General features: G+C 47.4%; 3 protein-coding genes across 3 annotated transcripts; 1 reads left to right on the top strand and 2 right to left on the bottom strand.

Annotated features, from left to right (window-relative positions):
- The first annotated feature begins 16,109 nt into the window (after positions 1 to 16,109).
- On the top strand, positions 16,110 to 17,857 carry LOC112877337 (U-box domain-containing protein 21-like). The gene has a single exon (XM_025941634.1). It carries the CDS (start codon positions 16,200 to 16,202, stop codon positions 17,514 to 17,516), a length of 1,317 nt encoding a protein of 438 aa, XP_025797419.1. The 5' UTR covers positions 16,110 to 16,199; the 3' UTR covers positions 17,517 to 17,857.
- An 18,023-nt stretch (positions 17,858 to 35,880) lies between these two features.
- LOC112873032 lies at positions 35,881 to 36,943 on the bottom strand. Its single transcript, XM_025936065.1, has 2 exons — positions 36,418 to 36,943; positions 35,881 to 36,143 (listed from the first exon to the last, which is right to left on the bottom strand). Exons 1-2 carry the CDS (start codon positions 36,941 to 36,943, stop codon positions 35,881 to 35,883), a joined length of 789 nt encoding a protein of 262 aa, XP_025791850.1.
- LOC112873031 lies at positions 36,940 to 68,371 on the bottom strand. The gene is made up of 5 exons (XM_025936064.1): positions 68,296 to 68,371; positions 62,103 to 62,201; positions 61,846 to 61,969; positions 61,584 to 61,679; positions 36,940 to 37,024 (listed from the first exon to the last, which is right to left on the bottom strand). The coding sequence occupies exons 1-5, from the start codon at positions 68,369 to 68,371 to the stop codon at positions 36,940 to 36,942; spliced, it is 480 nt and encodes a 159-aa protein (XP_025791849.1).
- Between the last annotated feature and the right edge of the window lie 3,718 nt (positions 68,372 to 72,089).

Raw genomic sequence — 72,089 nt, 5'->3', positions numbered from 1 at the left:
ACTAAAACAATATACATACACTATACTGATAATTACCACATTGGATGATGACACACAGCCTGTTATTTGACTGAACATATGACATGACTAAACAACCATCGGTCCGATACATATATATGACGATGCACATGCAAGATGTCATGCTGCCTAATATGTCACTTCATTTCCAAGTATAAGTAAGCAAATACATATGGTAACGTACATTATCCTAAAATGAAACAATAATTTTACCTAACTTCAAAAAAAAGTAAAAATGCCAAATTAGAGAAAAGAGTAATCTGCTTAAGTTAAAAAATCACATTTGCTTGGTTAGTAGTAACATCACCTTTGCCTAACTGAAATGGTAATTGAAAAGAGTAAAATATCCAATTCGGGAAGCGAAGCAGTATTTTGACAAACTAAAAATATTAAAAAGGTGTTGTACAGTTCTGAGCAGAAATTTGCTGATCTGAAATCCATCCAAAAAAAAGTCATGTCGGAATTGCTTTTTTTTTGGGGGAGGGGGGGGGGGAGGGGTGGTCTATCCTGACCTAGGAGTTTTGGTCTATAATGTATATCAACTGAAAGTATTGAATCTAAAATGCATAAACAGATATATAGTGAAATGAACCAGATTTCCAAATCGATGAATCCGACTCCCTATACCATTGTGATAGTCCCTGAATCAAATGCTATCACACACAGAACTCATTCCAGGCATAATATCATAGTCATACTCCGCATAAGGTCAAACATGGGTTTAATTATTACATAAATTTATAGGATTTGTAGTACGGAATTTATTACAAGCCTCTCGGCTAAAGCGATTCAAGCAGAAAACATAAACCGGTAATTAGGCCTGTGGCCGCCCTTCATCTTCTGGAACCTCCTCCACAGGCAACTCGAGCGTAGCACAGACTTCAATCGTACCAACCGTCATCGTTGGGGTCGAACTCCGGTTCGGATCCTGCATCATACCAGGCTATCCCCAAGGTATGAGATAGGTTCACATCACCATTCGAATGCAAGCTTTATAGTGGCCTATACTAAGGGTATAACAAAGTTCAAGGGATAAAGTTGTGGTTTCCTATGCACGCAACAACATATATAAGTATACATATCTTCTTCCATCCTCGACTCGGGCCCTTCCGGCACTCCGGACTCCCGGTCAGCGCACACTTTCCAAACCACCAAGTCAATGCGAGGACTCCCTCTCCTCGCATCTCAACTGCCCCCTGGCACGAAGCCATTCTAGAGGGAGGTAGAAGTCGTGGTAACACTAACTAATAAGAGCAACAGAAGAGTAGGGATGTCCATGACCGAGGATGCGGCTATACGCATAGATTTCACCCAGCAAGGGTTGTACACCTAGACCCACTCGAATCGACACCAGTCGGAGTTCAGCCGACTAATAGACGAAACACTGGTCTACACAAACAGGACTAGGAGCCATGGCACCATCCGGCTTTCCCGGATCTTGGGCGCATCCTTCCACAAGAGGTCGCCCCGGGACTGTGAAGCCTCCCATGTGTCTCGGGGAACGTGAGGTCAGCACCTCCTTCCCTTGCACCGATACTCGATCCTCCTACCGACTTGGTACCGCACTTGCTAGCCCCAGACCGGGCCCACCCTCATAATGGGTAAGTAGTGTGCACACTTAACATATTCCCACAAGTCATAGTTACTCTCACCCGGTCCTTATCTGTCGAAGCGGGCATCTTCGTCATATGCGTCTCCACCACGGTGGTCCGCAATTGCACCCTTGACGGGTGCCCCCAACACCTCAACCATTAACCAAAGAGTTGTACCCGCCACAGGTATTCCGTAGGGTGTGCCAAGATACACACCCTAAGCCCTCGATCCATGATCGAGTTAAGTTCGCCCGCCCCCGGCTAAAAGCCCTAAACACCAACTCCTGAGTAGTGTATCTCCACTCACGCCAAGACTATCCATCCATTCCCACACATACACATGCAAGGTATGGCAAGGCATTTCATATATTAAACAAGTGTGATAGGATTGCAAAGAGTACGGGTAAATAAGATAGGCTATGCAAGTTCATCTCGATAGAATTACACAAGTAGCGATAGCATGTCTAGCAAGCAATGCCTAGTAGGTATTCAGATCGTAGATGGGCGTGAACCTGGCGTCTCTTCAAAGTCCTCATGAGCTTCCGGGTAGTCCTGGCCGTCGGTCAACTCCTCATAGTCGGGTTCTATTCGTAAATACAAGTAAGGGTAAGGACCAAAGTGCAAATACACATAAAACTCTCCAAATAAGATCCAAATCACCACTAAACCTACTCCAACGGGTAGTTCATGATTTTAGAAGGGTTATGAAATTGGTTTCATAATTTTCGGAGATTTATTATGAATTTCTAGGGAAAAATCTATTTCTGAAATTAATAAAAGAATTTCGGAAAAGAAAATCACTCAGCAGTGACACGTGGCAGCACCAGAACGTGCCACGTGGCATGCAGAGGTCAGCATGACATCACTGGTGGGGTCAGTACCTGCTTACATCAGCAGTGGGCCCTACTGAAGTCAACGTTGACCGGTCAACGCTGACCGGTCAATGGGTCAAGGGGTCAATGGGTCCCACGGGTCAGCCTCACCCCAAGGCTGACAGGTGGGGCCCTCGGTCAGGCCGGGTAAAAGAAAAAGAAAAGGGGTACGGTTCGGTTCTTGGGCCAAAAGGTGTTGGGCCGGCTCAAGGCCCAACCAGGCTCGGTTGGCTTCACGGGTCAGCTCGGCCTGCGGCTCAGCAGGCCGGCTCGGTCCTTGGGCTGGCTAGGCGTGTAGGCCGGCTCGGCTTAACAGGCCAGCCCACAGCCCACCACTCTCCCTCTCACTCTAACAAAACGGGCCCGGGGGCAACGCGGCGCAGGCGAAAGGGGAAAAAGGGCGCGGCGGTTAGGCGCCTTGTCACGGAGCGGAGCCCCGCTCAGCAAAGTGGGGGAGAGCGCTGCGGGGCGCGGCGAGAGGCGGAAGACGAAGGGCCGCGACGGCGTGCGCGTCCGGCTGGGCCGGCCGTGGCCTGTGGCTGCGCTGCGCGGAGGAGAAAGGAAAGAGGGAGGTGGGCTAGGCCGTGCGCTAGCGGGCCGTGTCTCGCGGGGAAGAAGAGAAGGGAGGTGGGCTGGCTTGGGCTATCGGCCCAAGGAGGGTTTATAAGTTTAGCTTTTGAATTTGAATTTGAATGGCCCATTCAAATTTAAATTCCACTCAGTTGAATCAAAACAAATTGGAAACCATTCAAATGAAATCCAATCAGCAATTTCAAACAACCATTCAAATTAAATCCAATCAGCAATTTACATTGCAATTAAATCCAAAAAGACTCCAAATAGTCACACTAACATCTTAATGGTCCTCAATTTTAAAATGTTAAGTTCAATTTACTAGAATTTCGAGTTGGAGAGAACTTTTGTTTATATTTGGAACTAGCAATAATACATGCACGAAAAGTTTTTGAAAGTCCGAATTTTTGCACAATATCATTCTGGGTGTAAACCCAGGATATTACATATAGTATGCATAAACAGATGACGTGTTCACTTCATACTTTTCATCTCCGCTACTATGAAAAAATAGATGAGCACAAATAAGTGCTCGATTGGCAAAAATGTAGGAGGTTTTTGGTGAATCAACGTATGCTGAACTGCATTTGAGCAGGGGGGCGTCTACTCATCGCTCGTGCGACCAGCCGCTGTATCATTGCATATATCTGCTGGAGATAACAATGTTCCAGAATAAAATAAAAGATCGGAGATAATAATGTTTTAAAATATTTTTATCTTGTTTTGGATATTTTATTCTATTCTGAAATATTTGTTATCTCCAGTGGATATGTATAATGATTCGGCGACTAGTTGCACGTGCTATGAATAGACGTCGGGGGAATAGATGAGGAAATGTGATTAAATTGCTTGCGCACCTGACAGCGATGGCAGAATCCGCCTAGGAGCCGCACTCCATTCACCAGTGCATCGCCGTGGAGGTTGGGACTTGTCAAAGGAAGCTAGCTACCTCTCATCTGCAAGCTCTCGTCGTCGTCGCCGGTGTGCACACAAAAATGGAGAGGGGGATTAGAACGGATAAAGTGGTTTGCGAGGGAAATAGAAATACAAAATAGGTAAAATTACTTGAGCACCTGCATTTGAAAGATCCGAACCTGCGAGCCATGCTTTGTCCACCGGAGCAAGGCAGCGGGGATTGGGTATAGTTGTTGGTGGCAAGGGAAGGTCTCAGGTTAGTCCGCGTGCCTGCGCACGCCCTTTGATATGCGTGCACTGGTACAGAGCCTTTCATCCATCGCCTTTCGTCCCGATCCGGGTTGAGCTCGAAACTGATAAAAGTATTAGTTTCGAATCTAACGGATGGAGGGGAGAATCTTTAGTCCCAGTTGAAGCCACCGTCGGAAGTAAAGAGGAAATTTTAGTTCCGGACAGTGATACCAACCAGGGCTAAAGTTATTATCGGTTGGTAACACCAATGGGGAGTAAAGAGTCATTCTTTAGTTCCAGTTAGAATTAACAACCGCGACCAAAAGATTCTTAGGTAGGGTGGTAAGAAAACTATACGCGAGTCAGGAGATCTTGAGTTCGATTTCTGCGGACCGTAGAGGTTGGTCGTCCGGAACTAATGAGCCTTTTTGTACTAGTGCTGTGGCGTGCAAGGACTTGAACTCTACCTCGTGTTGTGCTCCTCCACGCCAGCCGGCTCGATCTGCCGTGGCTAGCCTCGCTAGGACTGCTCCCGCATCCCACGGTCATTCCCTCTAGGGTTGCGCCGCCACTGGCTCACCGGTTCTCCTGCCCCCGCGGCCGCTGTGAGAGGAGAACGAGGGCTCCGGGTGCGCGTGCTCGAGGAGGTTGAGCCTCCCTAAGGTGGCAGCGCGAGGAGCTCGGCCTGCTAGAGTGCCGGTGGTCTCCGTCGAGATTGAGATCGAGGGAGAGGGCGGTTGAAATGAATTGGTAGTTTGTGGGCATTCTGACGTTTCGGATAGCTCTTCTTACCGTCTTACGTCGCGTACCGTGCACGGGTCCGATAGAAGATGGACGGCACATGGAGACGGCCGTAACATGCGCAAACGCACGGTCAGCCCGAAACTAGTCTTGACCTTTAAATATATGTACTATATTCGCAAATACGTGTACGGACACTACACACCCGAGTGTTTTTTTACCCCATCATCAACCGATTTTTGTTTTGTCTGTTAGTTGTACGTTTTGGGCTGTATTTTGTTATTGTTTCAATTTTCGATTGAACGCATCACGGCCTTTTCTCCTGGCACTCGAATGGCTGTTATTGTTTTGTCTGTGGGCTGCATTGGTTTCAGCCGGCCCATCAGTCAATTCTTTGCACAGTTGCATTTAAACAGGCCCATCCGTTGCAGCCTCGAGGTCGTCGTCCTGTCGCCTGTCAGACCATGACCGGACCGTGACACCTGAACACCTCTCAGCTGCCACACGCGAGATCATCGTCGTTCAGGTCATGTCCGCCGTCGACTCAGAGCGATTCCCATCCAAGTTGCTCGCTGCTCAGCAGCCCCCGGGCCGTGCGCCGCTGCTCCCGCCCGTGTGCTCAGCGAAGTAACACCGATCATTGCTGCTCTGCAGCTATAATGCTGGTTCAGTTTTACCTCGATTCGGGGATCTCTCTTTTTGATTAAAATCGACCGAATTTAGTTTGGTTGTCACTCGTTTTTTCTGCTCCCAGCACTGCTACGTGTCATGATTAGATTGGTGCAAAAATTGATTGAAAGCCAGACAAAAATCACTCGAGTGATATATTGATTAGAGTAAAAGTACTTGGTTAGAGCGGGTTATATCCCCCGCCCTCGTCGCCCTCCGCACGGGGCGACTCGGCGGCTGCCCCGAGCTCCGCCGCCACCAAGCCTCCTCCTCCTCTCTCTCATCGCCGCCGCCGGAGGGGTCCGCTGGGAAGCCCGCACAACCCCTAGGAAGGTGGCGGCGAGGTCTTCCCCATGCTGGCCCCGCGTGCTCTGCCGTACCGGGGCGGCAGTCAGCCGGCCTGCGCCGAGGTATGGTGTGCCAGCGATGCAGCGGATCCGGGGTGCCGGTGACCGGATCCGGGCCATCCGTGGCTGATCTAGAGCGATGGCAGCGACTGCAACGGCGTTGGCGGCCTGCAGCAGTGGTCTGCGACAAGCCGGGATAGCAGGGTGGCCTGCTGCAGTGGGTTGCCTGCAGCGGTGGGTGGCTGGCCTTGGCGGGCAGAACGGTGGCCTAGCAGCCGGATCCGACATGCTCCCGGTGGGGTTTGGGCAGCGAGCAGTCAGGTGACCAGAGATGTCCAGAGGTATCTCCTTGGCGGTAGTTGCTACGGTGGCCGCGGTACGCGTAGTCGGGACGCCTACTGCGTGCACCACGGACGGCAGAGAGGTGTGCGTGCCGCGGCGGTGGCGGGAAGGCGGTCTACGCGAGGTGGAAGGAGGCACGACCGCCATCGTCGCCCCTGGAAGGCCTTCCACCAACATGGACTTGGGAGTGCCAAGCTAGGTACGGGTTGTGTCGCAGATGCGATGCTCTGGGTGAAAGCCTTTGCCTACATTCTTGCTGGCAGTGATGGCGGCGGCGCCCTAGAGCGTCTTTCTCCCTGTTGGGGGCGTCATCTTGGAGCTCCATCCCAGCGGCATGGGGTTCTCTGGGTGAAAATCCTGTCCAGTTCTCCGAACGAGCGACAGCGGCGCCACTGGCATCATCCTCTCCTTGGAGGCGTCATCTCTTGAGACCCAACTCGGCTTTGGCAATTCTTGAGACCCGACACGGCTTTGGCATTGCTGGTGATGATGAATTAAGGGAGGCCTCTTTCGGTGGCAGTGCAAAGCGGTATGGTGCAGGTTGGCGAGCTTCATGGGGTTGCTAAGCTCGCGCGGTGGCGTTCGCAACTTTGGTGGCGGCCAGGGGATGTCACACTTTATCGGTGTTGCCAACGCGGTGGCTGGCGTTGCTTGGCAACCGTTAGTGTGGCGTGGGATAGCATCGGGAGATGATGCTTGCAACATCGGTATCATGAGACGACTTGGCTTGCAGCGGACTGGGGCGGGTGGCTCAGCTCCGCTGGGCTACACCGGTGTGGTCCATCATCAGAAGACGGCGCAAGCGACTACCTTGGCTTGCTAGCATGGCGACAAGAGCCTTATGCATGGGTGGAGCAACAAGGCAATGTCAACCTTTGGCTGTGGCTTGGCTATTTGATGGAGGCTCGAGGAAGCGGGGTATCACTACCCTCCATCCTGATGTTGACTTTTGAAATGGATCCGTGATGTGGAGTGTCGTTGCGTATGTGGTAAGGCCCCCACTTGCAGTGTTTCTTTGAGGCGACAAGAGTGAGGTGGAGTCCAACGGCGGGAGTGGCGAGTCCCCCCCCCCCCCCGGCGTTTGTGCTTTTGTAGTGGCGCCTGCGAGAGGTCCGGATCTGGTGTTTTTCACCATGTCAGGTAGAGCGTGGTGTTGCAATGGTACTTTGGCGATGGGTCCCGCATGGCGGTGGACTTCGCGGTGCGGTCTGTTTTTCTCTAGGGTCCCCGTTGACGCGGGTTCATGGCGGGAGGTCTCGGCGGCAGCTTTATGAGAGTGTGAATGCTGGTGGGTGCCGCGTTTAAACTTCGATCTTTGCTGTCGTTGTCGAGTAGAGTAGTGCGGCCATGTTGATATCCCAATCCAACCGGTCGGTGTTTTTTCATACTGAGAGCGGCTGTTGTTGTATGATTATGTTGAGTTGGCGTGATACCGCACGAGTTGATATCTCAATCTAACCGCCCGGTGTTATTTTTTATTGTTTATCTAGTCTAGGTTTATTTTTATTTTTAATATAATTGGCAGCTCTTGTATCTGATTCGTTAAAAAAGACAACTTGGTTGGCCTTCCATGTATGGGTCCAACGTGGTCACTGGCTGCTGGGCCGGCTGCTCCCGCTCCTGCTCCCGCGCATGTGCGCGCCAGCTGGGGCTGGGCTGCAGCTGGGCCTTTGGATATCGCGTGCGCGTGGCACGACGCACCATGGGTGGATCTAGAGGGTGGGCCCCGGCCCCACCCTAAGAATCAGCTCAATACTCCACGCGCACACAGCCCTGGCATCCAGCAACAGCCAATAGGAAGCACCTTCTTATACTCCACGTCTGATTGCAATATCCAAGTATGATTGCAAGATGCAGCAAGCTAGCTTGTAGCAACCTATGTAACTAATTTGCATTGATTGGTACCTTCCATATTTGTAGGCAATTAGGCATGGTAGGAACGTTTGATTTAGGTCTGATGTAGCTTGCTGCCTCCTACAATCGTTGTGTAATCTTATTTAAATAAAGTATTATATATAGGTCCGTAAGCTTTTTTATGCAAATTTCATACTTATTGGTGAATTTAAAGATACTTAATTAAGCTTTTGTGGTATTAAAAATTTATTTTGTTGGTCCACTCTAACTTCAAATGCTAGATTCGCCATTGAATACGGGTCCGTCTGGGAGAAGAAATTCCGGATGCCATCTTCCCCGAAGCTGTCCAATCTGCACCGCGCGGAGCTGGATCTCGACGCAGGGAGGCGCGGAGCTAGACTGGGCAACGGCGAAGGAGGTGCGGCGAGTGGGGAGAAAATGGCTGAGGAGCGAGGCACAATGGGGAAAGAGCAGCGGAGAGGATAGGGTTGGGGACCAGGCGAGCGGCTGAGGAGCAGGGGTACGAGGCGTCCAGCACCCGCCCCGAGGAGGTTTACCCTAGCTTAGGGCCCCTTGGGGGCAAAAAAATTTAGCCCATACTTTAGCCATTTGCTCTACCTGTTCGGACCCTTTTGGCAAAAAGAGGCTAAAAGTGAATGGCTAAAGTTTTGCCATGGGATCCAATCAGGCCCTAAGGTGTAGCAAAAAAATGAACGTGAAAAGCAAGTTTTGCAGGGATCCTAGCACGCCCGAAATTCAAGGAAAAGGCAGCAGGAGTGACAAAAAATAAAAAGGGGATATGAAAATGAACAATTCAACAATTTATCTGTGTATGTGTGAGAGAGAGAATAGGGAGAAATTAATAGAACAACCTAAAATCATATAAGATAGTGATGGTAAAACATCACCGGAAATGCTAGAGTGCCAAGGTGTCATTACAAAAATGGAATATACTAGATTAAACTTGCTAAAACATAATAAGTAAACTGCTTAAACATAACCGGAAAAATGCTAGAGTATCAGGCTATAATTTCAAAAATACAATATACTAGAATGAAGAGAAATCATTTGAACACACAAAACAGCAGATCCCTAGTGATGCTAAAAACATTACTCCGGCAACAGCCAATAGGAAACACCTTCTTATACTCCACGTCTGATTGCAATATCCAAGTATGATTGCAAGATGCAGCAAGCTAGCTTGTAGCAACCTATTTAACAAATTTGCATTGATTTGGTACCTTCCATATTCGTAGGCAATTAGGCATGGTAGGAACATGTGATTTAGGTGTGATGTAGCTTGCTGCCTCCTGCAATCATTGTGTAATCTTATTTAAATAAAGTATTATATGTAGGTCTGTAAGCTTTTTTATGCAAATTTCATATGGTGAATTTAAAGATCTTGAAAGATACTTTATTAAGCTTTTGTGTTATTAAAAATTTATCTTGTTGGACCATCCTAACTTCAAATGCTAGATTCACCACTACAACACACATACGAAACGCCAGGGCCAACGCGGCTCTCGACTAGGCTACGGTAGGAGACAAACCAGGTAGGCTCAGCTAAGACTGGATGAAAAGCTCGTAACTCGTTAGCTCGCTTGGGTCGATGCATTACCTGGCTCAGCTAAGACTGGATGAAAAGCTTGTAACTCGTTAGCTCGTTTGGATCGATGCATTTTCTTAAGGAGACGAGCTCATGTTTTAGCTCGCCAGAAATAATGAGCCAGCTCGCAAGCTGTTCGCGAGCCATACGAGCAGAGCCACGTAGCAGGCCCAGGCCAGCGGCCCAATAATTACACAAGCCCACACAAAAGCTAATCCCTCCCGATCTGCGCCGATCTGCGCCGCACCCCAGCTCTCCTCCCGTTCAGCATTCACACCGCCACTAGCGAACTCTGCAGCATCCGGCCTCCAGCGTAGTCGTGGGCCGTGGCGCCGCTCCTCCGTCCTCGACCTCACCTGCTGGTCGGCGCGGCGGCGCCCCACACCATATCCCTGTTTTTGCGCTTGCGGCGTCGCCCAACTCACAGTATCGCGTTGACTCACGGAACCATTATTCAACGCATCGCCGCCGTTCTCACTCCTCACTGATAGCTGTTGTGCTGTTCTTCTCCGTTCTCTCCTTCTGTCTCCTTTTGCTGCGGATCTTTCTTCTCATTTGTTTGTTTGTTTTCGCGATTTGGATTGGAGATCGACGGAAGCTGGTGATGAGAACATGACAGGAGCCTCTTCTAAGTATTAAAGACTAAATCTGTAATGGGAATCTCTGATGCTTTTGCCTTTCCGAAGCCCAAATCGAGTTCCTCTGTTTTTCTTTCTGAGTTCTTGTTTGTTGTTCCCAATGTTTGACTGGATTCATTTAAATTGGCTGCTGCTGATGAAACCCGAAATGCATGTACTATCGGATTGTTTCATGTGGATTTGTTAGTTGCGTTCTAGCGCTATAGACTGCTTTGGTTGTAAAACATTGCTTGTTGCCTTTCGATTGAGATTTTAGGGAGATGTTTGGCAAAATTGGCCCATGGATACCGTTAAAATGTGGATTTTGTCCTGGGCCACTTAAAAAAAAAATATGTTTGCCACAACGCACTATAAATATACGTCGCAATTAGATATAGGACACCACACTTATTATTATACTCATTTTTAATAGAAAGCGACACGAAATGACGATTATACCCCTTATCTCTAACCTTTTGTTGCTGGACTTAAATCGAAGGCATCAGGCTATCGACGGCTCCCCAAATCCATCCGCAGCCCCTTCTTTCTTAGCTTTGCTGATCCCCGGCAGCCGCCCCTCTCCTCCGGCAACCCATCCACGGCCATAGGGGGCCGTGTCCATCCGTGGCACCTAGAGACGTGTCGGATAGGGGGCCGCGCCCATCCGCGCGGCATCCAGAGCCAGCGTGCGCCCGCCGCACCACACAGGGTGTGCGGCGGCCCGACTACACCGTGCCGCACGTGGCGGTACGCCACTTCACTGCGCACGGGCTGGGGCCAAGGGGTGCGCCGAGCAGGCGGTGGTGGCGGAGAACAAGCGGAGAGGGTTGACGGCGCCGAGCAAGTGCTCCCATGACGCTATGGTGGTGTCACAGGCCAAGGCGTGGCGGCGGCCGGCCCTCTCCCGCTCCAGGCTCCGACGACCCCTCCTGGCCGCAAGAGGTGGCGCAGGCGGCTGCACCGCACGGGGGCACGGCGGCCCGACCGCACCGCGCCGCACGGGGTGGTACACCCGTCCACGGAGCATAGGTTGGTGCCAAGGATGCACTGAGCAGGCAATAGCGGCGGAGAAGAAGCGGAAAGGGTCAACGGTGTTGGTGTTTAATCTCTAAGCCTACCGAGCAATACCACCAAGGTGGTAGATTGTAGGTGAGGTGTCGACAAGATCAGGAACTCGAAGGTGCAAGGAACGCAAGATTTAGACAGGTTCGGACCGCCGAGAGTGTAATACCCTATGTCATGTGTGGTGGTTTGTATTGCCTTAATTGTTGATATTTTTTTAGGGCTCCCTGCCCGCCCTTATATAGTCTGGGAGGGGACAGGGTTAAATGGAAATCCTAGCCAGATACGAGTTTAGGAGTCCTATCCAAGTACTACTCAGGTAGTTTCCTTTTGTCCCGACTAGTTCTACTCCTATACGAGTAGTTACAACTGGTGTAGGGTGTGGGCCATGTCCCATCCCTTATCTTAGAATATGTACGCCATGTGTGCCGAGTGGTCCATGTCGTCAAAGTGATGACCGAGTAAGGCAGTTCTCGGGAGCATATCTTACCCAGCGGCATGGTCCAGGTCTGGTTCCCTGCAAGATAAACATAAAAATGTGTTATAACCGATATACGTGATACCGAGTTGGGGGGAATCCCGGTATTGTAAAATGCATGATAAAAAATCGCATCTTGCTATTGTCAGGCCATTTAATTTCTCCAAGTAGTTAGCCTATTTTGAGCACCTGATAACTGATACTTGTAGCCCATAGCGTAGGGAGCTGATCACGTGCACGCATAGAAACATATGCGTATAGAAGAGTCAAGGTTTCACAGATTAAGGCGTGTGCTACCCAAGTACTTTAGCAACTTTAAGAGAAGACAATGAATGCAGAAATAAGTAGTCGGCAGGCAACAAAAAGAATATGCGTCGAAAGCGCGTGTTGTAGCGCGCATGTCCGTAGAGTGTAGCTGCTGTGAGCCCAACACAACTCAGTGTACCAAGCGCGTGGGCGGTTAGTTAGCAAACCCTAAAAGTAGTTGATCATGGTGTAGCCCTCCGAGGGTAACTCCCGTCGAGAGGCGTACCCAAAATAGTAGCTGATCGTGTAAAGAACAAGTCAAAAAAGGTATAAGTGACTTAGCTTTATTTGTGGATGATTACCGTTGAAACCGTGGCGGTCGTCGGTGGAGCCGTGACAGTTTGTTGATAAAACTGACTAGTCGGAACTAGTCCACGATCAGTTGCCGACAAAGTGAAGCCCGCCCCGGACTAGTTTTCTAGTCAAGACGAGTGGTCGAAGTAGTCGTCCGCGGGTTGGACTTGCCGATTTATTGAAGTAGTCGTAGCTGGACCCTTACTGGTAGCTTCCGTGTAGTAGTCGGAGTAGTCATCTCCGACCTTGAGCAAGCGATTAAAGTCCTCCTTCGATGCGGAGAGGGTCTCGAATCGCATGGCCTTCTGCTAAACAGTGGCCGTGTTGCGTAGTCCGAAAGGTAATCGGGTACACAGATCCTCAGGCCGAATCAGATCCGATCTGAGGAGTCCTGGTGCAGCCCGAGTTGAAATCATGTTGAAAACGTCCTCCTCCTCGATCTCCCTGGCGACATTAGAGAGTAGCGTCTCGTCGAGATCGTCGATGAACTTGTCGAGGCCGCTGTGTTGGCTTGCAGCAGATGCCTCCATCCTCGTGTCGTTGAAGAGGCAAAAGCTGCCCGCGCCATCAGGAACGCAGACCCACGAGCCGAAGATGAAAGTTGTGCCCTCGTCGAGTGCAGTGCTGGTGAAGTCGAAAAAGATCATCGAGTTCTCCGGTGGATGCTCGATAAACACCTCTACTTGGCGCACTAGCGTCAGTGTTTAACCTCCAAGCCCACCGAGGGATATCCTCGAGGTGGTAGATTGTATGCGGGGTGTCGCTGAGATCAGAAACTCAAAGGTGCAAGGAACATAAGATTTAGACAGGTTCAGACTGCCGAGGGCGTAATATCCTATGTCCTGTGTGGTGGTTTATATTCCTTAAGTGTTGATGTTTTCTGAGGGGGTCCCTGCCCGCCCTTCTATAGTCTGGGAGGGGACAGGTTACATGAAAATTCTAACCAGATACAAGCTTAGGAGTTCTACCCAAGTACTACTCGGGCAGTTTCTTTCTGTTTTAGATTAGTTCTACTCCTGTACGAGTAGTAACAACTGGTATAGGGTTTGTGTCATGTCCCATCCCTTATCCTAGAATATGCATGCCATGTGCGCAATCCCATGACCCCAGGTCTAATAGACGGCGCTGAGCAAGTGCTCCTAAGATGCCGTGGTGGTGTCACATGCCAAGGTGTGGCGGCGGCCAGGCTCCCGGGTGGCGTGCCTTGCTACCGCGTGACCATCACCAACACCTTCTTGTCCTACACCGTGCGCGACCTCCACGTCTCCTGCGGCAAGTTCGGGTCCGCGTGGCTCATCGACCAACCCGGCAACTTCCGGTGCCTCAAACCACTTGTCAGCCCCGCGTCGCACCCAAGCAGAACTCTACAAGCCTGCTCGGTTGCAAGAATGATGGCGGTGAGACCTCCTTTCTTTATCTCCCTCATTTCCGGTTGCTATTATAGGCTTCAATTCTAGCCCGCCCGGGTAAGGGTATATTTATCTTTTATAATTGTGTTGATACCTGTTTGATGAGGATATATTATTATAAGGGTTATAATGTCCAGCAGCAAATTGGCACTGAATTGTGGCAAAAGTCATCTTTTTTCCGGTGTTCTGTAGCCATTTTTGCCCTGATGTTTATTGCATGGCTCACGAACTTATCGAGCCAGCTCGAGCTGCTCGCCGAGCCGAGCCGAGCTGCCTCGTTATCCTGCCCTAGGCTCGGCAGTCAGCCCAAACACACGCTGGATACCAATCAGCTTGGACGGGGTAGGCCAGCAGACGACGAGTGGACGGGGTGGAGATGGATTTCCAATCAGCTGCGTTGGCATGGACCACCGGCTGATGATTGCTGTGCCTTGTGCCCCGTGGGAATTTGAAACTACATATACTGATGACATATTATTGGTTGGGTGCGTGTCCATAGTACAGGAAACATCTTTTTGCGGATGCTTGCAGTTGCACACTGTTACTCGGAGTTTGTACAAGAACAGAAGAATTAGCAACAGAGTTTGCATGGTGTGGGTGGTAAAGGATATTAAATTTTAGCCTAAATAATTTAAGGGTCGGATCCTAAAGAGCATGGCTCTAATCTTATAAAATTTTATGATAAAAATATATAAATACCAAGTTAGATTGTAAAGATAACATTAGGGTTATGATCCGTTATTACCCCTAAATATGTCTATCCTCTAGATCTAACCAGTTGCGTTGCTTGCTTAGCAAAATATGGAGGTGACTTACTAGTGTGTGTGGTACCGTGTTTTTGATGCCTTGCTCCGAGTAAAATATACCGCCGGCCCTCGAACTTGGTTTGGAGCGCCATGCCGATCCCTAGACTTCTAAATGCACATTCCGATCCTCAAACTTGCTAATTGTTACATGTGAGATCCACATCTCTATAGTTTTCATTAAACATGTCTAACTGGCAGACGATTAGGCGATGATGTGGACCAAACACGTGGGGTCCCCATATCAGTCCTGCCTCTCTTCTCCCCTCCGTGCTCTCTCACACATTTCCTTCACCGACCCGTGGGGGCGGAGCGGCCAGCGGAGCTCGCCCGCGGTGGCTCCTGATTACCTGTCGGGGGCGGAGCGGCACCGGAGCTCACGCCGGCACGGCTCTTGCTCGCCTGCGGCCAGCGGAGCTCGCCCATGTCGGCTCTTGCTCGTGGGGGTGGAGCAGCCGGCGGACGGAGCTCGCTTGTGGGGGCGGAGCGGCCGGCGGAGCTCGCCCATGGCGGCTCAGGCTCGCCCGTCTCGCCCGTCGAGGGCAGAGCACGCATATGGTGGCTCCCGCTCGCCCATCGGCGGTGGAGCAGAGGCGGAGCACGCCCGCGGAGGCTCCCGCTCACGCGTCGGGGGTGGAGCGGAGGCGGAGCACGGCCGCGGCGGCTTCGGCTCACCCATCGGGGGCCGAGCACGCCTGCAGCGCCTCTCGCTCGCCCACGGGGTCGAGCGGCTGACGTAGCTCGCCTAGTGCAGCTCCCGCTCGCTCATCGAGGACAGAGTGGTGGCGTAGCACGCCCGCTGCGGCGGAACGACCGCCGGCACTGTCGGCCTCGGTGAGGACGAGGAGGAGAAAGAGAAGAGGGAGGTGAGGAGAGTGAAGATGGAGAGAATATAGGTGGACCTGACATGTGGGCCCCACGTACCAGGTTCGTCTCAGTACTCAGTCCGCAGCCACGTAATTTAATTTAAGATATATAACTATGATTTGGACCTCGCGTGAAACAATTACCAAGTTTAGAGATCTAAACGTGTATTTTGAATGTTTAAAGACCGGTATGACACTCCAAGCCAAGTTGAAGGGCCCATGGTGCATTTTACTCCCTTGCTCGAGATCCAGGTCGTGGTCGCAGTTGTGCTACTGAGATGAGGTTGTGGTCGAGGGTCATTGTCTTTCTTCTGCTTTTATTTTCACCTATGCTTTGGCCTCGGCCTGAGGACGGTTCATTCTGTAGACACATGAATTATTTTTCTTTTCTTGTCATAGTAAAATACGTATAAAAACCATAAGAGAATATACTTTCAAATATGAATAAAGTAGTATTATCTTCTTCGAACGCCTACACGTCTCAAGACGGTTACTCTCCTTCAACGCTCCGACCCAACCTCCTGCCTTAAATGAACTGCCGCGCGCACGGCTCCTTCACCGATGCGCTCCTGATACGCTCACCCACTCTCCACCTTCATCGTCCATGTCGTCGCTGCCCTTCAGGGCGACCCCGGCCAAGGAGGAGCCGCCGCCGGAGTTCCTGTGCCCGATCACGCTGGACCTCATGCGTGACCCGGTCGCGGCGCCCACGGGCATCACCTACGACCGCGCTGCCATCGGTTCCTGGCTACTCTCCGGCGGCCAGCGCACATGCCCCGTCACGCACGCCGAGCTCCGCGCGGGGGACCTCGTCCCCAACCACACCCTCCGCCGCCTCATCCAGGACTGGTGCGCCGCCAACCATTCCGGCGGTAGGGTTGATCCGGTCCCCGCCACGCCCGAGGAGGCCGCCGTCGCCGAGATGGAGGGCGCCACGCTCGCGGGCGACGCCGACCGGTGCGCGGCCGCAGCGCGCTGGGTCCGGCGGCAGGCCCGGCTAGCCGAACCGAACCGAGGCCGCCTCGCATCCGCCGGAGCCGCGCGCGCGCTCGCCGCGGCGTTTGCGTCCTTTGCGGACGCCGCAGGTGCAGACGCCACTAGCGACGTGCTGGACGCCGTGCTGGCAGCGCTGGCGCTCGTCATGCCGATGGACGAGGAGTCCATCGTGGCCGTCGGCTCCTCGAGCGCGTCCGTGGCGCGGCTTGTCGCCGTCGCCGCGAACGGCGGCCTGCACAGCAGGCTGCAGTCTGTGGTCGTCATCAGAGAGATCATCTCGCTGTCATGTCACAGGTATGGCGCCGGGGCCGTCGATCTGAGCGCCAACGCCGACGCCATCGTCCAAGTCTTGGTCAAGACGATCAGGGACGCCATCTGCCCGCAGGCGACCAGGGCGTGCCTGGTAGCCGCGTACCACCTCGCGTGCCCCGGCGAGAGCGCCGCGGCGCGCCTCGCGGCGGCAGGGCTCGTGCCGGTGCTCGTCGAGCTCCTTGTGGACGCGGACAGGAGCACGGCCGAGAAGGCTCTCGCCGCGCTCGACGCGGCACTGTTGTCCAGCGATGGCAGAGCGCGTGCCCGTGCCGACGCGCTCGCCGTGCCCGTGCTCGTCAAGAAAATGTTCTGCGTTTCCGACGCAGCCACCGAGCTCGTTCTTTCTGCCTTGTTGCGCATGTGCAAGAAATGCCCGGAAGACGACATGGATGGCACGGCAGCAGCAGGTAGGCGGCTCGCCATCATTGAGTCGCTGCAGGTTGGTGCCCTCCAGAAGGTGCTGCTGCTTCTCCAGGCTGGATGCAGAGAGGAAACGAAGGAGAAGGCCACTGAGCTGCTGAGGGTGATTGTCAGGTATCAGGGCAGAGTGGAGTGTGTTGACACCATGGATTTCAGAGGGCTCAAGAGAGGCACTACAATTTTGACTACATAGCTTTTTTTTGTGTGTATATAACAATAGAAAAAAGTTTAGTAGATACAATTGTGATCACAAAAGGTAGGAAACGTACATAAATAGCTTCTAAATGTTGATTAAAAGGTTTTCTTGTATTTGAGTATTATTCTGTTTCGTTCTAACATTAGCAAATTTATATCGATTCATCAACCTCATGTGGACGACCTGAGAAATCCAACTTCTCATATAGAATGGACAAAAGTATGAACTATTTTTTTTTGAGGAAAACAAAAGTATGAACTATAACTAAATAACTTCAAAAATGACAGGATTTGTGTACAGAATGATCAAGACTACATGTAAGTTTCTATTTAGTTTGCGAGGGGAAGATGAGATTCCATTATTCATGGTTTCTTAAATATTTCCCCATTTTTATTTCTGGAATGTTCAGCCTAATTTCAGTTAGCGGAGAAATCAGTTTGGTTCTACTTTTATCTGGTATTCATCAGCTCTACCAGACTGCCACTTGTAGCTTTTCTCTGTCTTTGAATATCTTCCATGAAACAGTGCTTTCCCGAGGCTATTTGCGTATCAGGTTCAAAGTCATGGGGAAAAAATGACTGTCATTCTTCGTTCAAACAAATCCGCTTGGAATAGTCCACAATTCCAGTCAATGTTAGTAGCATCATCACATCAACATCCACTTGTTATTCCAATTGTGCATGCATGCCAGGACAACTGGATTCGGTTTGTCCTATGCTTGTCAATACAAGTTGCTATTCTTCTATTCAAACTTCTAACAATTCCACTACCATTGAGCAGCTCCAGACATATATCCCTGTTTGATTGAAAGGAAAATTACATTTCTTTAAGAGGTAGCGTGTCGAGTTACCAAAATCCAAGCTATAGTTTTGGTATCTCTTGAAGGACCGTAAAAAATCCTTTAAAATCGGTACCTCAGCGGCCTTGCTCTTCAGAAATCAGCAGCCTGCTGTTGTAATCCATGTCGCGTAAGTGCAACGATTTAGTCCTATAGTTACGTCATTGTACATGCCAATAATCCAACTGGAGTGATTTGTCCAATGGTTTCTGAGTTGTTATTCTTTTCTGAACAATTCCACTATCAATGGCCGGGCAGTTGAAGACAACCATGTATGCTCAAAAGATAAAATTATATAACCACCTCACCTGCCTCGCTCTTCGTAACTAGCCAACTCAGATCAGCACCCGAAACTCACTGTTTTTTAGTTATTCGTCTGCCCCGATCATCTGGATGGATAACTGAAGCCAAAAAAGCCGCATTGCGAAACATTCTAGTAGTGGTCAAAGCATGGGAGATGCACATGCAAAATCCACCACTTAGAAAGGGCCAAAAGAATAAGAATGTTACTTCTGCTCGTCTTACTCATGAAGGTTAGGTTGAAACCGACTTTGAGATGCAGTGCAACCGTATGACTGAATTATTCTGCCTTCAAGTGTCTCATGCTACTAGCAGCGGTCAAAACAAGGTGCTCATGCTACTATAAAACAACACCTAGAAAGAGCCAACAAATTAGGATGCCTTCTCCTTCCTACCCATGTGGGTCGATGGAAGCAGCCAAGAGTAAGCACATGCTTTTCTGAGTTGTAGGCATGCAAGGTTCCTAAAGCAGCTGATAAATGCTATGAAATTAACTAGTTACCAGGTACTAATCTGTACTTCAAAAGGAAATCTTTCCAAACACACCAACTACATTCAGTAACTGAAGCTATGTTTCTTGATTATTATGGATTAGATTGGCCACATGTGTCTCCTTTTTTCTTTTGAGCAGTTACATTATTCCCTTTAATATTATGAGATACATCTCTTGTAGTCATGAGCACTCTGCAAGTAACATTGCACTGCCCTGAATGTTTACATGGTAAGTAACCAACAACTAAAAGCCAATCGATCTGAGATATAGGATACTGAATCTGATATGATTCCAAATTTAAACGAAATGGTATCTAGTCATGAACCATTCAACCTCTTTGGAAGAACTGAGAAACCCAACTTCTTGTTTAACGAGGAAAAGAATATGAATTACAACTAAATAATGATGAGGACATCACCAAGATGGATACGCACGAGCCATGCCCTTCGCCAAGTTACTGGTCGTCATCAACTTGGACTCCATGTTCGGTTCGGATTCAGCAGACCACCTTGGACAAAATCGGCCACATCTCCCTCATACAACATTGAAACGAGGCGTTCTTTGATGCGTTGGAAAGCTAATGATGAAAGCTTTCTTTTGGTTCTAGTCCTAGCTCTAGAAGGTTCGTTGATCATCCTATGTGACCATGACAAGGTGCTGCGTCACTAGTTTTAGGCCGTGACGGTCCTTGTATCATGTCGGGCCTTAAGCCTATGTTGTGGGCACCCCCCTGGTTGCCCTCAACCCTAGCCTCGTCCTTTTTGTTATAAACTCAGTAGCCGTCGCCATATTAGAGTTTGGATTTTGTTTAGTTCTAGTTTTCTATCGTGAAACCGCTCATTGTAACTATAATGCCGAGTCCTTTTGTTGCGAATCAGAACCCCCGTTCTTGTTCTAAACCACTATGGTGATTATTCCTTTTGTGTTCAAAGCTTTATCCCTATATTCATGTTTGCTATATACACATATGCAATTTCAGATTGCGTGTTTATCCTTTCTTGCTTGTATTTTTTGATTCGCTCGCAGGGAAAAGCCTTCTTGGCAAGTTGAATCGAGCTGTGCTTGGTTGATAACCAACGGAGTAGTGGTGTAACGGTTGCAGGGGTTCGAATCACGTCTAATTAGAAGCCCAGATCACCCACGTCAACTCTCCACCAATTGAAATTACCATACCTATTGCAAGATCGGTAAAAGAAATCGATGCTCATAGCCTAAGAGGGGGAGGGGTGAATTTGGTCTGTCTTAAAATCTTAACCTATGGCTCAAATAGTTTGCACAAAACATAAACTAGAACATACTATCTAGATGTGCAGTTAGGGTTCTTCTAGTGACAAAATCTCATCCCAAAAAGTTTTGCAACCTATAGCCAATCCTACCAAGATACTACTCTATGAAAGTAAAGGCACACAAGATTGCAAGAATGAAATGTGGAAGCTTAAAGAAGGGGATAAGGGAAGCAAACTCTTGACGCACGGATTTATCCCGTGGTATCGGTAGGCATAAAGCCACCCCTAGTCCACATTGTTGAAGCACTCACTAAGAGTATTGCTTCCCAGTCACCAAGTCTCTTTGCACAAAGGCTTAGCCACCAAGGCTCACGCCAAATTTCTGGTCACCTCGATGCGGCCTCCACTAAGGAGCTTCTCCATAAAGGAAGGGGGTCTCCACATCCCCCGCACAAGACCGTCGTCGCCGCTCCACACCAAGCCGAAGGGTTGATAACTTGCCAGCAAGCCACCAAGAACTCCAAGAGGCCGGCACACCAAGATACAAGCCTGAGGTTCACTCAAGAACTAGCACAAGGTCACAACACCTTGCTCTCACACTCTCTCTAGAGCTAGCCTAGGAATACACCTTACAAAACTTGTGCTAAACCTAAGGATTTGATCAATATGGACTTGAATGGCTTTTAGAACTTCTTCAGTGTTTCTGTAGCTTCTCACGAACTCCAGCAGCCTCAAATGACCAGGGGTGAGGCCTTATATAGGCTAGAGATCCACTTCTATCCGTTACATGCTTTTTCCCTAAAAAACACAAAGCACCGGTTAAACCGGTCGCCACTGTGGCAGAACCGCCTGAATTAATCTGGCTTAAGTGCGCTAACTGTCACCATAGATGCAATCAGGGCTAACACACACTTGAAATGGAGTAAAACGACAGTCTATCAGGTAACATCCCGATGCAACTATTGAAATTTCAATCGAAATAATGCATACATATAACCCACACGAAGGTGAGCCTAGAGATTACAACAATCCATAAATTTTACATCACAGAGTTCAACAGGAATTATTATTATAAACCAAGTTTAAAAATATTCATAAACAAGTACTTTCAGAGTTTAATAATGCAGCGAAAAATAAGCGAAAGTTCTAATGATGATACAAGATATCATGATGAAGCCTGTACATGACATCATTCAGCGTTATCATCATTGGCCGGGGACGCATCCCATTCCACCGACCAACCAGAAGGAAGAGTACACGGCCAAGTCAAACTAGCAACCATGTCCTCAAAGGTCTCACCTAAAAATAAAGCCACAAGCAAGGCTTAGTATACTAATACTCAGCAAGGCTTACCCGACTATTTGGTATATATTTAGCGGGCTCCTAGACATGCACAAATCTAAGGCTTGAGGGTTTTATTTTGCAGAAAAGCAACAAAGAATAGGTCCTTAATTTCAAATTTTTAGCTTTCAAGATTCTAGTTCGATTAACCATTCTAGGTGAGCATCTATCTACCATCATACATGGTGGAAGTAATTAATTTAATCATCCAACAAGATTAATCATCATCATTGTTCCTCTTCTTACTCTATGTGGTAAAAGGGTCAAGCAGTCTCAATAACCGTGACAAACGGATGATTCAAATCGAATTTCTTAAACTTGCAAGGCAAAGCCAAAACACATGCATGGGCCCAGGCGAGTCACCCATATAACTTTTCCCCTCTCTTCCCGGGTTGTGTATCAGGACGACCCCTCGAGACAGAGGTCCATGAACCACGGAACGAAGCCGAGCTGTGGCTGCTCTTGCACTCACGATGTGCCCATGGGAACAAAGTCAAGAGAGTGAGGGTAAAGTCCACTCGCCGGTCCAATCAGGTACGTAAGCTTACCGATTACCATATTCTCGATACGTGGTTAGTAGGTTCAAAAACTTAACCAACACTACCACACACCGTGACCTTAGCCAGTTTCACTACACAAACGAGGCCTCAAACATCAACATGAACATTGTACCATAGCCCCATCCGTCGATCTTATAGTTCCAACATAATTTAAACAATCAACTTCTATTTTCTCACGAGTAACAGGAAATCACTCGACTTCTACTCATGGCATCTAGCGACTGACATAAACTAGTGTTCATAACATAGGTACCTAGGATCATGCAACTAGGGTTTCAATCAACTCCTACAAACTTAATGCACAATACCATATATAAATAAAAGTTGCATAAGTGTTAAAGTAGAGTTTATGCTCCAGGGCTTGCCTTCCTGAGAAGTGCTAGCCTTGGGCTCTACCAAATTTTGGTTCGGGTCTTTGATGACTTTAGTTAGATTGATCTGAACTTTGCGCTGCTCACTCTTGGGCTCGGGCACCAACTCGTATGTTCCGTCAGCGAGAGAAGTCGATTCTATATGAATGCACATGTATGAGTTGTTTTAATGGTACAAGATAAATAACTATTTCACTATAAAGTTGTAATTCAACAAAACTCAAGTTAAGTTGTAAAGCACTTCATTTTATTTTCCTTGGGCAGTCATTTATCGAGTATTATCTAGATTAACTAACTTTATTAAGTAAGTGAGGGGTTTTATCATTTCATAAATGGTCATTTTTCAAAAGTAAGCATGGATTAAAAAAACAACTACTACAGATAGTTTTTGGTGTTAAGATTTTTGTGCAAAGCACATTACTTAAGTACAAACTCACTGTAAAATTTTCAACCATTTTCATATAGCAGATTAATCATGAAAAATACATTAAACAGCTACTAATAGGATCAAGATCCATTTATACAGAACAAACCATGCAAAAACTTGTGCTCAACATTTTAACGAGTACTTCTAAACTTATGGTGAGTCTACTGTAAATTTTTCATATTTTAGTGTGCAAGATACAGAGCATAGAAAATAAGTCAAGATACATCTATATTAATCAATATTTATTTCTACAGGCAGTTCCACAAAGTTTCTGTGTCTCAAACTTTTCCAACATGATAATCTACTCAAAAATATCCTCTGGTAAAAATATCATAATTTTCTAAGTATAGAAACTATTTATACTGATTTAATATTTTTATTCATTGCAAAAAATTGCTTGAGCAAGATCCAGTGGAGCATAAAGCTCTAAACTTTTTGCTAAAGTATCTAGGCATCACTATAACACCACTGTAAAAGTTAAACTTCATGAATCACAATATAACATCTACAACAAATAGATTTATTTACACATGGTATAGAACAAGATCTAATAAAATCTATAGCTAGAGTTGTGATCTGGCCCTGAAATTTTTATATAGAGCTCATCTCCTAGATACTAAACAACTGTTGAAAATTCTCCACCAGTGCATGCCCATAACACTAGATCCAATTAAGTGCTAATAAAACTAGTTCTTAATCTAGAGCTACAACTATATAGAAGCTGCACATAGTCATGTAAGCAAAGTGGTAGACCTTTTTGCAAGGATTCCAAAATATCTTATTTTGCATTTTTAAGATTTTTCTATGATTTTTAAATGAATTTACAAGTTCACTATTTTGAAAACAAAAAGGAAATAGGGTCCCGCAGATAGGTCCCTGACTTTTGTAGAAAGGATGCTAAAAAGAACTCAATGTCACAATGTCATCCCTGGACGCGGCTGCCATGGTTGGGTGTGAAATTCCGGTGGGAGGAAAGGGATGTGGAAGCACGAGGGCGGCGAGGGCTACCTGTAGGCAGGCTCTGTTGGGGCTGGAGATGGCCAGACGAGGGTTGCCTGCAGGAGCAGTGGGGCGGCGGTGTGGAGGTGGCTCGCCGGCGGCCGTCCGGCGAGGAAGGGGTGGTGTGGGGAGGACAGGGAGCTTCTGGGGGCCAATGAGAACCAATTTAGTGGCTTAACTCGGGTGGAAGTGGAGCGGAAGGGGGATCTCGGCGTGAGGGTGGTGAGGGCTTGGGCGCGGCTCGGGAAGGCCGGCAGCAGGTGCTCGTCACCTTGGCTCGTTGTCGTGCGGTGGCCGGGAAATGGCTGCTGCGTGGCGCGCGCGAGCTGGGCAGGGGCGGGATACGGGGTACGGAAAATCGCTGGCAGAAAGCCCGGTCGGTGGCTGGTCGCGGCCTGTTGGGGGTCACGCCTTGGCACGGCGCGCTGGCGTAGGCATGCCCTGCCATGTGCTGGTGCTTCTTTGCCGGCCAAAGTAGAGCAGGGGAGGGGAGAGAAGAGAGAGGGAGGGAGAGAGAAAACATTCAAGATTCAAAGTAAAGTTTCTCAAAATTTCAAACATAAAATTGAAAAACTTTGAACATGAAAGTTGTAGGAAATTTGAAAATCTACAACTTTCGTTTTGGATCCAAGTTCATTTGATCTTCCGTTTAGAAGTTATTTTAAATTTAAGACTATTAGGATTTGAATTCCTATTCATCTCATGTGTTTAAAATTTGAATTTGCAAATGGTGTTTGAAGTACACTTGCAAGGTACTAAAATATGAGTATATTTTTATGCTACATTTTTTATGAAAAGTTCAGCATGTATGGTTATGAACATATTTATAAAAAATCTTATATGCACACATACATACACATGTATTCCTTAAAGAGATGCATAATTTGAATTGTTCTTGTTTATTATGCATGATGCTAAATTCAGGACCCTTGTTTTAGCATTTTAAATACCTAGGGTGTCACAGCCACTGTCGGTTTTACCGGTCACACACAGCCTGCCCACTAGCCGTTGAACTCCAACTGCCATCTTCTACTGACGTCATTGCACCAACGATCGTCGGTTTAACCGGTGCTGAAGACTTTGCTTGGAAACCCTTCTGGAACCAAAATATTCGTACTGAGTAACCACAACACGCTTGCACCGACGCCTTCTTTTGCACCGTCGGTTTAACTGGTGCCTCTGTTATTTCTTGACTTGATTGCTGTGTCATCTCGTAATTGCACTGACACCTCCATTCTTATAGATCCGGTTCAACCAGTGCAACTGTGGTTTCTTCACTTGATTGCCATATCAACTCACAAAAGCACCGACCCGTTATAAGTTCATACCGTCAGTTTTAACTGACGCATATAGTCATGTTGAACCTTTTCCAAATCATCTCTGCATTTTCAGTACAACTTGAACATCTTGACATCAATTTCGACAATCTTGTATATGGATTGGACTCCATCCATGGGATCTAGAAATCCTAAAAACTTGAGCTCACAAAATCATTAGTTCCATTGACTATGTTGTCCCACAATCACCAAAATCACAATCATGGCCTAATGGGGCCATGTTCCTTACAATCGGGCCAGTGCTACATCAAGTGGTATCAGAATTCAGGTTACCTGTGAAGGTATATTATCGTGTTTCCCTTTAGATTCATCTCATTCCTTTACCTACAGTCCACGAAAGGCCAAAAAAATATACACTTTCCGTTGTCCTATCACATATTTTAGCCTTTGCAATTTTATTTCAGTTTCCATTTGTTGAGTTTGTGTTTGTGGTCGAGTCCTTGTTGCTAGTTTAGAGTGTTTGTGGTCATAGTTCAATTGCCCGTTGCTGATTTTGTTTCCGCCGTTGTCCCATCCACCTTTACCCAAACAACAAGTTGAGCCATCACATTACTTGATTTGCCCCGCTAGCTGCCTTTTGTGAATTCTAACCACGCAAGCCCTAGATAGGTTGCAAGTCGTCTTGTGTCTTTCGCCTTGCATCTAAGCCCTTCTTGATTCATCTGAAGATACCTATTGCTATATATACTAGGGACGCTTTATCCTTGGTCGCTTGCTGAGACACTTTGCTCAGCCATGATCACTGTTGGGAGGATAGGAAAGCTTTGCCCTAGCCGCGCCACCTTGTATGCCTAGTTGTGACTTCCAAAAACTCTGATTCGGAGCCCCTTTCTTAAAATAGGCATAACTTTTCGATCATAACTCGGATTGAGGTGAACTTTTTTTATCCTTGATTACAAAGAATGGACAAGGTTCAACCAATAGTATTATCTTGCTCTTAAAGCTGAAAGAGAAGTACATGAATGACGACAACAATAGACTTTCAAGTATGTAGCATTCCGACCTCGACAAGCCCAAGGCACCTGTTGCTAAGCCACCAACGATACCGCCTGCTACTACAGTTACTTCCGAGATGAGTAATATGTCTTCTGTGCAATCCCAACAATAGAAGAAATTTGTTCCTCCTGGTGCTTCATTGAGCCACTCCACCAACATCGTGTGCCACTACTGCAAGGGCATGGGACACATCATGAAGGATTGCCCCAGTCATCGTGCATCCATTGCCACCAATGATGGAAGATATGTAAGTGCTATGATGTTGAAGATGATTTGGTTCCTGCTGCTAACCTTGCAGATTTGGATAGTGAAGGAGAAGCCATTGATCCTATGACTGCTGCTGCGGGTTACAAATCTATTGTTGTGCAGCGTATGTTGAATACAAAGCTTAAGCACGAACCGGAGAAGTTACAACACCATAATTTGTTCCACATGTTTCTCATTGTCAATGATAGTCATGTGCATACAATAATTGATAGTGGGAGCTACAATAACTTGTGTCAGTATTTAACCTCCAAGCCTACCGAGGGATACCCCCGAGGTGGTAGATTATAGGTGGGGCATCGCCGAGATCAGGAACTCAAATGTGCAAAGAACACGCAACTTTGGACAGGTTCGGACCGTAGTATGTGTAATACCCTACCTCCTGTGTGGTGGTTTGTATTGCCTTAGATAATTATTTTTTGGAGGGGGTCCTTGCTTGCCAATATAAGCTCAGGAGTCCTACCCGAGTACTACTCGGGTGGTTTTCTTATGTTCCGACTAGTCATACTCCTGTACAAGTAGTTACAACTAGTGTAGGGTGTGGACCATGTCCCATCCCTTATCCTAAAAAATGTACGCCATGTGCCCAGTCCTGTGGCCCCGAGTCTGACAAATTGTTTAGTTCAGCTTTGCTCAAGAAGCTTGGCTTGACCACACATGCTCATTCCAAACTTTATCACCTAGAATGGCTAAACAATAGTGGTAAGGCAAAGGTAACTCGATCAACAAGAGTATACTTTTTATTTGGCTCATATCATGATTATGCTAATTTTGATGTTGTACCTATGCAAGCATGTTCGTTTTTATTAGGATGTTCATGGGAATATGATATTGATGCTTTACACCATGATAGAACTAATAGGTATACTTTGATGCATAAGAGTAAGAAAATTGTTTTACTTTATTTAACACCTGTTTTAATTGTAAAACATGACAATGAGCATGCTGAAATTTCTAAGAATGATCATGCTTTAGACTCATCTGGTGCTACAACCGAAGAAATTAAGTTGAAGGGAGGTGCTTCCATTGCTACAACATCTCTGAATGCTGAAAATTATATTGATGATGCACCATGCCGTGCCATGCTTTGCAGACATATTTCATTTTCATATGCACCATGTCATACCATGCTTTGCAGACATGTTTTGTTTTCACATGATCATAATCCTATGTCTAGCAATTTGCGTCCTGTTGTCACTAACCTTTTGCAATAGTTTAATGGTGGAATGGAGTCGAGGATGACTCCAACTCGAAAAGGGGAGGATGATGAGGATATCAAAAAAATGGATACGCATGAGCCATGCCCTTCGCTAAGTTACAAGCCATCATCAACTTGGACTCCGCGTTCGGTTCGGAATCACTAAAGCACTCTCGACGGAATCGGCCACATCTCTCTCATACGACATTGAAACAATATGTTCTTTGATGCGTCGGAAAGCTAATGATGAAAGCTTTCTTTTGGTTCTGGTCCTAGATGCATAAGGTGAGTGGATCATCCTGTGTGACCACGACAAGGTACTGTGTCACTAGTTTTAGGCCGTGACGGTCCTTGTATCGTGTCAGGCCTTAAGCCCATGTTGCGGGCAGCCCCCTTGCCGCCCTCAACCCTAGACTCATCCTTTTTGGTATAAACTTATTAGGCGCCGCCATATTAGGGTTTGAGTTTTGTTTAGTTCTAGTTTTCTATTAAGAAATAAACATCTTTCATTGTAACTATGATGCCGAGTCCGTTTGCTGTGAATCAGGGCCCCCGTTTTTGTTCTACACCACTATGGTCCTCTTGTGTTCAGAGCTTGAACCCCATATTAATCTTTGCTCCATACACATTTGCAATTTCAGATTGCGTGTTTATTCTTTGTTGCTTGTGTTCTTTGATTCGCTTGCAGGAAAAAGTCTTATTGGCCAGGTCAATCGAGTTGTGTTTGGTTGATAACCAATGGAGTAGCGAAGTAACGGTTGCAGGGGTTCGAATCGCGTCTGATTAGAAGCCCGGATCATCCACGTCGAGTCTCCACCAATCAAAATTACCATACCTATCGGAAGATCAGGCCAGTGCTACATAAACATCTTCACAAGATTTCTTTTAAAAAGTATGACGAGGTCACTACCTGGGCGGATCCACCGGTATGGTGAGGTCTGGTGGCTACCATATGCCTGCCCATCGGCGAGAGCCTCTGTAAGAAACATGGCCTCATCAGTCAATTATTGTGATTTTGGTGATTGAATGATAACATGCTCAATGGAACTAACCAAGTTTGTCAAGTGAATAATCTTAGGTCACATGGATAAACTACAAAGTCCTAGAGAAGCAAGGAACAAAGAAAGAACTCAAAGAAGTGTCGAATTGGACGAGTTCAGCTTGAAGTAGGGCGTCAGATAAACCGACACCATGTTTTTATAATGGGTTGGTGCATTGGGAAATTGCAACTACGATCAAAGAAGAAAATGGCGGTAGCACCAGATCAACCAATGCCCTAGGGTTAAGTATCAGTGTATTGGTAGTTGAATTACTATAGAGCATTTTTGGTTGCAGCTGCCTGGCTCAAAAATCTCTTCAGCATGGATTAAACGACACTAGGCATCAGTGCAATTCAGAATTGCAACAACGATTGAGATAAGAAATGCCTTCAGCACCGGATGAAACAACGCCTGTGACTAAATCATACGACGCTTTCTGCTTTTCGAGAAAGTTGTTGGTAATGGCTATGGCTGGCCCTCTAGCCTATATAAGCGTCTTCCCGTGTCATTTGTGGTTGCTAGAGTCTAGAGAACACTCATACACATTGAAGAAGGCATCGTAGCCATCATAGAGCTTAGTGATCATATCCAATGCCTTTAGCACATGCTTAGTGAGTGTTAGTGCTAGATTAGGCCAAGACAGATGTGTGAACAAGGTGTAGCTACCAGGTGTTTGGTTCTAGATTGAACCACCACTACAGTCTTGGTGTGCCGGTCCCTTGGAGTCTTGGTGACTCGCCGGCACGTCTTCAACCCTCGAGCTTGATGTGGAGCAGTGTCGACGACCGTGTTCAGGGGACGAGGAGACCCCTCTTTCGTGGGAAGCTCCATAGTGAAGACAGCATCAAGGTGACCGGTGCAAGAGGTGATGAGCATTGCCTTTATGGCAAGAACCTCACCTACTTGGCGTGAGCCTTAGTAGCAAGACCAAGCTCTTTATCAAAAGAGAGTTAGTGACCGGGAGCGTACCTTGGTGGAGCTTCAACGTGGACTAGGGGTGGCTTTAGCCCACCGATACCACAGGAAAAAATTGACGTGCCGAGTTTGCATTTTTCTAACCCACTCCTTTACGTTTCCGCACTTCTTTGAGGCCAGCTAGGTGCAGGAGGAACATTGCAAAACGATTGTTCAAAATGCATGGCATCTCACGCTGGATGCTAGAGGAGGCAGGGTGGTCGATGAGGTTCAGGAGGTGGGTGCGGAGTTGTGAGATTGGAGCCGGAATGTGCTCAGTGGTCTGGAGAAAAGAATAAAGAGAGTGAAAAAAGGAGTTGGAGGAGTGTAGGCGGAGAATGGTGAATGCTCAGAACGTTGCCCGTGAGGAGATCTTGAGGTATAAGCTGGAGAAACTTGAAGAGCAGAAAGATTTGTACTGGCGCCATAGAGCGCAAGCACATTGGCTGAAACATGGTGACAGAAATACAAAATTTTTCCATGGTTTCGCCTCTGAAAGAAGGAGGAAAAATAGAATTAAATAACTAGTGAGGGATGATGGAAGTGTTGTGGAGGAGGAGGGGGTGATGAGGAACCTTGTTACTAACTTTTATAAAGATCTCTTTCACAGTTGTGCAGGTACTCGGTATGCAAAATTGATGGCGCAAGTACACCCCAAAGTTTCTCAAGAGATGAATCTTCTCTTGATGAAAGACTTTACTGATGAAGAAATCAAGCAAGCTCTGGATAGCATGGGAGAGCTGAAAGCACCGGGTGCCGATGGGATGCCTGCTTTGCTTTACAATCAGTTTTGGGACATAGTGGGTGCTGATGTTGTAAAAGAAGTGAGGAATTTCTTGACTGGGGGTGATATTCTGGAAGGGTGGAACGACACAGTTGTGGTTTTGATACCGAAGGTGCCGCATCCAGAACGTCTAAAGGATTTACGACCCATAAGCTTGTGCAATGTAATCTATAAAATTGCCTCCAAGGTACTATCCAATCGTCTGAAAGTTATTTTGCCTGAAATCATCTCTGTGAATCAAAGTGCTTTTGTCCCGGGGCGCTTGATAACAGACAATTTGCTGCTAGCTTATGAATTGACACACTATATGTAGACGAAGAGAGGGGTTCGTGACTGTTTTGCTACAGTTAAACTCGATATGAGTAAAGCTTAAGACCGGTGTGGAATGGAATTTTTTGGATAAAATGATGCACAAGCTGGGCTTTGATGAGCAGTAGGTGAAGATTATTATGAAATGCATCCCTACTGTGAAGTATCGTATTAAAGTTAATGGTGAATTAACAGATGTTATAATCCCTGAGCGTGGTCTTCGACAGGGGGATCCATTGTCACCCTATTTGTTTCTGTTGTGTGCTGAGGCTTTTTCGTGCCTGCTCCTTGCTGCTGAGGAGAGAGATCTTGTGGGGGATAAGATATGCCAGAATGCACCTAGCATAAATCACCTTTTGTTTGCAGACGACTCTTTGTTACTTGTGAAGGCTGATGAGACAAGTGCAAATCATCTGCAACATGTCCATTCATTGTATGAGGATTGCTCGGGGAGGACTATAAATAAGGAAAAGTCTTCTATCATGTTCAGTCGCAACACAAGACAGGCCGAGAAAACGTTGGTGATGGATGTATTGGCAATAGGAGTGGAGGCCCGGAATGAAAAGTACTTGGGGCTGCCTGTGTATATGGGCAAGTCGAAAGAGAAGACATTAACATATCTGGAAGATAGTGTTTGGAAAATCATTCAAGGATGGAAGGAGAAGTTATTGTCAAAAGCTGGAAAGGAGATTCTTATTAACGCGGTAGCTCAAGCTATTCCGAGCTATGCATGTCCTGCTTTGATCTCACAAAATCTCTATGTGATGCAATCAGTACTATGATTTGTCGGTTTTGGTGGACACAACAGGAAAATGAGAAAAAGATGCATTGGCTGTCACGGGAGACTTTGTGCTTGAGAAAGGAGAAGGGTGGATTGGGTTTGAGGGACCTGCACCTATTTAATTTGGCAATGTTGGCAAGGCAAGGTTGGAGGCTACTACAATATCCGGACTCACTTTGTGCCTAAGTCCTTCGGGCCAGGTATTTTCTGGATGGTAATCTTCTCGAGGTGGCAGAAGGTCCAGGGATTTCTTATGTGTGGCGAAGCATTGTTCGTGGGGTGCAAGCTATGAAAAAAAGGGCTTATTTGGAGAGTGGGGGATGGCAACAGCATCAATATATGGCTGGACCCTTGGATTCCTGATGGTGTGGCACGACGGCCAATCACTCCACGGGGTCAGACGCTGGTAACAAAAGTTTCAGAGCTGATAGATCCGGTCAGTGATGAATGGGATAGCCAACTGATCAAGGACATTTTTTGGAAAGATGAAGCCATCTGATAGATCCGGTCAGTGATGAATGGGATAGCCAACTGATCAAGGACATTTTTTTGGAAAGATGAAGCCATACGCATTCTGGGGTTCCCGATCAAACACAGGATGGAGGATTTGCTGGCTTGGCATTTTGATAAGAAAGGGATGTTCTCCGTTAAATCAACTTATCATGTGCTTCATGACTGTAACACACGAGAGAAACAAAGTTAGAGTGGAGAGAGCAGCTCAGGGTCTGGCTAGGAGAGCACAAGGGGATTCAAATGGAAGGATATCTGGCAGTTGAAGTGCCCACTGAAAGTACGTCACCTTTTCTGGTGTTTTACACATAACAGCTTGCCTCTGAGGAAGAATATTAGCAGGCGTGGGATGGATGTTGATACAAGATGTCCGGTGTGTTGGAGACTGGACGAGGATGGGGTCATTGCTTCCTCAAATGCACGTATGTCAAGGAGTGTTGGAGGGCCTTTAATCTGGAAGATGTGAGGATCACTTTGTGCGAACGATACTCAGCTCGGGAAGTTTCTGAACATATTTGGGGATGCAGGAGGAGAAGAGTTTGTTCACTATTTGCTTGCTCTGGTCATGGTGGGACGCCCGGAATAAGACCAATGCAGGTGAGCAACGAAGACCTGTTGCCAATATCATTCATAAGGCTAGGTCAGTGCTTGTCGAGGTGGTTGATGAGAGTGAGGCAAAGAACAATTCAGAGCCGACAAATAGATGTCGTCGATGGTCAGCCCCCCAGCCTGGTACATGGAAAATCAATGTTGATGGTGCTTTCTGGGAGAAAGAGAGGAAGGGTTCTTTGGGGTTTGTCGCACGAGATGACCAAGGTAATGCAGCTATTGCAGGAGCTGGCTCTCTTGATGTGGTGATGGATGCACTGTGTTCTGAAGCGCATGCCTGCATTGCCGGCCTTCATGCGGCAGCAGATCAAGGTTGCAGAACATTGTGATTGAAACTGACTCCCAGACTTTGGTGAAGGCGCAGCTGACAGATGAATATGACCGTGCACAAGGGGGGGCGCTGCTGACTGTTTATTATGACCACCATGTTTGGTTCAGCTGATGCTGTTTTTGTTCCACGTTCTTGTAATTTTGTCGCCCATGAGCTTGCTCGCTTTGGCTGCTGTCGGGACCCGGATCACCCTGCTGTTTGGGTGAATCCCCTCCCTAGTTTTGTAAACAACCTTTTGGTTCGTGACTCCACTGAGCTCGGTGTTATTTGAATAAAGCGATGGGATCTTGAATAAAAAAACTTGTGTGCGTTTACTTTGCTAGAGTAGTATCAAGCTAGAATTGGCTACAGGTTGCAAAATCCTTATTTTAGGTGGGTTGGAACACTAGATAAACCGTAGTTGCATATTTAAATAGCATATTCTAGTTTATGTTTTATGCAATTTAGTTGAAGCCGCAGGTTAAAGTTTAAGGTTTGCCTAATTCTCCTCTTCCTCTCTTAGGCTACGAGCACCGATTGCCTGACAGGCTGAATCGCACGCTGACTTCGGGTGGGCTCGTTGGTCTCAGCCGCTGCGGCGTAGGCCACATAATCTCGTCCCCATGGAGTCTAGAATCGATTGGTCCAAAGTGCGGCGATCGTGCTCAGAGCAGGAAACGAAGCGACACTGTCGACGCAAGTCCACGATGGCCGATGGAGATACCCAAGGCAAAATTAGCGATGTGCAGGCTAGAGAGGATCGAAGAAGCGAGACTGCACTTCGACGAGATCGTGGAGGAGCGGAGAGCCAGAAGAGATTACTGTGTCAAGGGGGCAAGCTGCTCAAGGGAGTCGGTCAGACGGGGAGGCAAGGAAAAGGTCGGCATATTAGATTATTATGAATATTTGGTGTAGAATAGAATTGAACGTCCTGTTTGATTATTGAATTCTGAATTTCTGAATCCAAATCATTTGCCCGTGTACTCTTGTTTGACCTTTGATGCACACATGATCTGTACTTTTATTTGATTATTGATAGTTATGGGCTTGCAGAGATACCATACCATAGGCCATAGCACAACTTCGGGACCAAGTGCCGGCGTAATTGGAACTACAGCCACTGACACACCAGCAGAACAATCTGATGCTGCTCCCACTAGAAATCCCTGGTTTCCCTACGGTTTCTTTCCCTAGTATGACATTTCAAAATCGTAGGGAAACTACTGGTTTCCCTAGAATCTACTGCTTTCTAAGGATAATTTTAGGATAGGGTCCTAACTCATGCCACACAAAACGCTCTCGTGGTATATATCCTTAAGACACTGTCTCAAATTGTAGGGAATGTTCCACTGAGCAAAAATTTCGTGGCCGCCATAACCGCTAGCTCCAATTTGAAATTATACCAAAACCTCGTAAATATTGCATCCGCTCGTCTCGTCTCTCAATTGCATTCAGGAGAGGAAAACAATGGACAGGTTTGTGATCCTGCTCCACAAGCTGGAGCTGCTGAACAAGAATTACCGCCCCAGGCACATGGTCTATAACTAGAAGAAGGGGAATATATTTAAGAGTTCAACCTAGATTATATCATGAAGCACTTTGAGACCACCAAAAATAGGAGATTTAATTTGCCTAGGTCTCCTCCCCGCAATTTGCTTAAGTGGTATGCTCAATTCAGTAATCCATGTTCAGAATTATTCAGTTTATGATCACTTAACGATGATATTCAAAACTCCATGTGGACCATATTACTTTTATTTTCTATGCTATTTTTATCTCATTGATCCTAGTTATTTTGTGTGTTCTCTTGATTTTTAGTGTATTATAGTAAATAGTATGTTAGGTTCGCCATAGGTGTATTATCTCATTAATCCTATTACCAGCTTTTGTTATCTTGCATATTCGCGGACTCTAGATATTGATACGTGGACACTAGATATTGATTGTTTATTGTTCTTTTGTCATCAAAGCTTCAACAGAGTAATACAGTTGGTTTCTTTTTTCTTTTTGTGAGGGGAAGATAATATTATTTTATTCATGGTTTTCTGAAACACTGTCCAGTCTACGTTCCTTCAATATTCCGTCTCATTTCAGTAATAGGTGATTTCAGTTTCAGTAATAGCTGGTGATTTCAGTTTCAGTTTCAGTAATACAGTTTCAGTCTCATTTCCGTCTGATACCCAAGCCATGCACGGCTGCAAGGCACAATGCAGCAGGCCACACATGGCTCAAAGGGCCAACCATAGAAGGAACCAAATATCCTTCTATCAGGATTCATTAAGAGGAAATACTAAGGGAATCTCCATCAGCTTCCAGCACTCAAGCTATCTCTTCCTCTCTTCTCCCCTATGTGTTGCTGCGTAATCCCATCCAATCCCAAACCCCCAATGAGTCATGCAAACAACGAGACAATTTACAAACGTCACATGTCCAATGGTCTTAGCTTCACTCTCTTATCAAGTTTCTCCTGAATTTCCAACTCTTTCTAGGTCATAGCATATATATTTCACACTGTTCAAATAGCAAATAAGGTATAATAGTGTAGACGTGTCTACCCAAATGCACAACGACGAAATTCCTGCTGGCTAGAACCATGTACATATTCACATTTCTACGTTAGGATACCTGTTCCAAAGAAACTTGTGAAGGGATAACAAGCTCTACCCGTGTAGTGCTTTCAAGAACTTTTCTGAATTTCAGTGACTGAAGCTGGATCATGAAGCAGTGCCATCCCATAACACAAACATGGTATTAGTTTCCTCATCAAACGCTAGTATCTTGGTCCACACTCTCCAGCCCATTGGTTCTGGTGAAAGGATCTTGTCCAGTTCAATGGTTCTCATCAGCACCCATATCAGCGAACCATTATCTGAATCCGCCATCCTCTCCCATAACTGGAGGTTTACTACCTTTAAAACAGCAAGACCAAGCCCATTGCTCCTGGTCCGCAAGATTTCAATGGACATGGCCTTCACACCTTCAGGATTGCTGATCACGTCAAAACTCTAGGTGTCCACATGGAACTGAACAATTTCATCGTCCCAAGGAGCCATCCAGCAAAGTGCCTTCCCAGCTAGAACCATGGCCATACCGCTCACAGGAGTCCAGGTTCCAAGTTCTGTCGGCGCAACTCTTTTGCCCCACGTACCAGAGTCCGATCGGTAGAGTTGCGAATATGGGGAGTCCGTGGCCAGACGGCCACCATTGCCGAACACCATGAATACCTGAAAGGGGCTCAACTGGCTACATACCATCATTGCCATCGGCGCGCAGCAACGCCCCGCCGCTAGCAAGTGTGGCACGTAGTAGGAACGGCACGCAGCAGTGGCTCCCTGTGATAGGGTTCCATGCGACCACTTCTTTCTGACCCTGGCTGAGGACGACGACGAGGCCGTGCCTGCAGCCGAGGGTCATGTAGTCGTTTCCCTGCAGCTTCGGCTCGGAGAGTGCGCTGCCGGGATGCGGTTGGGACTCGGGCGGGTCCATCGTGGAAACAAAGGGGCCGTCGCCGAAGAAGCCGAACAGCGGTGGGATCCCATGCTGGTCGCGGAAGCGGCAGACGAACGCAGGGTCGGAGATGAGGTGGAGCCAGGGCTTAAATACGGCGGATGCACGCATGAGGGATGACGGCAGCGGTGGAAGGAGGAAGAAGATGTCGCGGAGGACGTTGTCGTTGCCCGGCTGCTCAGGAGAGGCGGGGCGGCGGTGTGACTCGCTCATCGTGACGGGGACCATCACACCTTCCTCGCCGTGTTGTTGGCACACGGGCGCACTCATGGGGCCCCGTTGCTGATCTTGCGGAGGATTGGGGACAGTGGAAGATCTGGCGGCGACGGGAGGATTTTTTTAAGAACATACCTGATATAACCAAACAGAGCGGCCAACACAAGAACACAGAGGACTAAAGATAGAGAAATGCTGAAGAAAGAAAGGTACAACCAATACACAGCCGGCAGCGATAGAAGGCGCAACCACAATAACAACAAGAAGAAGCAGCAAGAAGGGAAAGGAGGATATACGGAACCCAACCACCCTAACAAGTCTAACCAAGAACTAAACCTGCAAAAGAGATACACCAACGCTAAAGATGCCTAGAGAGAGCAAGCTCGAAGAACACGACCAGTGCGGCAAAGCATCTGCAAAAGTAGAAGAAACAACGGCAAAGCATTTGCAAGGACCAGTGGTGGCAAAGTATCCAGCCAAGTAGCAACATGGCAGCAAAGCATCCTCCCAAGCAAACGGTAGCAAAGCATCCACCTGTACCAAAAATAATGGCAAAGCATCCACCCAACGACAACATCATGGGCGACGAAGCATCCGCCAGGGCAAGCACCAAACAGCACGACCATGGCGGCAAAACATCCGCTAGAAGACATTAATCTAAGCAACCAAGGCGACAATGGACAATTCAAAGCGAAGGCAATCGCATAAGAAAAATTATCTCGTGAAGAGATGATGACGACCACCGCCACAACAACTGCACTCCAGCGTGAACTTCTATGACGATGCCTCCAGGGACGGATATGACGCCATCCCTAATATAGAAATGCTCATTAGTCCCGGATGGAAGACCCCCTAGTCCTGGTTTCCCAACCGGAACCATCAATTCGGGACTAAAGGCTCAGCCTTTAGTCTCGGGTCAGGCAACCAGGACTAATGGGACCTTTTGGCGATTCAAGAAGCCCTGGCTGTGGCAGAACCAACCTGAATTATACCGGTTCAAGTACACGAGTCCAATCCTGAGGGCTCCAACGTGCTTCAAACGGTATAATCCCTTGGCCTGTCGGGTAACGTCCCGATAAACCACCGATACACAGGATCAATAAGGTTACCTCACACGAAGGTGAGTCCAGAGATACAATCGCCATCACAATTTACATAATAGGGAATTACATTACAAGAGTTTATAAAAGTAGTACAAAGTTTCAAACCTAGAGAAAATAATACAAACCGTTTAAGCTATGATTTTTAGCAGCGGAAAACATACGCGATGATCTACAGCACGTCGACAAGATGGATGTCATGCTAAGCCCGGGCACGACATTACTCGATATCACCAGCGTTGGCCGAGGACGGATCCCATTCCACGGACCAATCTTCTGGAAGAGCACAGGGCTATGACAGGGGAGAGTAGAATCTTCAAAGGCATTACCTGAAAAACATAAAGCTAGCAAGGCTGAGTATACTAATACTCAGCAAGGCTTACCCGGGATTGGGTATACTTTAGCCCATATCTAGACTGATGAAGGCTTGTAATAGTTCTGGGTTTAGTTTCAGCTGAAAAGCAACTAAGAGTAGATCCTTATTTGCAACTTTTAGCTTTCAAGTTCTATGTGATTATCCATTCTAGATAAGCACTTATAGCTAAGCAAGCAAGGTAGAGCTCTTTATCTCAACCATCAGTATTACTCATCATATAGTTGCTCTTGTTACTCTGTGTGATAAAGGGATTAAGTAGTCTCAAACATCGTGAGAGGCGGACGATTCTGAATCGAATTTAACCTTGCAAGGTAAACCTAACTCACACGCTTGGAACATCCAACGATAGTTCTGAAGCAACCGTTTACCTTTCATTCCGACTCGTGGATCAGATCCACCACAAGCGACTACAGGAACATACGCACATCACTCGTGCAGGACATATGTCTGTAGCGCGACTACAAAACCCGTATTCCTGGTTGCCCTTGCAACACGTATTTCCTCAGTCGAACATAAGTAACCAGAAGAAGCAAATCGAGTGGTGGGAGGTATGTCCACTCCTCGGGCCGATTGGTTACTAGGCTTACCGCTTACCATATTTCGCGGCATGTGGTTAGTACTTTCAAACGCTTAACCCCGATCGGCACACACCGCGACCTTATCAAAATTCAACAACACAGACGGGGTATCACCTCAACCATGATACCTCATAAAACTCCCGTCCGGCATCCTTATAGTGATAACAAGAATGTAAACATTACAACTCCTATATCGCGCGAGTGACAGGAAATCACCCGACTTCTACCGGTCCTATTAGCATAGCAGCTAGTCAGACTCAAGTGCTAGTATTCAATATATTGGTTCCTAGGAGAATGCATCTAGGGTTTCAAGCAATTCCTAAGAACTTAATGCATAGAATATGTAAATAGATATAGATTGCAGTATAATTAAAATAGTGGGTTATGTCCGAGGCTTGCCTTTACTGGTGGGTCTGAAGTCAGAAATGTCAATATCTTCCGAACTTTGGTTCGGGGCTTCAGTTAATCTCATGGTGACGTTCATTTGGTCTTCAGGAACATCCTCCGTAGACTCCGGGGAGATCTCGTAGGTACCATTGCCGAAGTAGTCGTATCTACATGTAATGCGACATTACATTCAAAGTGTGCACACAAAACTATTTTATTTCACAGCAAAGTTGCAATCCAGTACTCATATAACACACTATTCACATAACAACCAAAAAGATTTGAAGCTAAACCTAGACAGAGCTTTAGGAGAACAACTAACTAGAATTGGCTACTTGTTGAAGATTACAACAGAGACGATTGGAAGCAACAGAGGTTTAGCCGATTGATGAGTGCATCGGGTTTCTAGACGATCGATGAAAACATCGATTACTTCGGCAGAGGGGTGATTCCTAAAGCAGTTGTGTCTTAACTGAGATATGTTTAAGTGTTATTTTAGGTAACTAGGTGTGGTTGTATCGACTCGATTACGTCAGCACAACTATTGAGTGACGTACAGCCGATTGGAGTGTGGTTAAGGGTATATGACCGATAGATATATAGCTGATCTCTCAGTCGATAAATTGACTGATGGAAGTGTATAGATAAGGGTGGGAAAACTAAGGATTGATCGGCCGTGTTTGACCGATACGGAAAACGACTAGAATCGGCTTGGATCGGCCGATAGTGAGAACCTTAAGATCGTGTGTGCACCTCAAATTGATCGGCTACGTGGTAGCTGATGTAGGACAGGACAACAGAAATGTTACCAGCAGTAGCCGATACTAGAAAAGTATCAACCGTATCAGCTAACCAGCCGATGGTAGAAGTATCGACTGACAGCTGTTACACAGAGACATCCTAGACTCAAGGGAAAATGGATGCTTAGCAGCTGAATCAAAAGCTGATGTTGAAACGCAGCTGCAGAGATATATAAGCTAAGCAATAGATACATACGGATTAACATAGATTTTTATACAAAGAGAATCTTAAGGAAACGGCAATCAAGACAAGGATAACGTCTTGACGGCAAGGATATGAGTACTAGGGTGATAGGATTAACTAACTGTCACACTTCTCCACTTAAAACATACACCCTATAATTTATATCTCAGCTATAACACATGCATACAATATAAGGTACAAACAAAGCATTCATTCCCTAACATTTGACCTAGACTACACATCAAAGACCTCAACTCAAGATCATAACATAAAACTTATAGGGTTTGACTTAGGGTTTCAAACGAAACTGATTTTACATCTTTATGAACTTCCTACGAAAATCTATGAAATGTAGAAGTTCATCGATTTGAAATAAAGAAAACTCTGGAAACCTTACAAAAAACACCCTAGAACTTTTTAAAACATAGCAATCAAGTCCCTGGTCCGGGAAAACAGATAACACGAAGTTAACGACGATATTCCGGCAAAGGAATCGCCGACATTAGAAAGATTCAGTGGATCAGGGCAAACCTTGGTTGTGGGGAAGAACGGACGAAAAGTGATTTCCCGTGGCGAACAAGATTGGCGATGAGAAGTACTCGACGGTGATGAAAAGTAGAATTTGCTGGGTGTCGTGGATCATGGGACGAGACGATGGAGCCGAATGGGTTCACTATATCAACTTCTCCGCGAACCCTAGGGATTTCTGCTCACGAGTTGAACTCCCTTTTTCCGCATATGCGATGCCAAAGCCTGGTCGACCAAACACCTCTGCTCGCACAGGAAGAAACCTTCGTTGACCTGACTGCACCGCATCTCCTCCGAGCTCGTCACGCCCGACCACTGTCTTCGCTTCGCGGCTTCTCTTCCTGATTCGCCACGCTATACTCATACTTTCGCCTTCACGAGGACCGTGGTCTGCTTGCATTTGGGTCGTGCCTTCCGTTGCTCTCTTCTCGACGGCCTCTGATCAATGCGTTGTACATTACCGCAGTTGGCATCACTTCTCCCGCGGCCAGCATTTCGTCGAACACCTTAACTGCATCTTCGACACTGCCACTCCTGCACCACCAAAGATCACCGTAGCATAGTCAGGATCGACGCCACCGTGTTTCTGCATCTCGCGCAGAAACTTCGCTACGCGCCGCCGGTTCTTGCGCAGGAGCTCGGCGACGCTTGCTTCGGTCTTGCTGCACTGCTCCTGCGTTCTTGGTCCGCGTCACGTCTTGTTGCGGCCGCCCGCGCCAAACTACCGTCAGATACTCCACACACGGGGCCTTACTGTCCTCGTATTGGTCCACGCCAAACTGCCGCGCCAAAATTCCACCTGCACACTCCATCCGCGCGGCCGCGTCACCAGCTGCACCCACTCTAACTTCGCTCGCCATCAGCTGAGCCGCGCGCCCTTGGCCGCACCCATTCGCGCGCCGTGGCCCGCACCGCCAGACCCGTTCCTACACCGCGCCCGTGCGCATCCACGCCGCGCCATGCCAGCACATGCCACCACCAGCTCGCTCGGCACGCGCGCCACTGCTTGCTCCGGCTGTTCGCCTCCGCGTTTCCACAATCACGCACAGAAGCACTTCACCGCAACTCCTCCTGCGCGCGCACGTCTGCGCGCTTCAGCCCCTGCATCGCCTGCTTCCGCGCCCACACTCCACACCTGCTCATGTCACCAATTTGGCGCCTGTTCACGCCGCTCCTGCTCACTGGGCACGCCCGAGCCGCACGAGCCGCAGCCATTCGCGTGCCTGCCTGCCGCGGCCGCCGTCCAAGCTCACCCGCGTGCACGCACTCACTCCCGCATGCCTCTGTCCGCCGCGTGCTGCTGCGTGCCCGTACTCGCCCGGGCCCGCCGTCGCTTCCGCTGCGCCAGCGCCTGCCACGGCCCACCCAGCGCCAGCCCGCGCCGCCTGCCGTTGCGCCGGCCCGCTCACGCGCGCCCCACGCGTCTGACTGCCAGCGCCTGCCGCTCGCCCGCTCCCGCCTGTGCGTCGAGCCGCGACCACCGCCCAGCCCCGAGCCGTCGCCAGCTTCCACGTCTCCCGCGCCGTGCCCGAGCCGCGGCTCCGCCAGCCTGCGCTTGTGCCCGCGCCCCGCGTGGCCTGGGGCTACTCGCCCAGCGCGCTCCACTCCCGCGCCCGAGCACTCGCCCAGAGCTGCCAGAACCGGTGGAAGAGGAGAGAGATAGAGAGAGAGAGCTAAAGGAGATAGGGATGAAGCCAAGAAAGGATATATGCCGCCGGTGGGAAACAGATAAGACAGAGACGCCAGGGGAGAAAAGAAATAGAGGAGAAGGATGAACAGATTTCCCCAAGGACCTTTGCGTAAAAACAGAAAACTGCGAGGGCTTGTCTGTAAAACAAAATTTCCCATTGATTTAAAATCCAAATAAAGAAATGCCCAAAACGAAAGTTGGAGAGTTTTTCAAACTCTACAACATTGCTTTAGGGCCCAAGTTCAAAAACTCAAAATTTATATTTTTACGCTTGAAGTTTTGAGTAAAAGTTGGATTTGAATTGCTTTTGTCCTAAAAATGTAATTTTATAAAATTCAGGACCTAAATGCAAGTATTTATGACACGTCATAATGATGGGATAGACTCGTCATAATGGTTGGATAGACATGTCATGATGATTTGCACTTTTACACTTTAGCCCTGAGCAAATTTAAAAGTTACTTTTATAAATCAAACATTTGCATAAAAGGACTTGTATTTGTATAAAATTACACAAACACCCTTATTTTCACCATTTTACCCAAAATTTTTACACACTTCAACACACACACATTTCAAATGAAACTTTCAAATAAACATACATTTTTACAAAGGATAACATAAGAAAAACATGTTTACCAAAACCACCTTTCACTTATTTTGAAATTTCCTCCCATCCAAACACATTTTGCAAAAACAACCCTAGGTTTTTATGTAATTACAAAAATACCCCTTTTTCACTTGCACTTTAAATTTTCAAAAGCTTCACACAAACACACACAAGCTTTACACTAACAAACACATACTTCACACTAACAAAATATATATCTAGCATTGCAAGTACACGAACTGTCACACTGGCATGATTTCTTTATGAGCAAGTCATCAAACCAGATGGTGAATTCCACTATGATTGACACAATCTTAATAGAAGTAGTAAATATGGTATAGATGTTATATAAAACTTTGTTGCACTTTGTGTGTATGTATATATATTAGTGTATTTCATACTCAGCTTGAACAAGCTTGTAGGAACATATAGTAGTACTGTAGAAGACTACGTAATTTCGAATATCAAAATATAACTAAAACAAAAAATAAATAAATGGAAAGAAATATAGGAAGAATAAAAAAACCTTTAGTCCCGGTTGGTAACACTAACCGGGACTAAAGGGGCTCCCAGCCCCGGACTGGCAAGGGCCTCTTTAATCCCGGTTGGTGTTACCCACCGGGACTAAAGGTTTTTTTTATTCTTCCTATATTTCTTTCCATTTATTTATTTTTTGTTTTAGTTATATTTTGATATTCTAAATTACGTAGTCTTCTACAGTACTACTATATGTTCCTACAAGCTTGTTCAAGCTGAGTATGAAATACACTAATATATATACATACACACAAAGTACAACAAAGTTTTATATAACATCTATGACATATTTACTACTTCTATTAAGATTGTGTCAATCATAGTGGAATTCACCATCTGGTTTGATGACTTGCTCATAAAGAAATCATGCCAGGGCTTCTTGAATCGCCAAAACTTTTTCCCCATGGAAGGAGCTGATCCCACATCCTAGCTATCTATAAAAAAGTGAAAAATACTAATTATGACAATTTTCAAAATTAGTTGAAACATTGGAAGATATTGTTTATTACTTACTTCCACTTTCCAAGAAGTATATGTCATGTAAGAACCTACAAAATTGTGAATATTCTCGCAAACATAGTATGCGCATAAATTATTGCCCTGTGCCTGCCTCAGACACTTTAAGACAAAAGAAGTCATCAGGTATCCATATGAATATATAATAAAACAAATAAAATATGCAAAGCAGCATCTAGTACGTACCGGAAAGTACATCTTGAATCTAAGCTCACCTATGAAATTACCTGATTTTTTTTCACTTAACTTTTTCCAAACCCTGCGCATGACCGAGAATAAATAAATATATTTATCCATAAGCGCATGTCAGGAATTATCACAATTAGTAATTACCTTTTCAACAAGTCGGTCATGCTTTTGTAATCTTCTGGATCTTTTTTTAATGAGTCCATAATAATCACTAAGCGCATGTCAAGGTTTATCACAATTAGTATCCTGTAATTTCTGCTAGATTATATTGAGCCACTTTTTGTTAGGGTTAAAAAATTCAATTATACAAAAGTAAAAGGGTTTCACGGTAGAAAATACTCACCGAAAGTTGTAAGGAAACAATATATTCTGCTTGTAATGCTGAATGGATAAGAACTTGTATAAGTTATAAAATATTTCTTGAGGGTTGTCCTTTAGAGTAACACAATTCACAACCACTAGGTCGACAAAGCCTAGGTGAAAGTAGTCATTCTTCCTGCAAGTGTGAATCTACATTCTACATGATACAAAAGAAACAATAAATTGATTGAGGGCATATAATAAGATTCGCTAATTATGTAAATGAAAATTAAAGAACACCACTTATAGAAGCTAGGTGCTGACGAAAGAGATGTCAAGGGCGTCTTGATGCTATAGTTGGTATAATTATTCAAAATTCAACCATATCACATCCTCACCACGAAAGTAATCTTCGTTTTTAATCCATACACCCAGCATGATGTCTACACGGCTAGAAGCAAGCATGCAGTAATCATGTAGTCTGCGCAATTGTGTTGGAAGCTCAGGCATGACTTCACGGGGAACAAGGCTCTTGCCAAACTCATATGTCCATCTAGCAACTCCGAAGTGTATTGTAATTTCTTTACGCCCTGCAACTTGAGCCGCCGAGAGACCCGAGGTGCCCAGAAAAGCAATTAGCCCTTGTTGTTCTGTTGGTAGCACGATGAGCGGTTCAATTGATTGCTTCTTTTGGGCTCCGAGCCGACGACCCAGCAGATTTCATCTTCTTCTCGTATGACTTGGTAATCGAGCGGTCATAGTCTGATGGTGAAATGAATTTCTTCTGATTTGCATCAATCATTTTTAAGAAAAAGGCTGAATCGGCTGGATTTATGTGTACCTTCTTCTCTAGCTTCTTCGGTTTGAAGTGGTTGTAAACCGCTTTCTTAGCTTCCTCATAGCATTCCTCATAAGTTTTGTCCCACGGTAGCTTAGGAGCCTTCTTAGCTTGGTTCTTCTTCGGCTGCTTCTTCTTTGGAGGCTGTTTATTAATGACTGAGTCTTGGGTGGTAGCTTTTGCTTTTTTGCCGCTACCGGCAGTGCACAAGAGATGTCTACCTAGGAGGAGGTGAAGCAAGAGACGCTGGCTGCCTAGGAGATGATGGTGAAGGAGAATGTTGTGGTGCAGCTGGCAGAGATGGTGGACTTGTGCTGGGTGCCCTCGGAGGAGGTTGCGGAAATGCTGGCCTTATGCCTGATCAGTAGACTTGAGGATGATGTTGCGCTTCAACCATAGGATATAACCATGAATGGCCTCTGCTTGTGTCTTCTCCCCATCATCTCCAAGAATGTTGAGCTCGAGCGTTTCATAACCCTCGCACACCTCCTCCACACCCACTCTAGCGTATCCAGCCGGAATCGGCATCATGATGAATTTTTGCTTCATGCAGAGCCATGGTGGGAGATTGTACATACATAGAGTCACAGGCCAAGTGCTGTGGCTACTGCTCATTTCACCGAAAGGATTCATGCCATCCGTACTCAAAGCGAACCTTATGTTCCTCGCACCAGTGCAAAGTCTTCGTAAGTTCTATCTAATTTTCACCACTGGGAGCCATCAGCTAGGTGTCTCAACATCGTGTCTTTCTTGTGTTCTTCTTTGTGCCATTGTATCAACTTAGCATGCTCTTTGTTTCTAAATAGACACTTCAAACATGGAATTATAGGAGAGTACCACATGACCTTGGTAGGAACTCTCTTCCTGGGACGATGCTCCCCCTCGACTTTCCTAAGGTCCTCTCTCCTGATCTTATATCGCAATACACCGCATACAAGGCATGCATCCAAATTCTCGTACTCATCACCGCAGTAGAGGATGCAATCATTGGGATATGCATTTATCCTTTGTACCTCCAATCTTAGAGGGCAAACAAGTTGTTTTGCTTCGTATGTTGTGGTAGGCAACACGTTATCCTTAGGAAGCATATTTTTTAAATGTTTCAGTAATTCACCAAATCCCTTATCGGATACACCATGCGCTGCCTTCCATTGTAGCAACTACAGAGTGCTACTAAGCTTCTTCAATCCATCTTCATATCCTGGGTACAACAATTTTTGGTGGTCCCCTAACATTGCTAGAACTTCATCCTCTCCTTCTCACTTTCACAATCTTTACGCGCATCGCGCAACACCTACGCAAGATCTTCCGTGGGACCATCATCTGCCGCCTCTCCTTCAGGTGCCTCTTCCATTGCAGTATCATCATCAAAGGCACCGAATCCAACGTGGGCAGGAAAGTTGTCTTCACACTCTTCTTCTTTATTTTCCTCCATTATAACCCCCTTTTCTCCATGACTTGTCCAACAAATGTAATTAGGCATGAAACCATGGACAAAAATATGGCTGTGAAGGGTCCTTGAAGAGGAGTGATCCTTCTTATTCTTGCAATATCTGCTTGAGCAGCACATGCAACCATTCCATTTGTTTGCCTCGGCCACATCCAAAAAATGATGCAGGTCATCAATGAACTCCTTGGAACATCGGTCAGCATTGTACATCTATTGCCGGTCCATCTGCATTGCAAGATATGATATTTAAAAAAATCCATCACACAACATGAATAATAAATTAAGAGGTCCAAAATACAACATTATTCAACAATATCCATAATTAAAAGGTTGAAATATCCATCACACACCATGATTAATTATAAGGTATTCCCCTCTCTCTATATATATGCTGCCATTACAAAAAATAACATTATACTCTATATACTCATTCTGATAAACTAATACAAGTAAATCACATCTACACATGCAAACCATAAGTAAATTTGAGCTCAAATGGTGTATAAATCGAAAAAACTCCAACACTAACTGAATCTAAAAAAACCTCAAATCTCTATTTCTAAACCATGAAATGAGCTCCACTAGCAATGGAAATTGAGAGGATGAAGTTTCTAACCTTTAGAACCGTTGGATGGAGAGGAAATAAAAAACCTTCACAAATCTTCGAGAAAATGGGCATGAATTCCCCGCACCCGAGCCAAGAACAGGAAGAACATGATTGGAAGAATGTCTCGGGCTGGGGAAGGAAGAAGGGGCTAAAAATGTCTGAGGAATTTAGTACCGGTTCGAGCCACCAACCGGAACTAAAGGATCGTCTTTAGTCCCGGTTGGTGGCTACCACCAGGACTAACTGTACGCCGCGCCATTAGTCCCTGTTGGAGCCACCAACTAGGACTAATGATGGACCTTTAGTCCCATTAGTCCTAGTTGATAGCTCCAATCGGGACAAAAGGCCCCTCCCTGCTCCCCCGTCCCTAGCCATTGGAACCGGGACTAATGCTTTCATTAGTCCCGGACCCAACCCTAGCCGGGTCTAAACACTAGTGCATTGTCACCATCATCACCCGACGGACACGATCAAGGTTTTCACCCAGGAAGCTCATAGGTGCAGTAGGGGAGAGAGGCAGAAGAATGACGCCTCCAAGAAGGTAAACGGCACCCGAGGGCATCGCCGTCATCTGCTCGCAAGCAAGCAAAGGCTTTCGCCTTGCCCCCATCCTAAGAGCATGCTGCCAACCTTCCAGAGCCGCCACCACGCACCAAGGGTGGCCCACCACACGGCAGTCTACGTTGGAGGAGAGCAGTCACCCTTCACCATGACGGACGGGGTCAGTCTCCTCGGAACCGGCAATGGCGATGGCCCGCAGCGGGGTACCCATTGAACCCGCCGTGGCGAGGTTGGGGCGCCACCGAGGCCCCTGCTTGCGGATTGGGCGCAACGACGACCGGCGGCCCCTATTGACATGGCCACGACAGTGCCAGGCAGATCCGCGGCAGCGGCCACTGTCACACCCGATTTATAAAGGACATACATCGAGCAATCATATATGCGCCAGGATCAAGTCACGTATATATACAATAGAATCATCAAGATATCATAACACATACCACGAATAACAATACTATAAATCGTAAATGAATTATTTTATTACAACCGAATCAAGAATCGGTTCAAGAGTTGCGGAAGCGTAAAAGAGATACATGTAGAGCTGGGCGCCACCGGGACATCGACTGGGAGACAAACGCCTAGAAGTCGTCGAAGCCGCTGACGTAATCCTCCATGTTGCCGGGCACTGAGCAGTAGTCGAAGATATCCAAGAGAACAGAAGAGTAGAGAGGCAAGGGTGAGTACAAACTCGTACTCAACAAGTATAACACCAACTATGAGGCTCTAAGGTTGGCTGACTCGACTGCATTAGCTTTTAGTCTTGGCAGAATTTTATTGAAGCTATTTACTATGAGTGGATGGATTACTATAAACCCGATTGCATAATAAATTAATCAATATTAATTAAGAACTACTGAGAACCATCCAAACCGAAACCACCCGGGGAATCTCCCTAATCAAAGGTTGATAACCCCACTAATCAAAAGGAGGATCTGGGCCGCTCATGACTGTGAGCACAGCTGATATATCAGTTTTACTCTCTCGAGAGGTTGCACAACTTTACCCACAAATCGTGAGCTACGCTAGTTGTTCATCACACTTCCTTAGGTGTGATGGCTAGCAAGCACACTACGAGACCGTTACAAAGTATCACGTTGGTAAGGTGTAACCGCTAAGTATTCTGGATCAGCGATGATGGGGCCCACCTTCGGGGGTACAAGCACACAGCACAGACCAAGCCGGAGGAGCAGGGACCATTGAAGCCTACCACCCCTCTTGCCCACGCAGGTAAGTTACTCCCGAACCAAAATGACCTAATTAGTAAGTCAAGACCGTCCCATTCCAGTTTTGTGGTTGCGCGATTGTCCCAGGTTGTCGCTCTATGAACCGGTCCTTATGGAGAGTGGCCAACCAAGCACTAAGCACCGTGCTGGCCCCCTAAACCATGTTTCTAACAAAACATCTTTTAAGGAGACGTGAGCTGCTCAAGCACACAGCACAGAGGGCCACTCTCAGAGTTAAGTTGCATGTAACCATTAATCAAATTTAATTAAAAAGGACCATAATATGTGAGAGCGCAGCACCTAGCACAACTAACCCAAAATGCAACCCAAGGTATAATATATAGGATAAAAGTGGCTAGGAAATCCTTATAGGCATACAGTATTAAAAATACAGTATGAAATTGTATTTAAAAGTGATAGGATGTTCATGTTATACTTGCCTTCCTCAGAGTTCTCCTGCTGCTGCTCAAAAGCTTCAGAAGATGGTGGCTCCTGGTACTCGTCCAAAGGCTCAGCATCTATTCACGATCACCAAGCATGGCCCACACATACACACATGCACAAACAATAGCAAACTATAAGAAAATAGTACACCAATACAATAGAACAGCACACAAAACTGGCCTAGAACTATTCTACGCGTTACAACGATCGCGTGGGCGCAAGAATCAACTAAAATGGAGCTAAGACGCGAAATCTAGGGCTAAAACAAAGTCCAGGAACTAAACTGTAAGAAAAACAGAGCTACAGGGGGGTTCTGGGCAAAAACCAGGGGTCTGAACATAAATAAAGGGTAGATCTGGGGTCTATCCTGCAAAATCACAGAGCTTGGACGGCGGGCACTAAAACCTGAAAGCTCAGGGGGTCAAAAGGGAAGAAAAGGACCTATCTGCAATTATTTTTGAACTATAGGTGGACTGCAGGTTAATTCTTCAAAAGGGCAGGGACTCTTTAGCACAAGGGTTGAGCTGAAATGGTACCTCTCAATCTGGGCCCTCGGATCTAACGTCTACGACCCAGATTAGATTCTAACAGCGAAACGGTATCTACGCGTATCGGCCGTCGGATCTCGATCCGACGCTCCAAACTCTCCCTTAGCTCGGATCTAATACCTCCCGCTGGATCGAAGATGGACGGCCCAGATTTAAAACCCAGGGCGAACCGGTACGCGTGGATTCCGTCCGTTGGATCCAGATCCCGTGGCTCAGATCTAACCCAACCGCGATCTTATCCCGGACACTGGCTGCGGATCGGACGGCTGGAAAGGTTTGGGCGCTCGGGTGGCGGCGGGGGTCGCCGGAGCTCGGCTCCCGCGACAGCGCTTCGCCGGAGCTGGCCTATCTTGGCCGTCCGGCCTCCATCCAGGACGAGGTCAAGCCCTGGAGGTAGAACACGACGTGGGGAACTCATCTAAGCGCTCAAGGAGGCGAATTAGGGCTCGGTGCTGTGCTCCCCACGGCGGGGGCAGCTCGGGTTCACGGCGGCAAGGGGGACGCGCTCGTGCAAAGGGAGAGAGGGAGGGGAAAGAGGTGCGGCGCGTTCCTTACTACACCTGGAAGCTGCAACGACGGCCAGCGGTGGAGGATTGGCGGCGCCGGGGTGAAATTGCGATGGCGCGGGGCTCGGTCGACGGCGGTGCTGTCCTCGGTCGAGCGGCGGCACGGCGGCGCAAGGGCACGGGGGAAGCTGGGGAGGGCAGTGGCGGCTGAGGGGGAGCGCGAGAGAGCGGCCGGGCTAAGAAAAGGTGGGGCGGCCTCGGCGTGCGGGTCATTCGCGCAATGGCCCCCGCGCCTCCCGCGGATGCGTTGCGGCTTGACTCGATCTGAGCGCGGGCGGCTTCTAGAAGGAAGAGGGGCTCGGTTGCTGGCCAGTGGGGCCTTGCGAGCGCAGGGAAGGGAGCCCCGGGTGCGGCGGAGCGGGGCCACGGGCAGTGGCCGAGCAGCCGGCCGGCAGAGGAGGAAACAGAGGAGGGGAAGGAGAAGGGGAGAGCGGGGGAAAGAAGCTGACGTGCGGGCCCCGGCTGCCAGAGAGAAAGGGGAGAGGGAGGGCGCGGCTCAGGCTGGGAAGGGAATGGGCCGGCGCGGCCCACGCGGGGGAGAAGAGAGAGGGAGAAGTGCTGGGCCTCGGGGAGGATTTGGGCCGGGGAAAGAGAGGGAAGGAAGAAGAGGGCCGCGGGTGAGGGAGAGGAGAGAGGTTTGGGCTGACTAGGCTGGGCTCTTTTCCTTTTCTCCTTTCCTTTTTCTTTTCCTTCTGCTTTTCTATACTCAACTAATTCAAACAAATCTAATTGAATTCAAAATACAATTTGAATTCAAACCTATAAACCCAACACAATTAAAACAATGATGCAGCATGAATGCACAAGCAAGTTGATCCTATAATAAATTTTATTTCCTTGTGTTATAAAATTACTTTAAATGCAAGATAAACCAAGGAAAACTCTAGAAATTTTATTTAAGCCCAAATGAATTCATTAAAATTTAAGGAAATTACCTTAGGGTATTACAAACCTACCCCCCTTACAGGAATCTCGTCCCGAGATTCGAGTAGGCTAGCTAGCAAAGAGATCGGGATATGTCTTTCTCAACTCGTCTTCTCGCTCCCAAGTAGCTTCATCCTCTGTGTGATGACTCCACTGAACACGGCACATCTTGATCTTCTTGTTTCTGGTAACTCTCTCAGACGTCTCCAGAATCTTCACCGGATGCTCGATTTAGGTCAGATCCTCCTGCACATCTAACCCTTCTATAGGTGCTTGCTCTTCTGGCACCCTCAAGCACTTCTTCAGCTGAGACACGTGGAACACATCATGCACTCCCGAGAGGTTGGGAGGCAACTCCAAACGATATGCCACCTCACCCTTTCGTTCCAACACCTTGAACGGACCAATGTATCGAGGGGCTAGCTTCCCTTTCACATTAAACCTGCGGATTCCTCTCATCGGCGAGACCTTCAGATACACATGATCACCCACTGCGAAGGTCAATTCTCGGCGACGAACATCCGCGTAGCTCTTCTGGCGAGTCTGTGCGACCCTCAGGTTCTCTCGCACCTGTTGTACCAGTTGTTCTGCCTCCTCAACAATATCCGGACCAAATACCTGCCTCTCGCCATTCTGATCCCAATACAGCGGAGTCCTGCACTTCCGACCATACAGAGCCTCGAAAGGGGATTTCTTCAGACTGGCTTGATAACTATTGTTATACAAGAACTCCGCATACGGCAGGCATTTATCCCAGCTGGTGCCATACTGAATAGCACAGGCTCGAAGCATATCCTCCAACACTTGGTTGGTTCTCTCTGTCTGCCCATCTGTCTGAGGATGATAAGCAGTACTGAAGCGTAGCTTCGTATCCAACGAGTCATGCAACTGCTCCCAGAACCGTGAAGTGAACTGAGATCCTCGGTCACATATGATCTTCTTCGGAACACCATGCAGACAGACGATCCTGGAGATGTACAACTCTGCGAGTCTAGCGCCGGAGTAAGTAGTGTTTACCGGAATGAAGTGGGCAACCTTCGTCAACCGATCCACTACTACCCATATGGAGTTGTACCCTTTCTAAGTGCGAGGCAATCCAACAATGAAGTCCATATTGATCTCCTCCCATTTCCACTCTGGAATCTTCAATGGCTGCAATAGACCTGCTGGCCTCTAATGCTCTGCCTTGACACGCTGACAAGTGTCGCAGATAGCCACGTACTCCGCAACGGAGCGCTTCATTCCATACCACCAAAATCGTTCCTTGAGATCATAATACATCTTCGTGCTCCCTGGATGAATAGAATACGCTGTGTCATGAGCTTCACTCAAGATCAGCTTCCTGAGATCTGCTACATCCGGCACACATATCCGGCCCTTGTACCACAAGGTACCCTGATCATCCTCTCTAAAATGAGGTGCCTTGCCAATCTTGAGCAGTTCACAGATCTCCTGCAGCTTCTTATCATCTTTCTGATGCTGCCTGATCTCCGCCTCTAATGTGGGTTCTGCCTTGAATGATGCACTCGAGGTGTGATGCAAGAAACCCAGACTCAACTGCTCAAACTCCTCGCATAACTCCTGAGGCATCTGAAAAGCCACGGCCATGTTAACATAGCTCTTCCTGCTCAGAGCATCTGCCACCACATTAGCCTTACCCGGATGATAGTGAATCTCCAGGTCATAATCCTTGACCAATTCTAGCCATCTTCTCTGCCGCATGTTCAGCTCAGTCTGCGTGAAAATGTACTTGAGGCTCTTGTGATTGGTGTAAATATCACACCTTTGCCCAAACAAGTAATGCCTCCATATCTTCAGAGCATGCACAACCGCGGCCAACTCCAGATCATGAGTGGGATAATTCAGCTCATGCCGGCGCAACTGCCGTGAGGCATAAGCTATCACTCTGCCTTCCTGCATCAGGACGCAACCAAGACCCTCCCTCGAAGCATCACAATACACAGTGCACTTCTTGATTTGGTCTGGCAGAGTAAGGACTGACGCCGTAGTTAACCTCTTCTTCAGCTCCTCGAAGGCCTTATGACGCTCATTAGTCCAAGAGAAATCCACACCCTTCTCTAGCAAGGAAGTCAAAGGCTTCGCAATCTTGGAGAAATTCTCGATGAACCTCCGATAATATCCTGCTAAGCCCAGAAAAGAGCGGACTTCCTTCACTGTCTGCGGTACCACCCAGTTAAGCACATCCCTTACCTTCCCGGGATCCACAGCAATACCTCCCTTGGAGATAACATGACCGAGGAATGGAACCTCGTCAATCCAGAACTCGCACTTGCTGAGCTTGGCGTACAACTTGTGCTCTCTGAGCCTCTGCAACACAATCCTCAAATGCTCCTCATGCTCTGCTTCTAACTTGGAATATATCAGGATATCATCAATGAATATCACCACAAAGGTGTCCAGATAATCCATGAAAACCTTGTTCATCAGATGCATGAAGAAAGCCGGAGCATTGGTCAAGCCAAAGGACATGACCGTATACTCGTATAGCCCATACTTGCAGGTGAAGGCCGTCTTCAGGATATCCTCGGAACGAATCTTCAGCTAATGATAACCCGAACGTAGATCAATCTTCGAGAACACACAAGCACCCTGAAGCTGATCAAAAAGATCCTCGATGCGAGGCAATGGATGCTTGTTCTTGATGGTGACTGCATTCAGATCCCGATAATCGACACACATCCTCTTCGCGCCATCCTTCTTCTCTACAAGCAATACAGGAAAAGCCCAAGGAGAGAAACTACGACGGATATAACCCTTGGCTAGCAACTCGTCGACAGTCTTCTTAACTTCCTCATGCTCGACGGGAGCCATACGATAGGGCCGCTTAGCAATAGGAGCTGTGCCAGGCAAGAGATCAATAGAAAACTCAATGTCGCGATCAGGCGGCATACCTGGCAATTCATCCGGGAAGACATCCGGGAATTCAGACACCACGCGAATACCATCCGTGGGTCTAGCCTCCATCTGATAAAGAAATCCAGAAGGCTCTGTGGCACCAACAGTAACCTCCTGACCATCCGGTGCTGACAGAAGAACAGTCCTCTGAGCACAATCTATCCGGACTCCCCACTTAGCAAGAGTCTCCATCCCGAGGATCACATCAATGCCCTTGGAGTCTAGCACCATCAGATTCGCACTGAAATCTACCCCCCTTATGGCCACACTGACTCTCGGACAGAAGACATGCGACCTCAACTGTCCTCCCGGTGAAGATACTAACATGCACCTCTTTAATGTGCTAGTAGGAATACCATGATGCTCAACAAAAGACTGAGTGATGAAAGAATGCGTAGCACCAGTATCAAAAAGCACTGTAGCAGGATGGGTGTTGACCATAAACGTACCAATAACCACGTTAGGAGCCTCGGCCGCTGACTCGGCCGTCACGTGGTTCACCCTGCCCTGAGCTGGGGCCTTGGGCGGTGCTGCACGCCCCTGCTGTTCTGCCTGCGCCTTCCGAGGATAGACGTTGGCGTAGTGCCCCGGCTCGCCACAGTGGAAGCACACTCGAGGAAGTGCAGCGGCCTGCTGCCCAGGAGGAGGAGTGGGCACTTCCTGCCTCGGAGCTGGTGGAGCCAGAGGCGCTGGAAGCCTCTGACCCTGTCCTGCCTGCTGCTGGGGACGAGGAGGAAACTGCTGCCGCTGCTGGTACTACTGGGGCGGCCTCTGCTGCTGCTGCTGCTGTGGATGCTGATATCGGGGACGAGTGTTGCTGCCCGACGAGGATGGAGCCATCTTCCTCTTCTTATCCTCAATCTCCTGGCGCTTACGCTCGGTGTTGAGGGCAGCATCAACCCGTTGGTTGAAGTTGTCGAAGCAGTGGTTCAGCAGCGCATACTGGATGTGATCATCCAGTCCCTCCTTGAAATACTCCTGCTTGTCGCTATCACGGGCAACGTCAGCAGGGGCATAACGGGCCAGCTGAAGGAAATGGTCACGGTACTCCATCACCGTCATCGTTCCCTGCTTAAGGGCACGGAACTCCTTCTGCTTCATTTTCATAATCCCCTCAGGAATATGGTGGCTTCTGAAGCGCTCACGGAACTGGACCCAGGTGAGAGAGTCGCGGTCCTGAGCCGGGTAGGACTCCCACCAATCAAGAGCGGAGCCTCGCAGCTGCCCTGCTGCGTATAGAACCCTCTCCCAGTCGTCGCACTGCACAACAACCAACTGGCGCTCCACCGAACGAAGCCAGTCGTCTGCCTGGAGTGGGTCCGTGGCATGAGAGAAGGTCGGAGGATGACCTCTCAGGAAATCCGCACGCCGATCACGGGGCTGAGGCGGCTGTGGAGGCGGTGGCTGGGTATGGATCTGCTGCAGAGCCTGAACGGTGTTGTTCAGGGTCGCCATCATCTGCATCATGGAGCTGGAAGAACTGCTCCGGGGTCAGTGGTGGCGGCAGCGGCAGCGGCTGACTAGTACCCTGATTGTTCTGCTCCTGCTGGTCAGAACCGGAACCGGTGCGCCTAGTGTTCACCATTTGTTTGTAGCAGAACGAAATTTATAAGAGATAGATATTGTATGATTCTGGAAAGGAACTCTGACAGGATAGAATAGGGAGTAAAGAATGTACGGTTTTAACCCCCACGATCTAACTCAATTTTATTATTCAGTTCAAGTTGTGTTAGGGTCGATTTGCATGAGCAAGTTTAACTACTAGACTATGCAATCAACCAAAAATCCAAATCAAACATTTGCACAATAACAAACATTCAATATTCACAACTTGGTCGAGTTTATCACACCACTCGACTAACACACTCGTTCTAGCGTATTTTCGTTGGGATAGCTTAAACTTATAGCTTACAGGGTTAGACACTCAGACCAACGTCTACGGAAAACTCAAGCTATTTCTCAGAAGAGACAGAAGAGATAGCAAATCAAGGACTTAAGACTCAAGGAATAGAAGTAGGAAATGGTGTTTGAAGATTTACGGAAGCAAGGCAAGAGAAAAGAAGTCCTAAACTCGTCCAATTCTATCTAGGCTTCGTCCTACAGTCGATATGGCTCTGATACCAATCCTGTCACACCCGATTTATAAAGGACATACATTGAGCAATCATATATGCGCCAGGATCAAGTAACGCATATATACAACAGAATCATCAAGATATCATAACACATACCACGAATAACAATACTATAAATCGTAAATGAATTATTTTATTACAACCGAATCAAGAATCGGTTCAAGAGTTGCGGAAGCGTAAAAGAGATACATGTAGAGCTGGGCGCCACTGGGACATCGACTGGGAGACAAACGCCTAGAAGTCATCGAAGCCGCTGACGTAATCCTCCAGGTTGCCGGGCACTGAGCAGCAGCCAAAGATATCCAGGAGAACAGAAGAGTAGAGAGGCAAGGGTGAGTACAAACTCGTACTCAACAAGTATAACACCAACTATGAGGCTCTAAGGTTGGCTGACTCGACTGCATTAGCTTTTAGTCTTGGCAGAATTTTATTAAAGCTATTTACTATGAGTGGATGGATTACCATAAACCCGATTGCATAATAAATTAATCAATATTAATTAAGAACTACTGAGAACCATCCAAACCGAAACCACCCGGGGAATCTCCCTAATCAAAGGTTGATAACCCCACTAATCAAAAGGAGGATCTGGGCCGCTCATGACTGTGAGCACAGCTGATATATCAGTTTTACTCTCTCGAGAGGTTGCACAACTTTACCCACAAATCGTGAGCTACGCTAGTTGTTCATCACACTTCCTTAGGTGTGATGGCTAGCAAGCACACTACGAGACCGTTACAAAGGATCACGTTGGTAAGGTGTAACCGCTAAGGATTCTGGATCAGCGACGATGGGGCCCACCTCCGGGGGTACAAGCACACAGCACAGACCAAGCCGGAGGAGCAGGGACCATTGAAGCCTACCACCCCTCTTGCCCACGCAGGTAAGTTACTCCCGAACCAAAATGACCTAATTAGTAAGTCAAGACCGTCCCATTCCAGTCTTGTGGTTGCGCGATTGTCCCAGGTTGTCGCTCTATGAACCGGTCCTTATGGAGAGTGGCCAACCAAGCACTAAGCACCGTGCTGGCCCCCTAAACCATGTTTCTAACAAAACATCTTTTAAGGAGACGTGAGCTGCTCAAGCACACAGCACAGAGGGCCATTCTCAGAGTTAAGTTGCATATAACCATTAATTAAATTTAATTAAAAAGGACCATAATATGTGAGAGCGCAGCACCTAGCACAACTAACCCAAAATGCAACCCAAGGTATAATATACAGGATAAAAGTGGCTAGGAAATTCTTATAGGCATATAGTATTAAAAATGCAGTATGAAATTGTATTTAAAAGTGATAGGATGTTCATATTATACTTGTCTTCCTCAGAGTTGTCCTGCTGCTGCTCAAAAGCTTCAGAAGATGGTGGCTCCTGGTACTCGTCCAAAGGCTCAGCGTCTATTCACGATCACCAAGCATGGCCCACACATACACACATGCACAAACAATAGCAAACTATAAGAAAACAGTACACCAATACAATAGAACAGCACACAAAACTGGCCTAGAACCATTCTACGCGTTACAACGATCGCGTGGGCGCAAGAATCACCTAAAATGGAGCTAAGACGCGAAATCTAGGGCTAAAACAAAGTCCAGGAACTAAACTGTAAGAAAAACAGAGCTACAGGGGGGTTCTGGGCAAAAACCAGGGCTCTGAACATAAATAAAGGGTAGATCTGGGGTCTATCCTGCAAAATCACAGAGCTTGGACGGCGGGCACTAAAACCTGAAAGCTCAGGGGATCAAAAGGGAAGAAAAGGACCTTTCTACAATTATTTTTGAACTATAGGTGGACTGCGGGTTAATTCTTCAAAAGGGCAGGGACTCTTTAGCAGAAGGGTTGAGCTGAAACAGTACCTCTCAATCTGGGCCCTCGGATCTAACGTCTATGGCCCAGATTAGATTCTAACAGCGAAACGGTATCTACGCGTATCGGCCGTCGGATCTCGATCCGACGCTCCAGACTCTCCCTTAGCTCGGATCTAATACCTCCCGCTGGATCGGAGATGGACGGCCCAGATTTAAAACCCAGGGCGAACCGGTACGCGTGGATTCCGTCCGTTGGATCCAGATCCCGTGGCTCAGATCTAACCCAACCGCGATCTAATCCCGGACACTGGCTGCGGATCGGACGGCTGGAAAGGTTTGGGCGCTCGGGTGGCGGCGGGGGTCGCCGGAGCTCGGCTCCCGCGGCGGCGCTTCGCCGGAGCTGGCCTATCTTGGCCGTCCGGCCTCCATCCAGGACGAGGTCAAGCCCTGGAGGTAGAACACGACGTGGGGAACTCATCTAAGCGCTCAAGGAGGCGAATTAGGGCTCGGTGCTGTGCTCCCCACGGCGGGGGCGGCTCGGGTTCACGGCGGCAAGGGGGACGCGCTCGTGCAGAGGGAGAGAGGGAGGGGAAAGAGGTGCGGCGCGTTCCTTACCATGCCTGGAAGCTGCGATGACGGCCAGCGGTGGAGGATTGGCGGCGCCGGGGTGAAATTGCGACGACGCGGGGCTCGGTCGACGGCGGTGCTGTCCTCGGTCGAACGGCGGCACGGCAGCGCAAGGGCACGGGGGAAGCTGGGGAGGGTAGTGGCGACTGAGGGGGAGCGCGAGAGAGCGGCCGGGCTAAGAAAAGGTGGGGTGGCCTCGGCGTGCGGGTCGTTCGCGCAACGGCCCCCGCGCCTCCCGCGGATGCGTTGCGGCTTGACTCGATCCGAGCGCGGGCGGCTTCTAGAAGGAAGAGGGGCTCGGTTGCTGGCTAGTGGGGCCTTGCGAGCGCAGGGAAGGGAGCCCCGGGTGCGGCGGAGCGGGGCCACGGGCAGTGGCCGAGCAGCCGGCCGGCGGAGGAGGAAACAGAGGAGGGGAAGGAGAAGGGGAGAGCGGGGGAAAGAAGCTGACGTGCGGGCCCCGGCTGCCAGAGAGAAAGGGGAGAGGGAGGGCGCGGCTCAGGCTGGGAAGGGAATGGGCCGGCGCGGCCCACGCGGGGGAGAAGAGAGAGGGAGAAGTGCTGGGCCTCGGGGAGGATTTGGGCCGGGGAAAGAGAGGGAAGGAAGAAGAGGGCCGCGGGTGAGGGAGAGGAGAGAGGTTTGGGCTGACTGGGCTGGGCTCTTTTCCTTTTCTCCTTTCCTTTTTCTTTTCCTTCTGCTTTTCTATACTCAACTAATTCAAACAAATCTAATTGAATTCAAAATACAATTTAATTTCAAACCTATAAACCCAACACAATTAAAACAATGCTGCAGCATGAATGCACAAGCAAGTTGATCCTATAATAAATTTTATTTTCTTGTGTTATAAAATTACTTTAAATGCAAGATAAACCAAGGAAAACTCTAGAAATTTTATTTAAGCCCAAATGAATTCATTAAAATTTAAGGAAATTACCTTAGGGTGTTACAGCCAGCCAGGTGGGCTGACGGCATGGACCGACGGCGCGGCACGAGGCCTGGCGATGCCTACCGGGGCCTCGGCCAAGGGGGGCGGGGAGCGTCGCCAAGGCCATAGCGGGGTGCGGCCGGGTGGTGACCCGCCGGGTTGGCAGCGGTTGGTCAGCCCGGGAACGCGAGGACAGCGCCTGGCTACGGACGACGGCCACCGGTCATGGCAGCACAGGGAGCAACACATCCATCGCGGCGGCAGGAAGGAGCGAAGACGAGGCCAGCACGTAGATTCAGTGGTGGATAAGGTAGGTCCGGGCATGGGAGGTGCGGATCCGGCTCCTAGTGGCCTGCGTCAGCACTCCAGCAGGGAGATGCGACCGTGGTCACCAGGTGTTAAGGCTGAGGAAGGGGTCGAGAGGAGCAGGGAGAGAGGAGGGAAGGGGATGAAGGGCGGGGCCACCGCCACCGCCCGCCCCCCGGCGGCGAGGGCAATGGCCAATGAGGTCCGGTGGGGGAGGGGCCGGCGGCGGTGTCTGGGTTGCCCCCGAGTTGCCTGGGAGGTTGCCCCCGAGTTGCCTGGGAGGGGTGACACGGGGGTCTCTATATCTGTGCTTTGCGATGGGAGGATTGAAGCACCGGTTGCTAGGGTTAGCTAGCTGTGAGCGAACAGGGGATCGGTATGGAAGAACGGCAGGAAAGCCGAAAACATGACTTGCTTTTCCTGGGATAAGTACGTTGTACTCCTCCTTTTGTTGGAAATTGGAAATTGTAATACAAAATGTTTGACTTAATTAATTAATAAGGCAATTTAAATCTTAGTCCGTCTAACACTTTGAGAAAAAATATGCACTTGATCTTATAAGGCCAATCTTAGTGCGCAGTTACCAAGAGAGCTACAACAGTTTGATATCGGAATGAAACCACCTCCCTTAGTGCACAGTTTTATTGCACAATTTTATACACAAGCTGCAAATTTAATTGTTGATTAGTGTTGGGATCAAATGTGCCATGTGAACTATGTAACACTTTGTAAAACAAAGTATTAGATGTTCAAAAATCACAACTCAAAACTTGCTTAAAACACGAAATTCACCCAGACAAACAGAAGACATCCATATGCATGTAGCTAGTATATTCTCACGCTATTTCTTCTCCTGAAAATTAATCCTCGTTCTAACTAGATGATTGGTTCGTAGCCTACATAAGGATGGCTACCTACGTACGTATATCCGTATCTGACTTGAGGCTGTACCGGCTGATGGATGCGCGACATGTCACTCTCACCTTTACCAGCGTGACATCTGCTGCATCGGAGGTACCAGACATGGTGTTCAACGTGCCGCGCGTCCCTCTTGTCCATCTCCACCTTGTGCTGCGTCTGAAGATGAATTGCAAATTTGCAATGCCATAAAAGACTCCTTTTAAGTGTGAGGGAATGACATAACTGTACTGACATGAAATTGAATGTGCAATTACCTGCATATAGAGAGAGAATAGCACAAGGTCAGCACGACGGTGTCAATCTGGAGATGCCAAGATGGACTAGAGTTAGAAAATCTGGCAGATTGAGAGCCTTACGGCCAATAGACCAAGTTAGACATGCAGGAGATGACGTGCGCGACGTCTGAGAGCGCGTTGTTGCCGATGATGCAGGCGACGAGGGAGCAGATGCAGGCGAGCTCTGTTGCAGATAGAACATGAAGGCCTGCAGAGATGAGGAAGAGATAACTGTTACTCTCGAGTCTCGACCGGTGGTGTGGGGAACACAGCTGCGATTACCAATCCAGGTTATCATCAAACTAATTAGCAGGGTGCTGGCGGATCGAGGCTGGAATCACGCGCGATGGTGCAGTTGTCACACTGCGTCGTCTGGATGTTGAACTCGTCCTGCAGCAGGAACCGGGTGGACGCCACCGAGTTGCCGAAGCAGCAGAACACTGGGAGCGGGAGGTATTTGGGGAGGCGGCACGGGATGGAGGCGGGAGCAGGGGCCAAAAGTGTGCGTGAGCATGGGAGCCAGATGCGGGGCGTGGGGGCGGAGCAAGCGCGGGAGCCAGGCGCGGGGGCCGAGCGAGCTGGGGAGGATTGGGATGGTGGCGGAGCGAGAAGCAGCCGATCCCGGATGAAACCAAGATAGGTTTTAGTGCAGAGTTTCACCCCATGTCATCGGTCAGGTAACTGGGTTATGAGCGTGTTGTGGTGACGAAACTTCTCTTCTCTCTTCCGTCCTAACTTTCTCGCCAAATCAGCAAAATGCTGATATGTTATGATCTTTAATGCTTATGAAACTCCCATAATACTAGCACTGAGGATTGACCTAAATATCAAAATGCATCGTGGTTAAATATCATTGGAGAAGCAATTCCACAACACGGCAGGGCCGTTTGATCGAGCGCTAGTGCACTAGGGCGGTAGGCAACCCCTCCTTCCCTTCCCGCCCTCCTACACTACATCCGGCAATGATGAGGTCCAGACAGTTTGGGGGATCGGGGATATGGGACCGATGGCGCCGACGGTGATACCTGAAAAACTTATATGAAGAAAACTAGAGACTCCCTACGCAGATACCGTTTAATGCAAGAGAAATTGTTTCTCCCTCCTTTCATCTCTCTTCTTGTTAACTCTACTGCTATTTTTTTACTTACATGGCAGCACATCTAAAGCTATGAAAATCAACAGAAAAGAAGGGTTTGGGAATGTACTGATAGGAGAGTCTAGGAATGGTGGTGGACCGTCATATCAGATGAAGAACCATTAGATATTATCTAGTAAGATAAAGAGGGGCAAGAAGAGACAAATCCCAAGTGTGGATCATGTCAATGAGTAATAGCACTGGCACCATGTAGAGGTGGGTAGGGTAGGGCATGGAGGCCAGAATTTTACTTTATTTGCAAAGATATTTGTGAGAGGCAGGCTGCCATGAAAAATTATAATATTTTAAGTTGCACCATCTTTAAATTTCTCTAACGGCCATTCGATCAAAAAGTGCATATTGTTTACGCCATGCTGATATGGTGAGCATGAAAAGACCACTGGGGCCACGGCCAACCCACGGTGCCAACAAGACGCTGCAACCCAGCGAGGATGTCAGGATCCCCACCTCCCCAATGCCGGCATTAGTAATCTATACTACACTTAGGATTTTCTAAAAACATATCTTAGAAAGTTCAGCGATCGTATGTTGAAGATCTCGAGGCGTATGTTTATAATCCATATATACACGAGATTTACTCCTATTCAATCGATTGAAGAATTGCTTTTCTCTCAATCGACGTGCTGGAGCGTCAGATCCGCGATGGACAGAGCGGATCGACCTCCGTGTAAATTATTTGTTCGGGTCCGCTTTTGCGTGCTTTATGTGCCCGTTACTAGCCATCGGGTCCACTGTTTACTCCAGCCGCCCGTTTAGCTCGCCGGGTCGGCCACACTCCGCTCCCCTCTTTCGCGAAGACGCCGCAAACTAGCGCAATGTCTAACCCTAAGTCTGGACCATTTCTCCGGCGATTTTTTGGTCATTGTGTCCCGCCGGCTAGTCTCCTCCCTCCTCCGCTCCTCTTCCATCCTCCGAGCAGCCTCTCTCTCCGGCATTGGGCAGGTGTGCTAGGTGATCGGCACTGCCGTAATCTGCGATTAGATGAGAGCTCCCGCCCATCCGCCTTGTGCTCGAGGTGGCGAACTGGCGCAGCACCTTTGGCAAGAACACGATGCACACCATCGAATGGACAGGATAAAGGAGCTCATTCGAGGCCAGCGCGTCCTCTACATCGGCTCCGCCATCACCGTAGGAACGCCCTTGATTTCTTCCTTGTTGTTGACCGTGGATTCCATTTTGTGATGGTACAATTCTCTGGTGAAATTTGAATCTAACAGTGTTAGATTTGATCTGGGCACTCATATTTGAGTAGCCAGTGATTAGGTTTTTAGATCCTCTGCCAGTGAATGTCTATTGGCAATCGATTTGAGATGCATATGTCTTCATTGGAGTAGTTTTGGTTCCATTTCTAGGCAGATTTGGATTAGGGGAGCCTAATCAAAGGTGCTTGCCTGATGTAGTGGGGATTTTGATTCAATTTGTATTATCACTTCATTCTTGTCTGACCTGTAGTTCTCCAGTTGTCCCCGTGTAGCTGAGGTCAACTGCAGATGTTAGCTACAAATGCGTTCATAGTAGTGGTAATCATGATGGCTGTGGACGTGGGGGTGAGGATTTCATTGTTCAGTGAGCATGTTCGTTTTACCGGAACTGTTGCTATGCATCAGATGTATGTAGAAACAATGGTATGATCTCCCTGTTTCTCTTTCTTCTGTGGGTGGCCATCTGCTTAATTAGTGTGTTGTGTGTTTAAAAGTCAATCTTTAATTTACATACATTTTTAACTATGTGTCTTTTCATTGTTCACTCCCATGCCCGCCACTTTTCTTGACATGCATGTTTCCTAGCGACAAAGAGAAGTTAGGGTGTGTTTGGTTGGGGCGTGGCTTTTGGAAAAGCTGCTGTGAGCTGTGGGTTGTGGAAAAGCTGTTGTGAAAAATCTGTTGTGGGAAAAGCAGAAGACCTTTGGTTAGAATAGCTGTGAGCTGTGGAAAACTGTGTGTTGTGGGTGAAATACTTATAATGTCTCTGAATGTTGGTGGGACTGTATATAAACCAAAATACTCGTACAAACATAATATGTTCACTATTTCGCATGTGAATGTATCTTTTGGAAAAAAAATATTAAATTTTCTAAGTTTTTCATCCACATGGTTGTACCTCTGAAATTAAATAAAAAATAAAATCAGCAAGGCACAATATATATCAAATATTAGTGGAAAAATATCAAAGTTAGATTATTGCACTTACGGCAAGGTGTTCATTCCACCATTCTTCCGAGCAGTCCACGGTTTGTTAATTCCACTATTCATCCGAACAGTTCAAATATGATATTATATTTAAACTCTTAATCTTGCAAATTGGTTAATGGAATCTACCATATTCTTGCAAATTATACAGACCTCAGCTAGCGGGCGGCTTGGAGGCGTCGGGGCGGCAGCCGGGCCGGGCGGCGTCAGGCGGCGCGGCGTCGTGGCAGCAGCCGGGCCAGGCGGCGCGGCGCGGGCGGCATCGGGGCGGCGCGGGGCGGGCGGCCAGGGCAGGTGGCGTCGGGGCGGCGCGACGCCGGATCCAGACGGGGCGGCGTGGCGGCGGGTGGGCGGGGCGGCGGCGGGCGGCGTTGGGGCGGCCGGGGGCCGGGCAGGCAGCGGGAGGCGAGGGGTGGGGGAAGGGATGGGGACGCTAGAGCGGATGGGGACGGGAGGTGGATAGAACGAACCGCTTTTTCTATAAACAGTGGCAGGTGAGTAATTTTTTACACCAAAAGCCAATAAAGCAGGGGGAGATGCTTTTACATTTGTATTAGGGTGAAAGCTACTTTTAGGCAAAAGCAGCTGGGCCATTTAAGCTCTTTGGTTGGCTTTTAGCTTTTACAAAAGCAAAAGCAGGTGCAAAAGCCCAACCAAAGACACCCTTAAGCATGTTTGCAAAGTCAGTATAGATTTATTTTATTGGGGTGGAAGCATGAACCTCTCGATTATTCCGGTGCGCCATATCCCGTATCATTTTTGGCTTCCTGTATTTTTTATGCTCCATTATTCAGTGCCTTTGTTTCTTTTTTTGTCTTTGTGAGGTGCTTTTCACTCTGTCCTTGATTTGGAAGGGACTACCAAGTGTCAGATGCTCACCGTCCCCTTAGAAAAATTTACAGGCATAGAAAAATTTATAGGCATATACGAATATTACACTGTTACAATTCAAAAAAAAGTTAGTATTGTAGAACTATAGTTTTATTATTGGATAGCGAATATGTACTTGCCAAGTTTAAATACAAAATCACAAACTAGTACTAAAATTATGCCATGGCATATCTGTATATTTTTTATGGCATATATTTTTTAAAAATTGCATTTCTGCTTTCTTTTAGTCTAATGGCCTATTAAAACTTGCATTTCATGTATTTGTTTTTTGACACAAGGACTTGACATATTTTTACAGGATTTCTTATCACTTTTATGAAGTGTTGTTATATTACTAAGGTTTTTTTGAAATAAGTTATATTACTAAGTAATCATAGAAATAGAATCACAAGAGTCCTGTAAATGTGCATTTTTTGTGTTATTGACCCCATAATACCTTGCAAAAAATAGCTGTCACTAGTTACGAGCTTAGTTACTCTCACAGACAACTAATTTACTATTGTAGAAGTTGTGTAATTTTTTGGAACAAGATTATTGCAAATTGTACTTTCTTGTGTCTTATTTCTTTTGTATTATTGAGTAAACTTTTGCTTCTTTTTGACTTTTCTGTGTTGCTCTTATGGGTTTGCACTTAGTGCCAAAGTCATTAATATGTACTTCATGATGGCCCTAGTTGCGGAGCTCCACTGCCAACATTTAATTTAGGGAAGCTCAGCTATCCTGATGGCCCTAACTATGCTCCAACCCTGGCTGACCTGATCAATCACTTAAAGACGCTGAAGAATTTTTCAATAGGCTGAGCTGATTATCTTTTTTTTATATGCGAAAATAACCTAGCTACTTGGAAGCTACCTTTATATTTGTTGCTTCGTGTTGTTGTACTGTGTTTTATTCTCATGTATCATATTTGTTGTTACTCAACATTATAATTTCTCATGTATTTTTGTTTAGCTCTGACTTCATGGATTTAAGCTTTTAAAGAGTAAAGTATATTTATGCAACTACGGTAAATAGTTAACTAAAGTCAAGGCTGATATGATAAATAGGCTCATTCGGTCAGGAGAATTTTATTTGTAACTTTGTTGTCAGCCAAAAAAATATATGTAACTTTTTTATTTGTTTGTTATTTTTGGGCGTTTTTGTTTGTACTTTAGCTGGTAGAAAAGGAAAGCTATAAACAATTACTTATCCCTGCTTACTTGTTGCAGAATGGATGAGCTTGTTGGAACAGTCAGATGAATAGAAACAATTACTTTTTCATGGTAGTAGTTGTTGGATAAGGTGTCTCTTTCAGGGCTTTGTATTTTGTTCTTACCGTTTGCCCTTAACACAGGTAAAATGCAACTTCGGAATGCTGGTTCTTTAAGCAGATATCTGTAGAAGAGGTTAATCGGAATGCTGTCCCTTGGAGATTGTCCATATTATTATTTGTAGAAAGGAACATGACTGGATATCTATAGTATAGAGGATATACTGTTTTTTTTCTCAAGTTGTGCACTTGTGCTTCTGAGTTTAAAGCGGCATCATTAACACCTAGCCTCAATTAGAGGAGCATTGAGTGTTTGATACTAGTTTGAGGCCAAATGTTGGTTTGGTTCTCATGGCACCTTGTTTGTTACCCCACTTCTTAAAATTGAAACTAACTTGAGATATCGCACTTTGCTGTTCTAGATTCATCATTTCTTCATATTGTTTGTCCTTTCATCGGGCACATGGAAGATTCTTTCCTCTGGAGGTGTTCAGATCCTATTTTTCCGTGACGCCTTTATTTCATAAGGTTTTGGTATTGTCTATCAATAAATCATTTTGAATCAATTCTCCTTTTTGGTTCTCACATATTCAAAGTTATTATTGAATTAGATGTGATTTACGTTTCCAGTGTATATGTGTTTCATGTTACTCTATTTCTCGCTTCATCTATCAGACACCAACAATTACTTACTCCCTTCGTCCCAAAGTACAAGACACTCTAGAAATTCTATGACAGATTAACAAGAACGTAAAATGACCATATTTGCCCTTTTGTATTGCCCATATTTAGCAGTAATTGATTCTTACATGCACATGCACTTTCTAAATAGAGTAAGATGACTTATTTTCTAGGATAAATTTTGAATACTAGAATGACTTGTTTTAGGATGGAGGGAGTACATATCTTTGAACCTCTCTTCACGTTATACGTGGATGTCTTGTTCTTGGTAGATGTGGGAGTAGAATGTTGTTTTTTGCATATTGAAAAATGGCCTGGCAGTAGGGGCAGATTTTTGTTTTTGCAATAGTGCATTTTGTAATTCTTACCTCTCTTAAGCCTGAGTGCCTTTGATGAATCGACATATGTGAATGTGGAGAATGAATTTTTTGAAGGTGGGCACATTGTTGGATAATTTTTCATCATTTATACTTGGATTTTATTTTATTTTATTTGGCAGATAGCAAATTTTGTTGTGTAAAAACACATGTAAGCAGCAGCATCAGGAAGAATGGATTAGAGGACCTCATTATAAGTATAGGAGTCATTTTTGTGCAATATGAGAGCTTTATAAGATTTGAGACTTATTTATATAAAAGGTATAGGGATTTGAGTGATTGTGGTTTCTGTAACAAAATTTTACTTGTAACTTTGTTATCAGCCCAAAAATTTTGCATGTAACATTTCATTTTTGTTATTTTGGGTTTTCTGTGGTACTTTAGCAGCCAAAAGAAAACACAAACCCAGAAATTTTGCATGTAATTTTTTTTCCAGCCCATAAATTTTACCTGTATGTTTTTTATTTTTACCATATAGTTGATAAAAAAACACACAAACTAACAAGCAATTTGTGGACTCAATGTCAAGTACTTAGGCCGGCAACAGCAACAGCCCTATTAATAAGCTCCTAACCAAGCCCAAAAATGCTATCGGGTCGACGAACCACCATTACGCCCGAATATGGTAGTGTGCAACCCTTAACGGGTGTGGTGCATTACACTGCGGGCCTGATAACAACAAGCAAACAGAACGATTGTGCGGCTGCAGACGTTTGATGAATATCCCGATGGTGGTGAAGATGATTTTACGGATATGCTATTTTTCAGTCGACTGACATGGAGATACATCCAATACCAGAGGGGTTCACGGGGCAATGGCAAAGTGCTCGCCCATCCACAAGGTCACCGACGACGCCCGGTGGGCCGTCGAGGACCTCTTCGACCGACTATGCATCGTCGCCCACGCCGCCTTCGTCTACGCGGGCTTCCATCCCAGCAGCGCATCGGCAGCGAAGCTCTGGTCGCTCTCCCGCAGCTACTCCGTGCTGCCGCCGGCGGCGGCGCGCCACCAGGACGAGGCCGCCGTCGTGCTTCAGCTCTACCGACCGTGGGGACGGAACCGGAGAGGCCGAGCCCACATGGCGTTGCGAGCCTACGTGGTCACGGGCACGGCTAGCGGCGGCCGGTACATGGAGCGCCGCGAGCGGCTCGGCCGTGCTGCCCTCTAGGCCATCCTCTCCGGCGGCGCCATCGACGAGACGGCTCACGCGCTCAGGGTAAGGGGCGGGCCTAGGATTTTAAACATGGGTATTCAAAATTTTGAAGAGCAAATTTTTTTTGACATCCTAAATCCTAGTTTTTGGCATGTGTAATTGATTGTAGCATCAATTTAAAACTAATTGACTAAATGTATAATATGTATCAGTACTGCCAATTTTATCTAGCAAGTTTTTTCTCTTCTAACTTATGCAATTGACATTTTTACACCGATATACAAGTCCAAGAAGTATAATTAAATTTTGGAACCACGACAAACTTGAAAACGGAGGAAGAAGAGCAAATCACTAACTGATGCCCCTGTCATGCGCTGGTGCGCTCGCCGCTGGGCTGCTGCTGGCTACCGTGGAGGCGCGGAGCCCCTGCAGGCCCTGCGCATGCGCGCACACGCGCTGGCGCGCTCGGCCGCCGCCGCCTCCACGGCGCCTGTGCAGGATCTGCGCGCCCGCCGCCAGCCGCCAGCCGCCAGGGAGGCGTGGTGCCCGTGCAGGCCCCAACGCTGCTCGCGGCCGCCGCCGGCCACCGCGAAGGTGCCACGCTCCTGCAGGCCCCAGCCCTGCGTGCGGCCGCAGCCGGACACCGCAAAGGTGCCAAGCTACTGCAGGCCCCAGCCCTGCAGCGCTCGGCAACCGCCGGCTCCTTCTCTGCTTCGTGTTTGGAGTCTCAACGATGCGAGATGGGAGCTAGGGAATAGGGTTTGGAGTCAAGGAGTGGTTGGGAGCCGGCTCGGCTCTTTGGCAGACCCTGGTGTAAAAATGGGCCATTATGGGCCGTTGTGTAGGGGAGGGGAGGGGAGGGGAGACACTATAGTTTTTTGGGCCGGAAGAGAGAAGGAGACTGACATGCTTGTTATTGTGTAAATTTTTTGTTTTTTAATACATACACATGGTATATACTATATATGTAAGAAATTTTGCTCAAAATAATGGGTATTCAACTGAATACCCTTGAATTGAATTGGGCCCGCCCCTTAGGGCACTGGCAGGCTCTGCTGGGGAGGAGATGTGGAAGCTCCTCGCGAACCGGATCTGCCGAGGTCTGTTCCTCTACGCGTGAGAAGCGAATGGCGCGCCGGTGATGCCTGACTTCGCTCACTCCCCGGCGTCGTAAAGATGGCGATCTTAGAGAAGCTCGAGGTGGAAGGCCAAGTATGAGGCCATTGCTAGTTTCTGCCCATACACTAGTACAGAAAGGCTTACTAGTACCGGTTGGAAAATCTCCGTTGTCCCAGTTTCCCAACCGAGACCGCTAATCTGGACTAAAGGCCCGGGGCCTTTAGTCCCGGATCTGACGACAGGGACTAAAGAAGCCCTTTAGTCCCGATTGGTAAAGGCTCCTAGCCGCGGCGAGGCAGGGATCCCTTTGGTAACCGGGACTAAAGGTCTTTTTCCTTTCCGTTTATTTCTTTTTTGTTTCAGTTATATTTTTATATTCAAAATTATGTAATATTTTATAGTATTATTGTACCTTCTTATACGCGTGCTTGTTTGAGCTGTATATAAAATCTGCTGATATATACCTATACTCTGTGGCCCGCTATAGAATCTATTCTATAGCCAGTCCATCCGACCGTCGTGAATGTCTGATCCAACGAGGGCCTGTTACCATCCGGCTACTGTCGAGCCGAGCGGCGCCCACGATTAGGATTCAATCGAGCGAGCCGGCGGGTTACGACGAGCCGAGCACAGAAATCATTACGACAGTAATTACCATGGTGGCATTAGCGCAAGGGGACAGGAGGCATCGTCGAGCGTGGCACCCGTTACGGCATTGACGACATTAATCGACGAATGGGTGTTTTCAGGCCGGCGACTCCTTCCTCTTCCTGTGCCCTGTTGCCTCACGCTCCTCATACGCAGTCCAATATTACGTAACACCAACAGCCGCAGGGGAAACTAGCGCATGCTGCACAGCAGGTGACCCTGCTACGCCACCTGCAAAGGTGGTGCGATCTGGCCTGCCGACGGGGGAATCGACGGAGTTCCGATGTTCGGCTCCGCCGGCCACGCCAATGACGCACGGCACTGCGGCGAGTAATCATGATGTGTCGCCATGCCCAGGGCCGTTGCCTACTGTGAATCCCACGAGGTTGGGTGAGGTGCCTCCTCTGCAAGCCTGTCACCGGGGACCATGGCAACACCTGAAGCGGAGAGGACGTACACGCGCGTAAGTGTGCTGACCCTGAACTACTTTTCTGCTATATCTGATTGGTTACACTAATATTGAATATAATAAGCGTGACTGATATATCATATCTAGCTTGGGCTTGTTGTGAGTAGTACTAGGAAACGGGGATGCATGAAGGCAAAAATATGTGGTAAACTCGGTTTATTTCAGGCTGTTTTTATTGCATGATTAGATGGAAATAGCTTCTTAATTTGTGTTCCTTTTGTCAGGATCCCGTGCTGCCAGTTTCAGGCTTTTTTTACGTGATTAGATGGAAATAGCTTCTGAATTTGTGTTCCTTTTGTCAGGATCCCTGTTGCCAGTTTCAGGCTTTTTTTTACTTGATTAGATGGAAATAGCTTCTGAATTTGTGTTCCTTTTATCAGGATCCCTTGTTTCCA

This window comes from Panicum hallii, chromosome 9, assembly GCF_002211085.1.
Source record: "Panicum hallii strain FIL2 chromosome 9, PHallii_v3.1, whole genome shotgun sequence".
NCBI lineage: Eukaryota > Viridiplantae > Streptophyta > Magnoliopsida > Poales > Poaceae > Panicum > Panicum hallii.
Note: the sequence above shows the minus strand (reverse complement) of the source record. Positions and strands in the feature narration are given on the sequence as shown.

Coding starts and splice junctions, on each gene's coding strand:
- LOC112877337 (XM_025941634.1), top strand. CDS start 16,200: ATGTCGTCGCTGCCCTTCAGGGCGACCCCGGCCAAGGAGGAGCCGCCG.
- LOC112873031 (XM_025936064.1), bottom strand. CDS start 68,371: ATGTGCCCACCTTCAAAAAATTCATTCTCCACATTCACATATGTCGAT. Junction 61,970..62,102: donor TGACAACTGCACCATCGCGC/GTGATTCCAGCC, acceptor TCATCTCTGCAG/GCCTTCATGTTCTATCTGCA. Junction 61,680..61,845: donor ATGTCTAACTTGGTCTATTG/GCCGTAAGGCTC, acceptor ACTTAAAAGGAG/TCTTTTATGGCATTGCAAAT.
- LOC112873032 (XM_025936065.1), bottom strand. CDS start 36,943: ATGAGTGCGCCCGTGTGCCAACAACACGGCGAGGAAGGTGTGATGGTC. Junction 36,144..36,417: donor GCGCGCCGATGGCAATGATG/GTATGTAGCCAG, acceptor GCAATCCTGAAG/GTGTGAAGGCCATGTCCATT.